Below are 62,588 nucleotides of genomic sequence, written 5' to 3'. Positions count from 1 at the left end.
CTGAAGTATATTCCCATTTATAATTTATGTTTCTCAGTTCACCTGAGTGATTAGGAACACTTAAATGGTCAGCCATGACTTCCTGTTTCACTAGGGAATATATAAGAGATGAAACACAGGCCAAACGCTTTCAGCCATCCATCATTATGAGAAAGACCAGAGAAAACTGCAATGATTACAAAAGGTTGTTAAGCTGCACAACCAGGAAATGGCTACAAGAAAATAGCTAAACAGTTGAAAATGCGCATTTCCACTATCAGAAGTTTAGAATAACTGGAGATGTTAAAAATCTGCCGGGAAGAGGACGTATGTCTATACTGACCCCATGCACAGTGAGGAGGGTGGTTTGAATGGACTAAGAATCTCCATCAGAGACGGGGAATTGCAGACATTTGTCTCAGATCCCTTGTTCTCTAGACTCTTTAAGCATTATAGAAGAAGGCTCAGAGCTGTAATCTTTGCAAAGGAAGGCTGCACAAAGTATTAAAAGAGGGGGTGCCAATAATTGTGGCACACATAGATTTGAGAAAAAAACATTTATTTCCTGATAAGATTTAGTTTTATCAGTCATTGTACTTTGAAAAAAGGATCAAAAGGATAATCAATAAAGAATATTTTTTACAGTTTGTTTTGCTCATGTTTACCAGGGATGCAAATATTTACTTAAAAAAAAATTACTTTAGCTGCTTTTTCACAGCAGGCATTAAATGCAATTTCTGCCTGTTTTGGAGGTGCCTCTGTTGATTTACAAAACTGGTAAACTGAATTTTTGCCATCATTATTATGCAAAAAAGTTATCATTCATAAACTGTGTTTAAATGCTATTTTTTGAGAGCGGTACACAATTTGTCTATATAAAGAAAGCTGCAGTTATGCTGTCTGTTTTGTCTGAGTATGGCTGTCTTTGTGGAGAGCTGTGAATTGTTTTCAGCATGTGGTTCTTACCCCTCACCTTTCACCCCTCATTGCTCACTAGCAGTCATGACATTTCACAGAAATGTTTGTGATCAAAACTATCTATTTATTTTCCACCTGCACTAGGGAACCTACAGAAAGAGGCTACTACAGAACCCCTGAAGAACCCTCTTTTAGCAAATTCCCTAACATCCTCGCAATCCTTGAAAAAAGTGTGTTTGACTAAACAGTAAGGTGTCTGTAACTCTGGACCTGTTTTCATTTTATAGTGGAGCATTCCACTGACCTAACAATGACACTTTAGAGAAGTTGTTCATTTACCAGACTCTGTTTAGTCACCTGCCCTCGCACGTCACTGAAATAGTTGGACCAGTAAAATGAGTCACGTACAGTGCAAGCCAATGAATCACAAACAGATCCATCCTAAATCTTTTCTGAAGTAGGTTTTCAGATAAAAAAGTCAAAGCCATATCTAATTGATTTTGCAACAGACCCTTTTTTTTACGAGTGTTGCACAACCTTTTTTGGTGCTATATAGAATGTAAGAAACAATATAGAACAGGTTCTCCAAAGAAAGTTTTCTTAATTTTGCTGGACACCCATAAAAAGGTCATTGCCATATGCAACTGATTTAGCATCTAACCCTTGACCATGTATCTGCAGATAGGCCAGTGCCCTCACTCTCATTTCTCTCCACTGTCATCCACTCAGTATTGTATGTTATTGTCTATGGTGTGAACCCTTTCAACCTCTATTCAGTGAAATACAACAGACCTGAGCTAAGCTATAAAGCTAACTATTCTATATAACTATTCTCACAGCAACTTTTCTCTGTACCTTTACACCCACACCGGTTGTGCAAAGTCTTTACGTGGAAGCTTGCATGCATTACCAGACATGACACAGTAAAGACTGTAGATATAACATAATGACAAGAACCTCTTAATCGGAACCATGAATGAGAAAATATGGCATGGAATTAAGTAATTAAGTTAGCAGTAAAAGAACTTCTACATGATTTACATGATGTAACTTCTACACTTCCAACTAAAAAAAAATAAATAAATAAAATAAAATAGTAATGATAAATATACAAGTATCCATACACAGTGCCTTTCAGTAAAGAGCTGGCTGTTCCTTTGAGAATATTCCATTACAGGAGGTAAGAATTTAAAAACGCCCTCTATGTCCAGCACAATCCTAGAGTTTCTTGTGTGCTGCCAAAATCTCCATCTAATCCAGAGATTAAAAGTGTGAGATGTTAATCTTTTGGTTTGAGGGAAAACGCAGAGATCCAAAACAACATCAGAACAAAAAACACCTCTCAATTGCTCACAGGCATGTAGCCGCATCGTCCCTCTCAGCCTTTTCCAGAATGTTTGTGCTATTTGAGGTCACTGTCTGTTTCCTCAGGATGCTTCTGGATCAGGGTGTGGAGGAACAGAGGAATGAGTAAAGACAGAGTGAGGAAAGATAAAGATGCAACACACATGTGACCATGAAGATGTCTCCGGTTTACAGCTGTGTTTCCCGTAGAATCTGGCCTAGGGGGAGTGGCCAAAACTAATCAAATCCATTTGTAGTTGAGGTTAGTTGGAAAGATTGCTATCAGATGGATATTGCTGTGTTACTGGGAATAAGGTAGTTTCAAAAGTATTCTCCAGGGCATTATTCATATTACAATATCTTCTGTAGCTCAGACAAAATAAGAAATGATTCTCTTGACAGATTGTTGACTGTCTGTTAGGGTTCAGCATACGGCATCAATAGCAGAACCATCTCCTCCCACGAAGCTTGAAGTGTTATGTAGCCTCCAGACCCCTCCTTTCTCTAGACAAAGAAGCAGCTGACAAAAAGTCAGGCACAACACATGAGTGTGTGTAATAGTTATGACCCTCCAGATAACGCTTCTGTTCCTGCCCTTTCCTATTAGGAAATTACAAGTAGACAAATGGATTAATACAATTTCTGACTCTATTAAAGGAGTAAAAACCTCAGTGAAGCAGTTCTGCTAAATCTACACACAAAGACTGACTGTTTAAGGGACATTGTGACCTAAAACTAGTATTAAATATATTATTTGCCTTGTTATGCAGTATGCAGCATTGCATCCCTCAGCTTCAGCAAATTCACAGAATTTACCATTTTGTATCTTTTCTGTGTTATTGGCTTATCAGTTTTCCCTCTCTACAATACCCATAAATACATAAATACAGCATACATCTCTGCACCCCCCTACTAGAGTAGCCACTGACATAGAGGCTAATAAAACCAGATGTGATATTCAGCTTCCTAGCAGTATTGTTAGCTATCAGGTTTCTTTCTGCACTGGCCGGCTAGAGGGAAAATAAATAAATAAATAAAATAAAATAAAATAAATAGCCCGCCTCCAAGTATCTGCTCCAAAGCAGTTTTTCTAAAGTTCCTCCCACCTTCACTACACAGCATATGAAGGGCCCACCAATGGCAAAATCAAAATTTTTCTTTTTGGCCCAGGAAAATAAGCTGTTTTCACCTCTCAAAAATGTTCTCAATATAAAGTTTTACTCATGAAACAGTCGCTCTGTTTCACATTAGTTGTGTTCCAGTGTAAAAGTGAAAGCTTGTGTATAGAAAAAAATAGAGCAAAGTCAATAGATGACATCTGATATGAGAACATAATACTATACAGCCAGCACCTCCTTCCTCAGATTGGGTTTTGTTTTGTTTATGATTAGAATTGGTATATGGCAACATTCAAGGACTGGATCACTAAAAAAACAAGTTTACATAATCTTCTCCTTTACCACAAACATAGTTGATCAACCAAGACATGCTTAGTGTCCAAAGTTTGCTTTTTAGGTTTGCAGTGCAGCTTTTAGGCTGAAGTAATAGAAGCCTGTGTCATCCAGAAATCTTTTGAGTGGCTTAGACTTCCATTACTTATAAACTTTAGCCTCGTAGCTTCGGACAGAGAAGCAGACTTCAGCAATCAAACATGTTTTGACTGATCAACTATGTTTGTGGTAAACGGGAAGATGCAAATTACATTTTTCGGTGAAGCATTCCTTAGCCTTGAGCCAGCTTTGCAGGCTGTTTTAATGTACACTGTCTGCCCTCTGGTGGTCGGCAAGAGTAATGAAAACTGTGGCCATGAATGACCAGTAGGCAAGTCTTGCCTCAGGAGGGGGCCAAACTGCTGGAGCAGAAATCTGTCCTCCAAGTGTGGAAGACTAAAAGAGCAAGTGTGAGGCAATACAGAGCAATGCAAATCTAAAAATACATTTTTGGCCTAGCATTTTAAAATAGGAGGGCTTGATTAGCCCCTTGGCACTGCTGCAGATGCCAGCTTACACCGTTCACTGTCCTGTTTGTCCCAGGTGGAGATCAGCTGTAACAAGCATACAAACAGGAGATGCCAGGTCCTGTGTTACTGAAACATGAGCACACATCGCACAGAGGAGAGAAACATGGAGTGAGAGCCAGCTTGTGCTGAGATGCTGCAAAGCTGCTTGATGAGATATATTTCATCAAGGGGCAAATACTGTGGGTGCCAGAGGATGTTGTTTTAGAGGATGGCCCCTTTAAACCACACTGATTGTAATAGCTAACAGACAATGTGATGCAGGTAGTCTAAAATGGTCATTTAGGTATTATACAGTCAACAAAAAAGGCTGGAACTTACTTTTTAGAGCAGAGTTTCACGGCTCCAGTCCTGCAGGCCCACCTCCGCTGCACATTTTAGTGTTTTCCTTCTGATCTCACAACATCAGTTAATGATCAAACCCTTCATGGCCTGAATCAGATGTGTTCAAGCAGGAAAAACACAGACTTTGTAGTTGTGCAGGTGGATTACAGGACTGGAACTGATAAGTGATGTTTTTGAAAACCCTTATGTTATTTTCAGTTTTCTGTTCTTTTTTCCAACCCAGCACTCACAAGAATAGATCTATAGTGCTGTGTAACACTTCTATTTTTGTTTCCTCTCAACATTCTTGTAGTCTTAAAGTAGTCTGTTGTACTTGTGTAGTATCCTGTAGTAAACCTCTGTCTTTCTCCTTCTCTCTTTATGCATTTTACTTCCAACCTCTTTTATTCTTTACGTACTATTGTTCCAACCTCTTTCTCTCTTCATTCCAACCTTGTTTCAACATGTTGAATAAAACTAGTTCATTTACTTGTTACCACATTCAGTAATTTGTTAGGTTGAACGACAAACCATTTTTACAGTGTAGCAGTCCCTGGAAACTGAGTCACCACTGCGTAGCCTCAGAGCCTACTCATGAGTGTTGGCGTTTCCGGCCTACGTACATCAACACAATCAATCATTGGCTACTATCAGCGAGCCTACACGGCGCAGACGATTTCAGTCCAGCCTGTTTACATGTAATTCACACACGCAGCCTGTCTGGCTGTGTGCAGCTGTTTGCCGGAGGTGCAGTCAGTGTCTGCGCTGTTACTAAACGGTGTGAGCGCGGTGTCGCTTTAAGAGTGAAAGTGAAATCCGAGGCAGAGAGAAAAGAGGAGGCGCCTTGCCCTGCAGTAACCTCCTCCAGCCCTGTAGCTGCTGCAGCATCTCGCTAGCGCCTGCCTGCTAACTCCACCGGTCTGGTTACCGAGCTGCCGAACACCGCGGAAGGGCCACACGGACCGCGGCGGCCTGATGACGGCGTGTGCCTCACACCGTGGATGGAGGAGGAGGAGGAGCGATTAGATGCGCCGGCCGTGGATATATTTTGGCAGCCTGTGATGTTTTCATCCATCATCATGCCCAACTAGCTAACGAGTACAGCAGCAGCGACGGAGCCAGCTCACACTGTTGATGATTGACGAGAGGTAAGTTAACGTGAAGCTTCTGTTTTTATCTCAGCCTCTGTTTATGGCTGACAGCAACCATATGCCTGTGTGGATATTGTGCTTTTTTAGCAAATGCGACGGGAGCTGTTGGCCTGAGGAAACCCTCAAAATGTTGGTAGCGAAGAGCACATTTCCGTTACGTTGTGGTTTCAGTATTTTTGTCTCCCTGAGGGAGATGACTAGCAGTGGTTTGTAGTAATAAATATAGAAGAGCTCAGCTCCATAACTTCCACATCATGACAACATGTAGGCTTGTGATTGAGGACGAAAATTGTAGATGCAGTGGGACGCAGTCTCTCCCCAGCACTGGGCGACGTTGCTGAAATTCAGTATCACGATATTCTCTGCATTTATCACGGTACTGTATTTGGTAATATTTAAGTTTGCATTAATGAACACATGCTTAATGAGTGCTGGTATTCTGCTGAAAGAGTGTTTTACAAACGTGACATAGCTTGTTTTGGTTGAACTGTTTTGGTCTGTTCAGCTTTTTACAAAGTAAACGATAGTCAGTCAAGCCACATTTGCAGAAAGTTCTGTTTTTCATGGCTTTTAAACTGTTTAAAACAGTCTGAAGCACCCAACAAAAGAAATACAGTACATCTAACTGGGCCTCAATACCGTAGTGTGAATAAATGCTAATGAAGTGCAAAAAAACAAAATTCAAAATAGAAGTAAAAAGACAAAATAAACCACTTGGCCACAACGCTGTTTTATTTTATGGGCATTGATATAATGCTCATTATCTTTCAAATGTATTGCTAAAATATCACTAAAACTGAATATCACAGTATGTCAAAATCATGGTGTACAATAAGTCACCCAGCACTAACCACACTTTCTGAAACACGTCACAGTTCAGTGTCTTCTGAACTTGCTGCTCAAGTTTGGTAGCTAGCTGAATTTCTTTGTTACTAGGATTGAATTTGAGATTTGTTTTGCTGTGTTGACAAGAAACCATAACAGTGTTTGTTATTCAGTAATGACACACCTACATTTACTCAGTGATTTACGTTGAAACAGTAAATTCATACAGATTCCTGAGATTTCAGATTGCCAGCCATTCAGTGAGTTTGACTGCAGCAACCAGACTAAATGCTATTTTCCTGCCCTCCCAACTTACACAACATGCACACATGCTGTGGAGAGGCAGGTCTGTGCTGCTGTTAGTCTCAGTTCTGTGTGTTTTTCCAGTTTACTTTCATGTTCAGTAACAGTCAGTCATGATGAGTGAATCAGTTACCATATTTGCTTAGGCCGCATCTCGTCGCAGCACTTTTGTGTTCAGTCATTTGATGCTAGACATCATATCATATTTAGGATTTAGGGAATTGGTGAAACTGACACCTTGCACACTGGAATGGGAGTCTTTTTCAGCTAAATCAAGGCCTCCAGGAACTACAGGCTTAGAAATGCTGATATCTGACACTGACATCTCTAATGTTTGTTCATGCATGTACTCTCACGTCAACCTGTGTGTTTAAGATACAACAGTGCTTCAGCATTTGCTGTGTAGAGGTTACTTGAGTGGGTGAGTCCAGATTGCATGACTGGCTTTAAATCACGTTTTCACCAATAGCGTTGCAAAGTACTCATGCAGGCCTCCATATGTTGCTATTTGACCTCTGTAGTCACTTGTCCTTGACAACTGGCACGTGTATCCCCATATAAGGAACAACTTCAAATACTCCTTCTATGGCACCAACCTGTGTGCTTTAGACAGCCTACTAGGCTTACATATTAGATGGCTAGAAACAGGATATGGTTTTGTGTGCTTCGGTTGTCTAAGCAACTGTCATATGTCATTGTTCAGTCAAAGTCTTGTGGAGAACAAAGCTGAATATTTCATTAAGCTAATGGCTGCACCTTTATATTTATTAAAACTTGTGGCTACACTCTTTAGTAGTAAACCTTTGTGGGCTTGTGAGTAGCATTTGCTGCTTTGGAGCATGGAACAAGTCGAAACATGCAGGGAGCAGGACAGTCTGTTATTAACTTCCTGTGCCACACAGCGCACATGTAGGCGTAGAGATAACACTATCAATTCTGTAAAGAGAGAGGTATGCAGTGAGGTTGGTTGGGCCAGCCCACCAACAATAGGCTGACACAGTCAGACCACATTGCATACAAATCTCTGAGTGCGACAGATCACTTGACCATGAACTGACTGTACACATTACAGTGCTGTAACATGCTCTGTTCAGCTACATGACACTGTATGCCTGTGCAGCATGCTCCACTGAAGCTCTGTTCAGCAATGACATTATGAGCCTTTTTACACCTTGCATTAACATGTCTTTCATGTCTGGATCGTATATGGATAAACTTTGGCCAGATTCCATTTATGCTTTCTTCAAAAACCGTCCCCAGCTAGACCAGATGAGATCTGACCAGCTCAGCAGTGAGGACAACATCTGATTGTTTGATTAGCCCTGTGTCCAACCAAACAGGTTTGTAAAAAAAAAAAAAAGAAGAAGAATGCAAAATAAGTATCAAAGTCATAGTTTTGACTGTAGACATGCTGACTTAACTGGCCATGTTTTATTTCATAAGGAGTTTGATAAAGTCAGCACTGTTATTGTGCAATACTGTAGATGCTACTTCTGCCTCATCTTTCTACTGTCTACAATTCAGAGCAGGCATGTGCACTGCACATACTCTGTCTTTTGAGCACTTATAGCCCTAGGTAAGAACACTCTTAATGTTTTCCATTAGCTGCATGTGGTTGTGAACAATGGTTTTACAAACTAGGTCAGTCAGACGTGTGTGTATGTGCTGAGAACTCAGACATCCTATGGAAGATAATCTATGCAGATTGAAGGTGCTGAATTATTTGTGCATTTTCCACATTCTGCTCAGTTAATTGTGTATTAGCCGCACAGTTTTGGTCTTAGTTATTAGCACATCACGAAATGCGGCAACTGATGGATTCCAGTTAGCTTCAGTCTTGACTGATTAGCCCATTGCCGATATTGTCAGTGATCTGAGTATGGTCACAGCATCATAATCAAGCAATTGTATCTGAAGTGTTGATATAGTGCTGACACGCAAAGCATGTATTACATTCAGTGGTGATTCTAATGAATCACCGATGCTCATGTTGACCCTTGACTTCTGAAAATATATAGTTTCTGCTCATTGCAGTTATAAAAGAGAGACCGGCGTTCAGTTCGAAGCCTGCCATTCTCTAGCAGTGGAATGGTGTATCTCCAGATGGAGGGTTTCCTGATTGAAAGGTATTCAAAACTAGCAATTATACAATTTAAAACAGCGCACTTACATTTTCATTACATCACAGAATCCTTTACAGGTGGTGTTTTTTGGAGCAAGCAGACAGCAAAATCAGCATGTAGTCTAGTCCATAGATGTCCCCAGTTATATTTTAATCTCAATGGTGACTTGCTGAGTTATACTTTAATCAGATTAGTCAGTGTTTGACTGGTCTGCTGCCACTTGGGTAATTAGAACTTATGCCTAAGCATCCAACATCAAGAGAAGATTTGCTTGCAAACTAAAACAGTCTCACTGAACAAGGTGAAATTCTTATATGCAGTTATTTGCAACCTTTTGTGGACCAATGAAGCTATCAGTGCTCTCTAAGCTGTATGTGGGTATTGAGCAGACCTTGAATTAAGCTAGCATTTTATTAATGAAGCCATATGGCAAGAACAGAGTCCAACAATAAGGGTTGTCTGATTGCCAAGGACATGCGTCTGCCTAGTGAAAGCTGTCACTGACTTGCAGAGTCAGCCAATTGAGTGTCCTTATTCCTTCCTCTCCCATTTGTTAAACATGATGTAAATATGTCTTGACTGTGGCATATCAAAACCTTTTAAGTCTGTTTTCTTTGTTTTGTTTTATTTTATTTTCATTCTTTATTTCATCATTTGAATGCCGCCTTTTATATCGTGTGAACATTACTTGATTTATGGACTAATGGAAATAGTCCAAAAGTACTTTCAAAAGTAAAGAATGTTCTTCCTTCTCCTATAAAGTTACCTTTTCAGAGGTATAAAGTTTTATGACAAGCGACAAAATGCCTTTCACATTTTTATGTACCATTCTGTAAATTAAAAGATAATATAATTTAGTGCTTTATGCTTAAATCTGGGAGACTGCTAGAATTTAGAAGTGATGGCCCATCATAGAATCAGATTGTAGAGAGTCTTGCTGCTCTCAAAAGAAAACAACAAGTTTTCAGAAGAGAAAAACTAAAGGGTCAGCCTAAAGAAAGGCATAAATACTGTCCAACTACAGTAAAGGTCAGGCCCTCTGGCTCAGTGAGCCCTTTGCTGGAGGAACAGCAAGTTCAGCTTAAGCTACCTCTGTGGCTTAAAGTTCTTCGGCACTGTGCCGGAATCCCGGCGTGAGGCTGGGGCTGTTATAGATTTAAAAATAGATAATTATAAAACAGATAGTTCCTAAAATCTGATTGGCTGAGCCACATTCAAAGCCATTGTAAAATACTTGATATAAGCTCCTCTACGACCGCCACGCAACAACTGAACTCTGTATTACTGCACCACATCACAAAAACTCCTTGTGCTGTTAATGGAATAATCTTTGACTCTGATGCTGCTTGCGTGGACTACTGAGTGTACTGATGAAGTATCAACCCATGGTTTGTTTAAACTGAGGGGCTGACAACTTATTTTCTTACCTATAACTAGGCTGGTCAGCTAGCTAACAGGCTAAACTATAGCAAACAGCCTAAACAACTCCATCATTAATATCATAGTCTTTAATTTATAGTACTTAATATAAAATTGATTGTAAAACAGCAATATAAATGTCTAAAGAAAGTCACTTGAATGACTTAGTCCGTAAACAATGTGCTATGTAAGTTTTGAAATTCTAACTACTACAGCCAAATAATGCACTCTTTTTTCAGAATGAATTTGGCTCAACTCAAAATTGCTAGTTTTAGCTATATTATACACTGTTGGGGTGCGGGAGCCATTATTTATATTCCTGCATAGCGCACTATGTAGGGAGCAGGGAGCCATTTGAGGTCCAGCCCCAGCGTGGGAAGAAGGCTCACCTGCTAAATAAGACTTGTGGTGGTAACTTGGTGACTAAAAAGTACTTTTAGAGCGACGTTTTTTGCATTAAACAGTGATATGTTATGATATGACAAAAAGTTGAAAAGTTCAGTATACAGTGACCAAAACGCGCGACCAAACGTTCCTCGCTTCGCATCATACCAAGAGCCCCCATTCCTGTGATTAATCACAATAATTTAGGCTTATTGATTAATTATATGTCTGTGGAATAAACTCTTGCGTGTGTCGCGTAGCAAGAAATGGCTGTATATGTATGTTTACAGTATACAGAACCTTATACTTTGTATTTATAAAGTAGACATACTTTATTGGGGAAAAAAAATTGTTGTTCACACTGTGACTCCGTCAAGTGTCAGGTCAATAATGCATGAGACTGTGCTACTTTAAAAAAGCACTGCAATTAATAGGTTATTTGTTTTGTTTTCGTATGATCGCTGCAATCTTTTAGACTAATTTGGCAATCGTTTGACAACAGTATGCCGCATATGCTGTTTAGAAACCAATGGAGGAAAAGCGATGACAAGTTTGAAGGATGGGTGTTTTGGATATTCTTTATGGCTTTGAAAGTTGTGCTTGGACTTGGATACAATTACCATACATTGTTAAAGTTGTACAACATGTTATTGTACTATTTGTAATTATTTATATGTTTTAGTTTTGTTAATAAACATTGATTCATTTCTTCATTTTGTGACCCCCACTCTTTCATCCATTCTTTCTCCTAACCCCTGAACACATTGCAGGCACAGCAATGTTCCTTGCTTTAAATCCTGTGCCTTTAAAGTTCAACTCGTCTCTGTAGACAGAATGTGCATGAAGTAAAAGAAAATGACTCATGTGAAATTCTGATTTTACTCAGACTAATAAAGGTTGAGGTTGTTTGTTTGATTCTTGTTTTATTTAATGTTTTATGCCACGCAGCAGGTTTTAAAGCATGGAAATGTAGGATGTTGGAATGAAGTTGGGTGTGTGCTTTAGTAGTCTTGTACAGCGTAATCTGTTAATTTGCGTAGTGACAAAATAACAAAGTGAATAATCAATCTTAAACAGTCACTAAGTAGAGTATTCTTTTCATGCTCCATGCTTTTCCAAATATTGCTTATGGTACAGTGGGAGGTTTTAGATTCAGTGTCATATGGGTATCTAGGCTCTGCTACCAGTCCCAGACAGTGATTTGTGTAATATTTGCCAAGTAGAGACACGTGGCTCCCTACCATACTTAAAAAGGCTTTGGGTTAAAGACTATGTAACACTGAGTTCAGTTGAACTAGTTGTTTTGGATTGAGCTCAAGGCTGCTTTAAACTGGGCTCAGTGGTTTGCTTTCTCCCGGATGTTAGTAGTGAGTTGCTCTTGGGTGACTGACACCCCGTCATAAATAAATATTAGTTTTGTTTCTGCATCACACACTGGAGCTTTATGGATTGGTCACAGATGTGCATGCTAAAAATACAGAATGCCTTTTTTCAGATGTTGGAAAAAGGACATTTTTCTCATTTTAAAGAAACACTTTGGGGGAACGAAATGATCCTTGTTAAGCTCTTGTGACTCTTCATGAATTTCTGCACAATGGTGAGTTTGAAATGTAGACCTACTCAGAAATAAGCAGACAGGCTTGATTTGCTAACTTACAGAAAACTACTTTAACAGTGTTGTTACTGTAGAATAGATTAGCCTCTAATATCTAATAACTTTATACTGTATTAGATGAGAATGACTTGCTTCTTGCTTCAGTACCTGAAGCAAAACTGACATGATTTAGAAATATGAGGGTATGTTACAGGAATAGAATTATTTGTGTAGAATGCATACATGACCATGCTGGTGTGTTCCCAGAATTTTATGTGCTGGCAAAAATAAATACTCTTAAGACTTTAAGGGTTGGTTTCTCAGATATAAGCCTAGGGATTAAGCCTAGTCATGGACTCTGGTCATGGACTCCAGGATTAGGCTTAATCCCTGCCTGGAAAACCAACCCTAAAACTAATATCATGTTATAATTTCTACAGAAAACCTTAATACTAATTGTACTAAATATTACTAAATAATCAAAGTATTTATTTATGTATTTGTTTATTTTTACAAAATGAAAAATTAGGCCAGTAGATTGCTTTACAAAGTGCAGGTAATAAGAGTACACTCCATTTAGGAAGTGAGTTCTAGTTCTACCTTGTTGGCTTTTTTTTCAGCTAAAAGCTTATCTGTGATAATCACTGATCTTTGGCTCGGTGTGCCTCTGAGGGTATAGACATATAACTTGGGATGCCGTCTGTTGGAGCTGGAGTGGGGGACAGGTGCGGTGTATGACGGACGGTTCCACATGGCTCAGATTTATAATTTGGGATTCATACTCACTGAAGTCATTATACGGACCACCTATGTGTATGGAAGTATCAGTGTCATTCTTAATTAACTTGGATTTGCTTTATCTTACCCTCCCCCATTCGAAAAAAAAACCACTGTACTTAACTTGTTTTGCAAGTTGTCCTGTGCTGTGATATAGGTAGGTCTACTTATAGGTCCCAGGCTTTGAGTTGTGTGACAGCCTACAGCATATATTGGGACATACTTGGCAGCAGTAATCTATGGTAGGAATCTGAATGGTGCTTTAAATAAAGTTTAGCCTCAGAGTTGTTTGGATGGTATACAGAAGTGTGCAGTGATGATACTTGAGTTTATTGGCTCTGGAAACTCAAGCTAAACTTCATGGCCCATTTTTCCCTGCTACAGGAGTTGTAGAATCCAAAGCTTAAGCCCATTAAACATTTACTGTTCTCTTCTTCAGTGAGTGTGTCTTTGGGAAGAGTCACTAGAATTGGGGCACAGGCTCTATTTACTCATTGGTTTGTTTTTAAACTGTTTAGCACTGCATGGAGTCTCTCCTCATTTGCCTCTGTTCTGTTCTGTTCTGTTCTGTCTGTCAGTGGGCTCGGGTGGCCATGGACGCCTTCACCCAGCTGATCCTGCTCATCGCCGTGGTGAGTTTCTGTACCTTCCAGTGGCTCTTCCACAGCGTGAGTCCCTGGGTATCGTCCAGGATCAGCCCAGGCTTCCTGAAACTCAGCCACAAGCAGCAGATTGAGTGGAACTCGAGGTAACACACACATCAGTGACCTACAATCTCTGTGTGCTTTATTTTTCCTAGTATGTTTGTCTGTCAGGGCTTGACTTTAACGATTCCCAGTTCTAGGGTCTGATAATTACTGGAATTCAAAGCCACATGACGAGGCAATAGAAGCAGTAGAGGGCACATAAATAGGGCCACCCACACATTTGCCAATGGGCGCAGTACTGTAATTTGAATAATGAAGACAATCTACACTGATGAAACGCTGTTATTTTGTCTGCCGCATCTCCAGACTGAAAACCTCATTTTCCCACAGCTTTGCAGAGTATCTATTGCAGTGTTTTTTGAGAACCTAGGCCCAGATTAAGCTTGCCAAAAATACTTTATTTGCTTTAAGGTCATGAAACATAATGTTTTAAACATTCTTTTTCATAGTCGGGCTAAGTAGTTGATCAGAAAATATCGGAAAACCTTTATATAGACATCTAAATTGGAATAGAGTTATCCATTGCTTAATCCGAATGAAATTTCTGTCTGATCAAAAGAACTGGTGTACACCTTTTATTAATCTGTTATGAGGAACAATAATCACCATCTAAACATTCAGATCTAATCACTTTCATTAATGGGGTCTTTGCACATACTCATGCGCATTTGCGTCTTGAACAAACAAAAAAAAAATGTCCATTTTATGTTGCTAGCCATAAAAGCCATAACATTTTTTCAGAGATTGGATGACTGTAAGGTTCACAACAAAGATTTATTCAAGCAATTGTTTAAAACAATGAAAGATGGTGGGTTCTGCCAATCTGCGTCACATGTAAAATGAAAATTTCTTAGAACAGCATATTGCAAGTTAAAAATCATAATGGAGAGGTGACTCTAACCCACCCACTTTATCATTTTACAACATCATGGATGGCTTCATGGAAGAGCAACCTCACATGTTGCTGATACGGATAAAAATATCATTAATGTTGAATTAACCGACACATACAGATACATTTTGTGAGGATTAATGTGAGGATTGCAGAGTTTAGGGTACATAAAACAGTAGAAATTGGAACAGTTTCATCTGGATGGGTAAAAATCATAAAGTATGGAACTTAATGATTTAAGATCTTAATAACACCATGTATAAGTCATTAAAACAGAGCAACCATAGATTAATTAGCATATTAGAAGCATTAGCACGCTATAAAGGCTGGTGGTACACAGACTTTCAATTTTAAATTTCAACTTTTTTAATGCTATAGTCAGTATTGAATTTAAGGACATCGTTTTTGAAGGAGTTAATGAACTCAATTATGCAATAAAGCATGACCTTATTTCATCAGAGAACATGTCAACACATTTGGATTGGGTTATTTACATCACGTCTTCAGCAGTCACTGCTCTGTAACAGTTCTGTCTTTTTTGGTTTTATGTTTTAGCTTTGGCTGTAGTGTAATGTGTTTCAGTTGTGGTGCTTTTTTTCTCATAAATATCTTGTTAAGTCTGACACAGAAGAGCAAACGTTTGTCTTTCTTCCTGTGCTTTGTGTTTCCTTTTGTTTCACTTGTTAATCCATGGTAACTGCTGCTTAATGGCTTTCCACTGTGTTTAAGCCAGCCACTGCTTGAATTGACCATTTTGATTTATACCTTTGTCCTCAAATACTGGCAGGGAGAATCCGAACAGTGTCACTGGTCCTCGTCTGTGAGGAAATTGCCAAGATATCAGCTGTTCGCATATGACACTTACATGGCCATAGCGAGGCTAGACACCATAAAAGGGAAAAGGGGCATGTGATAAAAACGCTCGTTTCCTTGTTTCATCACATTTAAGCCAGTGTCTTCATACAACCTTAGAAACCTTAGGTTTAACCTTAGGTTTAACAGATTTTACGGTAAGATTAAATTCACTACTCAGAAGTTTTACAGAAGTGTTTACGTTCAGACCCTTCATTCTGTCTTTGTCTTCGGGGTAGTGATCTGCCAGTAACGCACCCTTATCACAAGCTTTGACTGTTTTCACCTTGTTTAATTGCAATTCTAATTCATCTCTAAGTGTTACAACAGATCATCGTTGTCAAAATGTTGAATAGAGGCTATGTCGTCTTTCTGCTGCTTTAAATGCTATCCTGCCAAATGTGTTAATGCGACTGAGCAATACTCTTTCTCCCAGCTGTCTCGAGACAACCAGATTACACAGAGCAGGCTGTAGACTGCCACTCAAACCAACGTGTGTGTGTGTGTGTGTGTGTGTGTGTGTGTGTGTGTGTGTGTCTGCGACAGAAAGAGAGATGAGTTGTAGATGTCTGTGGGAGATGGATGAGAAAATGATTGTGATATGTAATAAAATCAGCAAAATTCTCACCTGGTTGTTCAGACTGTAATCAGCAATGCAGTGCAGTAGTCATAGGTACTGTATTATAGGCCCTGTTCATACAGTCGTGTGCACAATTTTGGACCCCCTCATCAAATTACATGTTTTGTTGATTATCTGTGTGAAAATAAGTTAACATATCCTCTACGGAGAACACAGATGTGCACATTTTAATACACCATTACTGTTTATTTGTTGGAAATTAACATATTGGGGAAAACATATAATATGTGGTCTATGCAAAAGTTATGGCACATATTTAGGTTTTCTGTAATTAACTTAAATTCACTGAGATATGTAATATGATTTGTATATGTAATATGATTTGACCTGGGGCACCCAAAGTGACTGCACCTAGTAGGCCTGGGCGATATCTAACAGTAATTAGCTCAGTGTGTGTTTTAATAATTTTTTTTATCATAACACGTATTTAATAATATGATGGAGAGATTCAACATCTTTTACGAACTACCAGAGCCGATTTATGAGGAGCCTGGCCTCTTTCCGTTTCCCCCGTTATATCAAAAACAGCACTGCGAAATGCCAGAGGGCACCCGCGAGCGAGTCCTCAATGAATGGGGGTGAGTTGAGCTAAACAGCTTAAAATGAAAAGTTAAAAAAGAAACTATCACTTGCCCAGGCCTTTCCTGTATGTTTCCTTTTTTCTACTGCTGATTGGTTGGCGAGCAGAGCAGCTCATTGACTGTTTGTGCTCACTGACGTTATGAACGTACATGAGGCACCGTTTTTAAACTCCTATAATTGGAGTTCAAACATATGGTGTTTTGAAACATATAACGGCGGTGTTAAAATGTTTTAAGCTGTTCTGTGTTCAGAAAATGAATATTTTTTTGTATTAAAATGTTTAAGCATTTATAAACTATTATTTTGCTCAAATGCTCCATCTTAACCCATTCATTTTGGACTCGCTCAGGAGCGCCCTGTAGCGTTTGAGAAACCCGGAGGACATTACGGAGTGGTAATTCTCCTTACTGCAAGTTCTCTGGAACTACTTGATCTGTCATTATAATAAACGTTACTGCAGACACATGCATTCGTAAACATCTTCTGCGGCAGATTTGCGCGACTTGTGTGCTAACTGCTGGAGAAACTTCCATGCCCGTGCGCTTTCTGTATTAAAAACAAGGTATTTTACGTGATTACAGCAGCATTTTCATAAATCAGCTAAAAACTGGGACACTTAATCTGTACAGAAAGTACTGCACCCTGGCTGTAGATGAGGATCAGAGGCTTTGTCTCCAGGTTAGAGTTAACTTAGCTGCTCTACACTAAATTTTAGCTCAAGTTCCAAAGCATGTCGGCATTCATTTTGATTCCGTTCACATAAATTGAAGCGAATCTGTGCAGTAACTCTCTCTGTGAAACTACAGATGCACGCCACTTTTAAACATGAAACCCAGTTTCCCAACATGTTTTTCAAGCTGTTTAACGGTAAATTGGTTTTCTCTAATTCTTTCTCAGTTCTTTTAACAAAACAGCAGTTATCACCTTTTACACATCGCCATCGGGTTACTTGTCCATCACCGACGATTTCCAATTACATCCCCCTTTTGCTCAGGCCTGGTACCTAGAAATGACATTTGTCTGGAGTGATCTGATCTCCAGGTGGACCGAGAGATGTGTAGCAATTTGCACCTGACATGTGTGCTCATGATCAGATTTCAAGACTGGAGAAAGGTGCCACCTCTATTTAATATGTCAGTCTCTTAATGTAGTTGTCTTCAGACAGAAATGTGGTACGAGTTCATGTTTGTGTTTGTGTACATGTAATGACTGTTACAAATGTTTAGGCTGTATGGATCAGTGTTGACAAATTGATCGAAGTTTAGTTGGATTTGGCGGGTGAAGGAGTGCTTTTCATGGTTTTGGCAGGCTTTAAAAAATGTTAAATTACTAAACTGAACTACTTAAAAATGCATGCATTTGAAAAGGCCTAACATCTTAGTCAATCATGACACTCAAGAGGGCATTGCTCCGCCTATCTGCCTCAGTTACATCAGTGTTTAGTGTACCCAGAGTATTACTGATGTAAGGGATGTGTGTTTGGGCTGAGCATGACATAGGTTACCCAATTCACATGGCATTACTCATGGTACATAGTTCTATAGTTGGAAACTGGAATGGTCCATGATCTGTTTGACACAGGCATAAAAAAATGTACATAAAAAAATGTTAATGTTAAAATTGTAGTATACTGACGGGTTGGACAGCATGTGGTGTTTGTGCACACACTTCCTCACATGTCAACATCCAAATCAAATAATTTATTATTTATTATTTTTTAGTTCTTTGTAGCAGTGATAAACCTTTAACACATTTGTTGAAGACCATTAGTGCCATCTAGTGACAATTTAAATATTTATCTACTAATTTTTGAAGGTAAGACACCAGCGGTTAACATGCTCAGACACTTATTGTTGATGTCATGTTGGACAATTGCTATATTATTTTGTATTATGGCTAAAATTACATTTTTAAATGTGTACCTTTTTAAAGCATTTTGGTGGCTTTTGATTTTTTTTGGCTAAAAGCTATAGAAGCAACCTGGTGTGCACTGCTAAAAAAAAAAGCAAACAAGAGAGGAGACAAAAAAAGAAGCTACATTGCTGAATTTGTCTCTAATGTGGTGACGCATTTACCCTTCCTTGTTCCTGAGTCGCATCAGAACTCTTTAGTGTTCACATCACAAATGTTGTGTGATGACATGCATCCATGAACACCTCCAAATGTGGAGTAAATGACTGCATCACAGTGCATTTTCAAGACACATTGGATCCTTTGGATTGTTCACACATGTACTTAAGATGTTGTTTTGCTTATGTGTGTTTTGTCTCATTTGTTTCTCTAGAACGGTGTCCACACTCCATGCGATTCTGGTTGGGCTCTTCTGCCTCTACATCCTCTGCTTCGATGAGGCTGTCAATCAGGACCCTGTGTGGTGAGAGCACTCTGCTGTCAGGCCTGGACTGTCATACTGCATGCAGAGAACGCTGCAGCATGCTCTTAGTCACTCTCACCACCGAGCTGTAGCCCTAACTCATTTGCCATGTCTTTAACCCTACAGGGGAGATCCTACACTGGTGAAGATAAACGTGGGAATAACAACAGGCTACCTCATATCTGGTGAGAGTTCACTCATATGCTGTTTGACTAGATGACGAGGACTGGCTTCAGTACAATCTGAAAACTCTGTGAAGTGCAGTCTGAAAACACATAGCTTTATTTTATTTTATGATTTTCTCTTAAAGATGAAAGGACTGTTTTTCTGACGGTGACAGTTTTGGTTGTGTACCTGGTCTTGCATGATTGTTAGGATTTCCATTTCCTATCCCTTTTTTTATTTTTTTGACTCCAGTTTTGGAAATTCCTGTTTTGTCCCACTTCCTTATCTAATTTCCTCAGACGTATGTAATGAAACATAAATACTTGTGTTAAAAAAATGAATACTGCATTTATTTGAAACAGGACCTGACTGTATATGACATTCTAGTCAAGTGTATTTCATGTAAAAATAAGAATCTTGACTGACTGACTGATTGCTAAGTTGTTTGCTCTCTTCATCTTGCCCTGTCCTTTCTCTTTTTCAGATCTGCTGCTCATATTTTACTATTGGAGGGCGATAGGGGACAAGTTTTTTGTAGTTCATCACCTGGCAGCATTGTATGCTTACTACTATGTACTGGTGAGTTCCCTATTGTCCAATAGCAGAATGTGCAGGCAAGATGGGAAAGAGACGGCCAAGGGTGAACAGCCGTGCCGCTCAATCGAAAGCTGTGGCCTGAGAGGTGTGAAGCTGCTGTTAAAAGCTCTCTGTTCTCCACTAACACTTTGAAGCGTTACCAGCTGGAGTGTGCATGAACACGAACATGGTGCTAATTCAGTGTAGTGCATGAGAATCAGGCTGCTCTGTCTCACTGATCTGCTACTCTTACAAAAGGTAGATCGCTGCTCCGGAGTAGAATTAGTTTGAAATGTTAGGCTTTAGTCAAAGGGTACTTTGTGGTGTTTCAGTGACTCTGACAATGAGATTTTCACACTAACCCCCACCTCTCAGATAAAATATTCTTAGACTTACCGGGCCTGCCGCATTAATAGCTGCCTGACTGTAGAGCAGGATGAAAGAAAGCAGCAGTTTTCAGATTAGGGATGTGCATTCTGAATAATTTTAATATTGGGCTAACTGTAAAGCTGGCGGTATACATCAAATGACAAAAGGACTAAATGAAACCAAACTACTGTAGGCTTTGCTATTTGGGTGACTGTTGTTGAACAAAATTAGCAGCATGCAGAGATATACATTGTTTGTTTTATTTTTTGTTTTATTATTCAAAAATAGCCATAGGAGATCTTTGGTTTTATGTCAGATGAGTAACATAGACTGCTTCAGATTAGCTATCAAGTTACTAATGCTAATGGCTACTACCTTGAATGTTGATGGGGACTCGTTATCTTCTCCTCAGTGGCTGATGTGGCATGATTTTTTTAGAAAAATATATTTCCGATGTTTCTGGAACGAGCTAACATCAGCTATAATAGCTGTCCTAGTTAACGATAAAGCTGTGCTATCTGTACTTTCTCAGTCACAACCTGCTCTTTAAGACAGTTGTGGTTTGGAGTAGTGAAGTGTAATACACTATGTATATTTACCTACGAATATGAGCAAACTTCCCAGATATCATGGTGCTGTTAAAATATAAAATATGTGTTTCACTGAATTGTTGACCAGTATATTTTCTCCACTTTCCCATGATGAAACATAACAAATGCCCAAATAGCATTTTCAGTATTAGAATACTGGCACCTCAAATGATTAATTGAGTGCCTGATTATCTGTGCACATCCCTAATTCACATATGGTCCTGGAGGGCTAGTGTCCAGTACACATGATTTCCCTGTTTGAACACAACATAAAGCACAACTGGTTCAACTGATCTGTAATTTTCCAGCTTTAACAGGGAAATCACCAAACTATGTTGGATACCAGTCTTACTGGACTGGAACTGAATACCCCTTAAGGAGAAGGTATAGTAGGAGTTGCTTTCCCTTACAAAAGTCTGTACTTACCTCTAATTAATTTTTCACGGCCACACACACTGAAGGCCGCTGCTGTTCACCTTTGGCTTTGTTGGTCTGTAACTCTCTACATGGCCAGATTTTTTTAGCTCACTATGGCTATGATGACAATGGTATTTTTTGCATGGAATGCTCATTGATGGTAATGGCGGAAGCCCCTGTCCCCCGTCCCCTTCCCCCTCCACCCTGCTTCTCTTTCATGGTGCCCTCAATAAGTGGTCCTGCTCTGTGCTGAGCCGGGCCGGGCTGGGTGCATGCAGAACCAGCTCACAGCTCTAGTGCTGCTGCTGGTGGAGGGGCTGCATGCTCTGATTACCTTCCTCTCCTTTGTGCCAGAGCTGAGCTCTCTATTTATCTTTTTCTCTCTTTCACTCTTTCTCTTTCCCTCTCTCTCGTGCGCATTCTCTCTGTCTTTCACTCTTTTCTTCTGCATCTCTTTCAAAACCTAATAGCCACATCCTGGCAGGCAGGGCTGATGGTAGCCTGAAATAATCTCAGATCACTTTGCTTTAGTTTTTGAAAAATGGATGCAGTTCATGAGGAGATTCATTGCTTCTTTGTCTGCTCTGGAGAGAATGCACTGCCAAGCTTTATTTGGATGCTGTGTGATCCGCACTTACAGTATGGGTTTGAATTTGACTTGCCATGCGTTTCGCCAACTGCCCAAACTCAAAATTGGCACGGAATTTGCATTATGTTTTCAGTTCAGGGGAAAAAAACTAAAACATATGACTGTGGTTGAAAACCGGCTTGGCATTACTGAACTGTCAGGTCACCTGAACAAAAATGTTAAGCAGCAATATTGAATTCTAATCCGACATGCAGTAAACAGCATGAGAGGAAATGCTTAGTCTGTCAGAAACGACTCGCTCAAAATAAGGAGTGCTCAGCTCTGTGGCATAATGGTTTTGCTTTTCATCAGTTGTTCCTAGGGAGGATTAAAAGTTCTGTTTATAGAAAGCAGCAGAGCATAAATATTGGTAGGTAAAAATATGCTAATGTGGTGATCTACATATGACTCCAAATACATTCTAAAAATCTGAAAATCCTCCAGAAACATCAAGTGAATGTTGTTGTAGGGCCATACTGTCACTGGACACTTTCATGACTGCCAACTCAAACCAAGTAGAACATGAAAATTCCAAAATGAGATTAGAATGGATTCAACATCAAGCTTTTAGTCTCTCGACTTTGTTTCATACCTGTTGTTATGAGTAAATTTGTTGTTCGAAAAGTCATAAGCGTTATTTGTTGTTACTGTTTCCTGTGTTATTTATAAGAGCTTGTCAGTGTTACAGATATGCAAACTGGCATAAGACTGATTTTTATGTATTTATTTGATTTTGTAACTGCACAGAAGGCAGGTACTTATTGATAATTATTTACTCCATGCTGTTATTGTCAAATGTTAACCATAAATGATTATATTTTTACGAGACAGAGTACATCTTGGATATGTCTGGTGTACATGTAATTATTATGGATCATCTTGATGACCAGATTCAAAATTGAATCACAGGCGCATCATGGCCTATAAAGGGCTAGTGTCCTGTTAGCTACTAAAAGTTCTTAGTGTATATGTGTGTGTTGTGTGATTTTAATCCATAGTGCATGTCCAACAAAACCTAAATGTTGGTGTTGCAGCTTTTCTGTTGTTGTTTTTGCTTTCGATCTGCTCCTTTTTTTCAAGAATCTGTCTGTCTGTCTCTGTCCTCACCTAACATGACTTCTTGAATAATGCAGTCCCACTTCTTCTGACCAACAAACCCTTCATGCAAAAACTACCAGAGCTAAGTTAGTTGGTTTTTTAAGTAAAAGGGGCCAGGCTTGAATGTAGATGGACTCCTTCCTGTCTTGTCTGCTGTTGTGCTGTTGCAGAACACTGAGCAGCTATGAAGCCCAGTTACAGTATGGACTTACCAGTGCCTAGGGGTACTAGCATGCATATGCTGGTGTTTCTCTGTTTCCTCCTATTTTTTCTCTTTGTCTGTGTCCGTTGTTCAGTAAGTATTATAACCACTGCACTTCTTTTCAGCTTCCAAGGTAAGTGTGCTATTCATATTTGCCAGTGTTTGGCAGGAATGAAAGGGTGAGCACAGACACAGGTAGCAGGAGACTTCCTGGAATGCCATGTGTTACTAGCCAAAAGTGCTGAAAAGTTCTAATATTTTAATTTCTCTTAATCACAACCGACTCGCCAAAGAATGCCTGTTTATGTTAAGGAAAAATACTGAGCTATGAGAATTGTTCTGTACCTAATCAAATTTGAAGTACAATAAAATACTTGAGATGGGCTGGTTTATATGGTGGCCTAAACTCAAACTATATTTTCTTAAGTCAGGCTTTTGCTCAAGTGAATAACGGGCTAAAAAATTTGCCATTAAACCTTATTATTCTCAAATTTCTTAGAAATTTAACAGCTAAATCAGCAGATATATATATATATATATATATATATATATATATATATATATATATATATATATATATATATATATATATATATATATAAAATATAAAATATACTTCTGATGAAACATCCAGAGGACAGAGTAGAATTTTTTACAGCAGGTACTTAATGCCCCATGTGGTTCTTATAGCCTATAAGAATATGTCTTATGGGTCTTAGCACGTTTCTGATACGTTTGATTAGTCAAACTAGCGATGGGTAACAGACAACATATTTGCTAAAGTATAGCAACAGTATTCAAGTACAACACACGTGTAGCTAATACAGATGAAACAAAAACAGCCCATTGCCAAATTGCATATTTGGAGCAGTAATTGGTTGATTCCAATCCTGGCTGATTCTGATTGTGCACCCTTAATTTTTGGCTTCTTATAATGATTTGCTTAAATGTATGTTAGCTTACTTTTGTAGTTTGTTACTGTGAAACAGTTTAAGGGCTTGGGAAGAATTTAGTGTACTGGACAAACTTCACTTCAGCTGCTTATATCCAGCTGCTGTAGTAATGTGGTATGAAGGCAGAGAGTATTTGAGAGCTCATGCACAAAAGAATGTGAGGCAGCAACTCAAATGACATTCTTTTGCATTACATGTGCAGTTGGTACATAAAAAAGGTTAAATGTTGCTTAAAGTTTATTTTAAATTTACTTGATTCAAAAATGTGTACACTGGCTCCACATGAATAAAATGTTGACATTGACATAATTATCTGTAAGTACGTGTCTTATTTAATTTAGGTTAATGTAACGTATTTCTTTTGTGTGGAACCAGTGTACACATTTGAATCAAGTGTGAAATACAATAGTTTTCTGCCTGTTTTGTATGTCGATTTTCCTACAGCAGCAGTATGACACATTGTCACAACTTCTTGTATGTTATGTGAAGCCCCTGTGTTCTCAAAGATTTTTCATTTTGTATTGATGAATGTCAAATAATTTCAGTGAATGTTGTTTTGAAAGACATTTTGAAAATGTGAAATATTGGTAAAATTAATAAGCCAACACAATAGAATTTATGTGGTATAATGTTGGAAAGGATTACAGTATACGTGAAGTACAGTAACATAGTCTGAATTGTTGATGAAACCCATTTTTTCTTTTAACTGTGCTGGTTTATTTCTGCCTTTTGTATAGATGGTTTACAAATACCTCCCCCAGACTGTTGAATGTGAATGAGTTTTGTTGTTTGGCACAAAGTGGAATTCTGTGGACCTATTACCTGAGCTTTACTTAAGCTTGGATCGCCTTATCTTAATTATTTATATTACACAGGTCATCATAAAAGTTGTGTGTTGACTACAGTATGGTTTATAGTATATGTCTCAGGTCTTCTCAAATAAAGGCAGACGAGAGTGAGCTAAATATAGACAGAAAAGCTGCCAGCTAAATTTCCCTCCTAGGGATTTTAAACTTTTTTTGATCTGAAAATAAGTCCCATATTTATTAAGCAAGTTTAAATATGAAACTGTGCCCATTCAAATCATCTTCTTAATATCCACAGCTCTTGTTCAGTAAAATTGCTGAATTCTCAAGGGAGGTTCTCAGTAGAATCAGGACGTCAGGAAGCATCCAAGCAGCATTTCATTTGGGTTTCTTTGAAAATAAACTTCTTAATATGTCGCTGTTGTTGGAAGAAAACCTTGTATCTCCAAAATGATGACTTTACAGGAGAAGGAAAAAACCTACTTTACTTTTAATATAAGTCAATAGAACCAGACTTTTTTCCAAGTTATTTTTGACCATTTCTTTTAGTCCATTCATCATGAAATTTACATACAATGCAAAGGGCAACATGCATTTTCATATTATGTCAAAAACTGAAAAATAACAAAAGTGGAGATGCGAGGTTTTCTTCTGACAACAGCGAGGTGCTCATGTGGACATGATGGGAGTTTGGCTATGTATCATTTTATTTTGTCTGTCATTGTTTTTTCTTCACTTTTGCTCTTCCAGGGCCAAGGAATGTTGCCTTATTTTGCTAACTTCCGTCTGCTTGCAGAGTTTTCCACCCCATGTGTGAACCAGCGGTAGGTTTTCTGCTGCTTCCATTAAGAAACTTGCAGGATGTTTTTAGCTTGATTACACAGAGTAGCTTGATTTTAAATCTAAGATTATTGCTTACTGCATACTGTACTTTGATTAACTATATAATTCTGAAGGCATATGTACAGTCTGTACCATTTAAAACTGTTTCATCTGAAGGAAGTTCTTGTGCTCTGTCACGTCAGTGTGCTCGCCTATGTTTTGCAGCTGGTTCTTTGAAGTGTTAGGTTACCCTAAAACCTCCAGACCCAACATTGCCAATGGGGTGCTGATGGCGGCTGTGTTTTTCATGGTACGGATCGCGGTCATGCCTGTTTACTACAGCCGTATGTACTCTGTATATGGCACGGAGGCCTTCTACCGCGTCTCCTTTGGCGGTCGCAGTGCCTGGATCTTCTCTAGCATCTGTTTGGACATCATGAACATCATGTGGATGCATAAGATCGCTCGTGGCTGCTACAGGGTCCTGCGCTCTAGCCAACGGCTCAAAGCCCAGACTCAAGAGAATGGAAAAACTGACTAAGCATGATGAAACATTCACTCTCTGCAGTGGGGGGAATTCGAGGAAGTCTCTTTCTCTCTCCGTGCACTCTTGACTTTCCCAGTGACAGTTTGTGAGTCAGTCAGCCAGCAGAAGCGTGCTGCTGCCGAACGTTTTGAACTGTCCTCCTCTCTCTCTGAGGCCAAGCAGGGAAATGAGGCTAGACATCTTGTGACAGCAGAGGGAAGCAACTACCCCTGAGCAATACTTACAGTACATGGCCAACACTTTGAGTAAGCTTCACGCTGTAACAGGACCACTGATGTCACATTGAGCTGACCACTGCTGGTAAAGACACTGAGGTCATGACCCACAGCGCCTGTAAGCACTGGGGTACAAAAAATGCTGTACAGCCGCTGAAGCACCAGGATTTTTATTTTGATTTTATTTGATTTATATGTATTTTTGAAAGCCTGAGGCTTTGATTTTAACCTTCATTTGTTAGTTCTTGATAAGAGGACCACGGCGTTGTGAAAAAGTGTGCCACATGCTTCTAATTTATTCATCAAAGCCAGAGCCTGTCTGAAAAGAGGGCAAAAAAATGTTCAGAGTGTCATAGGGCCATCATGTTTACTTTGAAGTTAAACTTTATACGCTGACTGTGAGAGATTCGTCCTCTCACCTGCACTGCACTAAACCAGGACTCGCTCAGATCACATGCCGTACCTGAACAGGACCCAAGATGCCGTCTACATGTCAGAAAGAGGCTGAGAAGGTGTAACTGTGAACCTGCACGCACATTTTAAATTGACATGAAGTATTTTATACTGAGATTGTAGTGATCAAGAAGAACTTTGCTGGTGTGCCGGATACACTGCAGATTTTTTGCAGGCAAAATCATGTCAGAAGGGATTTTATGTAATGTTTGCTAGGTAGCCGAGATGTTTTTCACCTCAGATTTGATTCGTAGACTTAAGGCGTAATCGGACAGTTTCTCACTCCACTCTGCCGTGATGATTTCAAGGTGGTTTTTGATTTTAAGTATGAAATCGGGATGCGGTTTACAAACAAACAACATTTTGAAGGTCTCTCCGCAACACGGCTTCATCTGTGTCCTCTTTGTACAGTCGATAGGTGCATGCTGCAGTGTGGTTCTCTGAATGTTTGCATTGTAGATAGAAACTGGACATACAAAAATACTCATTTGAATTAATTTTGTGTACAGTGTAATCCAGTCAATATAGAACATAAATGATCTAATATTTTGGATTTTTTTTTAAGGATGTCTGTGTGTTACGATTAGGGATGGTAGAACTTCCTTGTGTGCTCAAACAAAAGCAAGAATTGAGAACTTTTTCTGCATCATACCTTATTTATTTGAACCAGTCCAGCACTGGAACAGCATGTACCTGCATATTTATTCTTTTTAAAGGAAATGTATGATATACGGATAAAAGGTGTTTATCTAAGTAGATATATACAGAATCAAGAAGGAGTCTACGACACAAGGACATATATTACAATCATTTTAGGCTGCATTATGTGTCACTTTGTAGGACATTTTAGTGTAGAATGTTCATACTATACGCACTCTTGCATCCAATGGCAACTCACCTTCACAAATAATAGAAGTAGTGGATGCCACAAGTTGTTGTCTGTTTTATTAACTGAAAAAAAGTATTTATTATGTATGGATGTGAGAAGGACGATGTGAGATTTACAAGAATGGTTTGCTCTTTTAAAAATTGCCAGAAGTTCTATTTTTTAATGAATATACTACTTGAATCCTTGCTCTACCTTATTGTGAAAGGCAGACACAGTGAATTCTTTTAATTACAGTATGTGCAAGATGATTCCAGTCGTAACATTTTGCCTTTACTTGTTTTGCAGACATTTGTTCCAGATGCCTTTTCTAGGAATGTTTCTTTACTATTTTTACCACTTTCCATTCATGTAAGGTTATCATATCTTTATGGTTTTCATTATGTTTGCATGTCTTTTTTTCTGCTTGCCATAGGCCTAATGTAGGAACATTGACCTTAACGTTTGCCTTTTTATTTTTGTTTGTATTGTTTAGTTTGAATTTGCATCAATTCAGGTACACCAGCATAAGGCAAGTCTTAACATGATTTTAAAGCCTCACCAAATTACCACAGGTTACCCCTCTATTACACATTTAGAAGCCATTGTTCCTGATTCTTCCTTTCCTTGTTGTCTTATAAAACATTAAATGTGTTCTTTATTGTTTCTTTATTGATCTTTTCTTTTTAAAGAGCTTAGTGGGAGTTGGGCTGTTTAACAGTCAAATTTAAGTCCGTGTCTTCAGGTGAAACTTGAGTGTGTGTTTAATTACTCTGAGAATGAAACCTCCAAACGTGGGCTATAAATCGATATAAAAAGGTTTGTAATTTGTTTTTCTGCTTTGGGGATATTAATTATTACATCTTAAATTCTGGATTTTATTGTGTAATTCTTGATGCTCCATTCATTTAGCTCTTGGAATTAAGTCCAGTAACTTCATGGAAAAACACCTAAACATGTTTGTGTGTGTTAGCCTGGCTGATGAGCTGTTTTGCTGCCGGATTAAGCTCCATGGAGCAAACAGTCTCAGCATGAGGTCAGGTATGCCCGGCTACCTCTGTATCACTTTTTTCTCATGTTCACTTCCCTTTTCTTCATATTTCACTTAAGGTTTCTACAGTTGTAATAGTTTGTATCTGTTAACCAAAGTGTGTAGAAGAGTTTTATGCTCACATACTCATTGATAAGGGATTAATGAAGAAGGACCAGGAATTTATGAACGTCAAATCTATTTTTTAAATCTTCACGTCTGTCTTAATTTTCTGTCATAATGCCATTTGCCTCAATAAAGCAATATGTTAATTTTGTTTCAGTAAAATCTTGTCTCTAATGGTGATTGTCAGCATCATTACTGCTTTTTCTGATATACTGGTGATACTGACTTTCCACTTTTTGTGCAGTGTAGTTCTTCACATAACATGCATGCATGCGCACGTATGTATCTATGTATGTATGTGTATATATATATATATATATGTGTGTGTGTGTGTGTGTGTGTGTGTGTGTGTGTGTGTGTGTATATATATATTTAGTTTTAACAGGTTTTTCAAACAGTTTTTTATGTAGCGACAGGGCACATGGCTGCCATGTCAGAGGAGTAATATTTCAGTGGTGAGAAATGTAAGTACTTTGACCACTCTCTAAACCTACTATGACGGATTTGAGAGGGAGCCCTAGTGAGTTTAATAAAGCTATATCCCAAATGTCCTGTTTGTGAGAAGTCCTAAACGATAGACCCTGATAATACCACTGTTTCTTCACACATGCTGAAGAAGATTTTGTCCAGCAACATACAAAAAAAAACGTGGTAATGCAGGGGGCTGAATGCCAACCTTCAGAAAAACGGGTAATGTCAGAAGTATGGGGTTTCTGGAGCCAACTTTTTGAGTTCAGGATGCAATATAAAAACCTCAGCTTTTTGCGTAGGTTGGTGCGGAGCTCTGGGACTTTTTCTTTAGTTCGGTTTTACATGCAAAACTTCAGAGATGTTGGCTAACACATATCTCTATCTGAGGCTGCACCTACCAAAGCAGCATCAAAACAAACACTGACACTGCTCATGATCAGGTTCAGAGGTGTGCCTAAACCAGTACCTAAGTAAAAGTGTTGATACTTGCAAAAAATAATTAAGTCAAAGAACCTTTCCCAAAATAACTTGAGTAGAAAAACAAAAGAAGCAGGTTGAAAATCTATTGAGGTACTGAATAGTGCAGTGGAACTTCTTACTACATTTATCAGTACAAGAAATGAAGATTGTGCAGCTCTGTTCTTTTCTTTTTGGGATTCTTTTGGTTTAAAATACAAAGCTCCAAAGTAAGAAATGTAACCAACCACAAAGAAGTACAAATATTGCCACCATCAAAACATACTGAAGTTTAAAAACAAAAAAAATGGAATTAGTAAATAAATATGAATGGCTAAAATGTAACAGCGTAAAAAAGATTCCTTTACTTATGTTAGTAGAAGTAATATGGTTTGAAAATACTCAAGTAAAAATGCATCAATATTTTACATGAGTACATGTACTTGAGTAAATGTAATTAGTTACAACCCACCTCTAAACAGGTTTATAAAGACGTGTCATGCTAATTGAAAGGCAATTTTAGTCAGTGGCCTAATTGCATTGTCATTTTTTTTTTTTGAAACAATATGTTTTGCCCCACCTCTTTTGGAGGTGTGGTGCCACCCCTGAATACAACATGTTTTCAAAACGTTTCAGAATCATTATTTCTGTGACGTTACAGTCTAACCTACTTGGAACCTTTTCAAAACATTGCTAAACATTGTCGTGATGTTCTGTTAGTTGGGGAGAGGCCCTGTATTACTGAGATTGTATCATGGAGAAGGGTGTTCTTAGGCACAACGTGAAGCAGAAACCATGGACTGTATATGAGTGGACAGTACGGCTGTGTCTGAAATGGCAGACTTCCATGCTACATAGTACGCCAAAGCAGCCCTCAAGAATAGCTAGCGAAAGTAATCACAACTCTTTTATTGCACAGGCATGTTTTTTATTTAAGTTCAGGTTAGAAATGATGAAATTAACTGAGAAAAAAGTCAAATAAACAGACTGAAGAACAGAAGATGCCCATTTGGTGGAGTTGGGAGATGGTTGGCGGTCTTCCTCCTGCCAGCGCTTGTGTCCTAAATAAATAAATAATGTTCATAAGACATCAATTAAAACAACACGAGTAAAACCTAGAGTAAAGATTTTGCGTTGAGTCTGCTTGTGCTCTAGAATGGCTGTGTACTAAGTTGTGTGTACTTAGAATGGCTAAGTTGTACATACCTGTGTTGTAGAACTCTTTTCCTGCACAGGTGTGTTCTTATAAAAGGTTCAGTTTAGAAAGGATGTAATACAGAAGATAAACATAAACTGAGGAAAAGAATAAAACAAAAAGACTGAGGAACAGAAGAGGCGCGTTTGACGGAGTTGCAAGATGTTCGGTGTTCTTCCTCCTGCCAGCGCTGGCATCCTCATACTCTTTGGTCAGCTTCTTACAGCCAGAGGCTTCTGTCTTGGTACGAAGTGTGAAGGTTCTGGTGTGCAGATCTCTGAGATGGGACAGTCAAGGTCTCGGTTCGCGCAGGTCAGGACTGACGGCTGGGTTTGTGCTTTTGTTCCAGCTCTGTTCTCTTCCACCACTGAAGGGGAGTCTCGGGGTCCTGTTCAGCTTTTCCACAAGGCTTCTAGTTGACTCCAACAAACTGGCCCTGTCGTGAAGGTCGCTGTGGTTGGATGGTCTAGGAATTGGGTGCAGGTCAGCTGTGAAAGTTACTTTCCTGCATTTTTCCGTTCCGTTTTTAACAGAGCTTATGGGCGCCCGCTTGTGGCCATTAGTGGACGTCTGGCTGCGTGGAGAAGACCTGTGTCGTCATTTTGTCCAATAACGTCATTCCACACCAGGGTTTTCACACCTCTGTCGTCATTTCGCCCAGTAATGTCCTTTTCTTTCTCGTTCCGTAACTGAGTGTGCACGCCTGTGTCGTTACTTCATCCAGTAACGTCCTTTCCGTTCTCATTACATCCATTTTTTACGGTTCCTGATTTGCTGAACAGTCCAAGGGCTCTCTTGAAGATTTCTTTGGCCCCTTTTTGAGTTTCAGCATTCGTGAAGTCTGGTTCCGGACATACAGGGTTCTGTTGCAGTCCTCCTCATGTTCCCGAAGCGCCACCTCTGTAGCAGCTCAGGAGAAGAACCATGCGCAGCAGGCTGACCACCACTTGGCCCTTCTCCTTCTTCTTCTTCTCCTTCTTCCTCCATTCATTCATGTTTCTCGAACGATCTCGAGTTGATTTAAATGAAGCTTGTGAAGTAAATGCAAACAGCTCAAGCGTCAAACTTGAAATAAAACAAAAAGCACTGAGTTCGGGGTTGTATAGGCTTCGCCTTTGTGAAGTCACAATGGGGCGTTGCATTTCGCGAGCGGTTGCTGTGACATCATAGGGGGCGTGGCACTCCGCTCACGTCAGGTGTATTTCGTGCGTTGTGACGTCACCGTCGTCTGATTGGCTGAGCTTGCTGTACACACTGAATATGAAATTTGAACCCTTATTGTAACTCTCATGTACAAAATAAAATCCTCATTTAGAAATGCAGCTTCAGCAGCTCAAACAGAAGTAATTAATTACTCAAAAAATAAAATATGAACAGTCTAACAAAAGTGAAAGTTAATTTTATTACTGTAACAGAGCTGGACAAGTTAGGGTCTGCTTACAAAATGCAAGAATAACAGCCCACATTAAAAATATATCAACTTTTGGTTGTTTATCGAGCTAAATCTGAGTCACCAGCAGTGAGCAGCTAGACAAAGCTAAACAAATTATTATTATTATTATTATTATTATTATTATTATAAGTTACTGTGTTATATGTCTCATTTTTATTATTGTGCTTGCGTTTTTAAGTGTTTTTTTGTCTCTTGTCAGTCCACTATTGTTTGGCCTGTCTGGTTAAATTAAGAAATTAAGATGTAAATAATAAAAAATACATAAATAAATATAAAATATATTAATAAGCAACCAATAAAACTGAAAAGATTGAAAGATTAAGAAAGTGTTGAAGATTGAAACTCAGCCAAATGGAGGGAATGACAGGAAGAAAGAATGAAAGAGAAGGAAAAAAATGAAATGAAAGAAGTAAGGATGAAAAGAAGATGGAAAGAATGAAAAGAGGAACAATAATGAAACAATCAAGAACGAATGAAAGAAAGAAGAAAATAATGAAAGGAAGAATGAAATGAGAGAGGAAATAACAAAAGAATAGAGAAAATAAATGACGAAAGAATGAAATGAATGAGGAACGGATGAAAAGAAGAAGGAAAGAATCAACAGAAGAGGGAAATAATGAAAGGAAGAATATGGAGTTCATTTTGTGCCAAAATGTTTGAGAGAAGATCCTGATGTTTGAGCCTTCGGATTTGCTCAACAAAACACTCTGTTTCTTTCAAAACTTGAAAATCCGCACAACAGTGCATCCCATTCAGAACTCGTACCTGCAAAACACTGGAACAAACTGGAAAACTTGCTCAATCGTGCTCTTCACCTTCAAAACTCGTACGCGCGCGCAAATCATTTCTGCTCTCAGCTCCACAGCGCGCTCTTAAGTTTCACCAGAGAACTTGTAGAAATAATATAAATAAACAAGTAAATAATAAATAAATAAATAGATAAACCGGCTCTGGTTTCATGTCTGCTCGCTGTAAAATGTCTGAACGTTTGTGTCAAAACTCCAGCCAATCAGAGCTGTCGAGGGGCGGTTCCTGCCAGCGCACCAATCATGGCATCGTTTCTTAAGCAGCTTTATGCCAAATAGTCAAAGTACGTTCGTGGCTGTGGTATTGAGTCGGCTAGTGTGCTTGTAGCCTCGACATTAGCTAGATGGTTTCTAGCTTTCTAGTATCAAATTCATAGAAGTGAATTCTCAGTAATACTCTGTCATAAATAATAACGTATTAATCTAACTTACATTGGTAGGTAGCTAGGCCATTTGTTTCCTACCAGAGGCCTAACGTTAGCTAACTTCAAATAGCTTAACATTAATCAACTAAGCTGACATTAGCAAGGTTTCTTTGTAGCTAACAATGTCTGACAGTATTCTGTTGAAAAGTCTTAACTCTCTTATAACGCTTGTCTTCGTAGGCTCATCTTGTTAATCCTGTATATTTATCTTGTATAATTACGTCATAAAAAAACAATACTGATGCCGTTCCCTCAGAACTAACGCGCTAACCCGAGCTAATGCTCTAGCTTGGAGTTAAAGTGCTAACCGCGAGCTAACGTTAGCTAACAACTCTGAGCATTTAAAAGAAATAGCCTGTGCTTTTCAAGTCTTTAGCCATAATGGTACAGGGCTTTTAGCGTACATGGTACAGTTAGCGGTTAGCATGTTTGCTCTGGGCTAGCGCGTTGTCTTGTGACAGCAGTAACGTGTCCTCTCATCTGTACACACATCATCCTTCTGTCTAAATCAGTAAAACTAGAGCACAGTTTAAAAACGGGTGCTGTGGTTGTTAAACTGAGGCGATATTCCCTGGTTCATATAAGGCTACGTTGTCAGGAGTGCTTTACATTAGTTCAGCCTGTAAGTGGCTTAATTTATGGGTTTCTTAATGTTTGTCAGAACAAAAACTTTCTTGTTCACAGATCTTGCAGTTGTGGAGTTTTTGCCTCATAATTCATAATTTCTAAAGTAAACCCATCTGTGCCAGACAAGCTGTTATTGGAGCTCTGTGACTGCTTTCAGCGGAGCAACTTCCAAAGAGCAGGTTCAGTCTGCAGAGGGATCTGATAGAAATGCTGATGGTGGTGTTATTCCAGATTGTCAGGTAAAGTGGTTTGTTGTAAAGTTTGACCCAAAAACGTATCTGGAAATCAGTTAAAGAAGTAGCTAAATGTTAGCTGATTGCTTTTCCTCTTTTCTAAGGCATCAGGAAGTGGACAGGTTTTGACTGATGTAAACCTAGCAGTGTTTATATATGATAAGTTTTTACCTTTGAACAACTAATTTGATAACTATATTTTATCATTCTTATTATTAAGGTTGCTGAATAACTCACTATCTATTATTTTAATTAGATCTTTGAAAAACAAATTATTTCAAACTTGTTACTTATATTATGATAGGATATATAATTGACAGAAAACATACTATGATTATTATATTACCTAAATTACTCTCTTGCTTCAAATTGTTCGGTTCAAATTGTTTTTTTTTTTTATTTTATTTATTCATTTATTTATTTTTTGCTTGTTTTTAACTTTAACTTAACTAAGCCATTGTATGAGGTTCATCTACAGTAGACCAAAACATTTCTGTTTTGTGTATTTGCTTTTGTGCATTAATTTATTTTTTACCTTTGAAAATGTTTAATTTTAATGCACAATAAGCAATTTGACTACATTCTGAATGTTTTTGCTTTTTGTTTTGTTTAAGGGATTCTGCACTGGTGAAAATGAATGCATGTAAAACAAAGCAAGATGTCAGATTTAGCCTGTACGTCAGTGGCCTCTCCACTCAAGAGATTTTCGTCCACCATGGCTTAAAATTTGTGCAGAAATATTGTGACATATATTTATTAATGTGGAAAACATAGTACACTCTGACCCAAGGCATTTGGTCTGCGGAATGGCCAGCTGCATAAGTCCTTAAAGATGTACACGCAAAGACTACAGACAATGACCTATCACAGAGATGAAGGCTCTTTTCTTCATTCAGGTACTGTTTTTATTTATTTAACTAAAATCAAAATGGAGTTTTCGTTCTGAAACGTATTGGTTTATTAAAAAGTAATTATTAATATTTTGCATGTTCTGCAAAAAAATGAGTATTGCATACTCAGGGCCACATCTCGGCCTGGGACCAAGGTGGATACATAAGTGTAAATGGTCCACAGATCTGGACCACAGCCATTAAACTTATACATTTTACAGTATCTGGGCCAGATCCCTTTGTTCTACTCACACAGTGTGAGAGCCAGAGCAAGGCCACATCCATTAGTTCTTGTCATTTTACAATATATGGAAAAAAACAACGATGTGGCTCACAAGTGGGCCTGATAATTTTTGCTAACTGGGACATAACAACGTTTTTATACGTGGAGTGTGGCGCCAATAGACTAAAAGATTATCCTGCTTTGATTAACGTAAACATGGTCTCCAGAATCCATTTTTATTTACTTTAAATGTTCCTACATGTGTATTTTGTAAACTCACAATCACGCATGTCTGCACTGGACATCTTGTAAGGCCAGTTTGTTTTTGAATGAAAATATTTACTGTGTACTATTTTACTATTTTTTGTCTGTTAGTACAGTGGTACAGATGTTACCGAGTAGCCTGAGCTGAAGGTTTTTATCGTACCCTCAGCCGAGGCCGTCTGAAGAGTAAAGCGAGTACTTCATTTCACCTGTAGGTGGCAGTAATGCAGAAAGCTGCGTTCATTCTGCTTTAAATCCTCCACAGAGGAAGACACAGGAGAGCCGCACGCTGACATTGGGGATCAGACTGCTGCGTCTGAGCGAGTAGCAGAGGTAAGACTTTCATGGATTAGTAGATCAGATTTGTTGCCCTTGACAGATATATATCATATCATATTTTTCATAGAAAAAGGTTTTTGTTTATAATGTCGATATGAGTGGCGGTTAGAGTAATGATATTCTTGACGGTCAACTACTTACCCATCAGTACGGTATGGTCGATGTCATTGCTGAGTGGGTTGCTCGTTAGATAAGATGAATATTGATACCTGATTAGGTTTACCATGTTCACTCCTGTTTTTCTTTACGTAGAGAGCCAAAATACGAGCATTGTATGTTTTCGGAGAACTTGTCAAACTCTCTCAGCCTGTTAGGTAAAGCTAGCTAAGCTAACCATTGTGGTACATGTGAGTTTCACAGAGCAGTGAAGGTGATGGAAATGCCGAGTGTAGGTCATTTCCCCAGTTGGTTAAATGTTGGTAGTGAGGCAAAGTTTGAGAACCTTTTGTAATAAGGCCTACCTGGATTTCTGTATTAGTGTGTCCTCAAATGTGATCTGAGCTTCATCAGTCATGTGACCTAAGACTTTAACAAACATCTCAGTGCCACATCTTTACTAATGACCTGGACTGTTTAGTATATAAATCTAGCACAGGACTAATCAAAAAGAGGGAAGTAAATGCAAGTGTAGATTTGACCACACATATCAAAGAACAAAGTTACCTTGTCTTATCAACAGAATGATGTTTAAGTCCTGTATGGTTTGATTAAAAAAGATTTCAGAGGCCCTCAGGAGAAAATTAGCTCAAGAGAAATGCTCACAAGACAGGAAAGCATTATATAAAGTTCACTCCAAGGGCTCTCAAAAAGTGACGATGTGACAAAGACGTCTAAGCATGCATCTATGCATCCATTCATGCCAAAGGGTTCACACACTTTTTCCCCCCTTACAATTGTAGATAGCTAGCTAGCAGCACAGGTAACAAATTAGTGAACTTTCAGGCCATTTGTTTCTGTTACACTCCAGTGTTTGCTTAGATATATATATTTCCCTTAAAATAACTTGGCGTCATTGTGATTTAAGCATGGACGTACATGGTCTGTTGAATGGCTATTTAAGGCTCCTCATGAACTTCCAGTGTGTTTAGATATATCATCTGATCACAAAAGGAGGAGGATTCAAGATGGGTGCCTCAGTGACTACTTCTGCTACCACTGTGAAAGCAGAGGCAGTGACATTGCCGGCTCAGTTTGGTAATGGCTCGCCTCCGCAGGGCTGCCCAATGCAGCAGGAAAACCAGAAGAGTAAGTTTAAAGTCAACCTGGAATTAAAGTGGACCTTTTTTCACCTTGTTAGTTAATGTCCCTGGTTATATTAGCCACAATTTTCTCATACCATTCAAAAGACAAAATTCTTGTTCTCTCATAATCTTGGATTAAAGTGCTGTGACTTTTGCTTGCCTCTAAAGCATCTTTTGATTACATTATGGTGCCCTAGTGGGCTGGAAAAAAACATAATCAAGATCACATTTCACTTCCTACTCTCACCATCCCCACCCATAGGATCCAGCAAAAATGTTTTTATTACTTTCTTTCAGTCTGAAATACGACACAGTATAGAAGGAAAATACGTTGTGATTTCCGATTCACATTGACTTTAGGTAGATCACAAACACTGCTCATGTTGATATGTCATCTGTTGTACCATATCATCTAAATCCTAAGGTTCTTATCCATCGGAGTGCCCCTTGCATCAATCTCCTGCTGGGCCAGCGCACCAAGACCAGGCCTACGAGTTTGTGGAGTGCCCAATGAGAGCTGCAAAAGCAGGCACACAGGGACTATCTGACATTGATCCAACAAATATGGTACTTGATCCATCACTGACTGATAGGATGATGTTGTTCATATTTGTTTGCATATATTTTGAAATTATGAATTATGAAATCTGTGTGTTTTTATTCTCTTTTAGATGCCCCCACCTAACCAGCAGCCAGCTCCTGACCAGCCTTTCTCTTTATCAGTTAAAAGAGAGGAATCCACAATCCCCAGAGCTGGGACAGATAATAATTGGGTTTATCCCTCAGAACAAATGTTCTGGAATGCCATGTTGAGAAAAGGGTAAGTGTGTTACATTTTTGCTTCATTCTAAATAATACTAGTACACTTATTTAGTTAATTCTAATCATTTTCTACAGTAAATTGTTTTTCCCTGGGTGTTATGGCATGAAGAATGAACGAGATCTTGCTTGTCTTGCTGTGATGAGCAATGTGATGTTTCTAGTAGTAACAAGGGCACAAAATTATTTAAGACTGCATTAGAGCAAAGTGTCTAACATGGAAATGCACAAAGGTTCTGATGAGCTGAAATGTTGGCATGAAGAATCATCTCGCATTCAAAATAAGTTAAAATTGTCTCATACATAAAAATATATCAGAAGTATGCAAATGATGCTGCCTTTTTTGTGCAGATGGCGTTGGAAAGATGACAGCCTTGCCCCGAATGACATGACAAATATCATCAAGATCCACAATCGCAACAATGAACAGGCTTGGGAGGAGATCCTGAAGTGGGAGGCACTGCATGCCAGGTGAATAAAGCTCCTCTTAGCTTAAGCCAGTGCATTTTTTCTATTACTGTGCCAGTAGTGCTAAATTGAAAAGCTAATCCTATTCAATTTTCTGGCACACTTGTGAAATTTTATATATAGCTCTCTTCTTTGCTTTATGTTTACTCATCATGCTTTGTGTTTGTTTTGTAGTGAATGTCCATGTGGTCCATCTCTGAAAAGGTTTGGTGGTAAAGCAAAGGAACTTTCACCCAGGGCAAGGATACGTCATTGGATGGGGTATGGACTGTTTTTTTCCTTAAGAAAAAATAGAAAAGATACCTAACATCCCTCAGCTTTTTCATGAAGAATGTGTTCTAGCTGTCTTTGTGTCTTAATGTACTTGTTTCCCAATTCTCCTTTTTTTGCAGGTATGAGTTACCTTTTGACCGACATGACTGGATAGTAGATCGCTGTGGAAAAGAAGTCAGATATGTGATCGACTACTATGAAGGAGACCTTGACAAAGACACGTATCAGTTCTCAATCTTGGATGTGCGTCCAGCCTTTGACTCTCTTGAAGCAGTGTGGGATAGAGTAAAGGTGGCCTGGTGGCGCTGGACATCTTAAACTCCCTGAAACTGTATGATCTTATCTCTATACTAGGTTGTACATAGGAAGTCTATTTTCAAATAGATAAGTACGCAGATTTCTTCAAGCATACAAGCTGATGGCCATGTGAAGTGTTAAAGCAGATTCTAATACATGCAGATTGCTCGCTGGAGATGAGAGGGTTTGTTTTAACTCTGTGCTGGTGGTGTGAATGTCTTTAATTCTCTCCAGTTTTTGATTGTAACTTATGTATAATGCGCTTTTCTGAAGCAGATGTGAATATGAATATCTTCTTTGAGAATTTTTCATTTTCAATAGTGTTTAGGAGACAGTTTAAGTGAGCATTTCAACCCAAATCTGCAATTTCTTACCATTTAGAAGTGAACCATTTTCTTGCTATACTGTTTAGTTTGAGGGCAAAGTCATTAGAGAATTACAGAAACTCCTTTGAAATTTATTTTTTGGTATCCCTCATGAAATTAATGGTGCATCCTATTTGTTGAAAGGCAGCAATATATTAGGGCTGTGTACTTAGTCATTAAAAAAAATTAAGCAACCTAACCTAATCACCTCTAACCTAATACCGATACCACTAACCTAAGGTTTTCTGTATTGATTTTTGGTGTTTGCAGTGTCTCACTGAGCATGTATAAGGGGCCAACAACTGTTGCTGCACTTTCTGCTATGCTTTTGGTGAGGAAAGGTTGAGCTATATCTTCATCATTTGAATGGTCATTAAAACTACTGTTTCCTCTTTTAGTATTTTTCTTACAAATGTGAAAAATGCTATTAATCAGTGGAACATAGAACGGTTCAGTGTTAATGGAACTTTTTAAATCATATAAATTAATGTGTTTGAATTCTCAAGGAACGAAAAGTTCAGTGTAATTTCTGCCTTTTTTTTTACGATGTGTATATCTTCTTGTTTTTCATACCCCTTTAATGTCCATCTTTACCTAATGCTGTCGATTTCGGTTTTAAGAAAGTGACATGTATATGAGTGACTTTTATTATCTGTGAAGTTCATTATATCCACTGTATATACTGAAATGGTGGTGTCCACACCAGTGGGTGGTGTTTTCTAGGACACTTCTATCTCTGAATTCCTGAATTTCCAAAGCTAATGAAATATGTAATTGACTCGCAAACATGGTCTCTTTCTTTGTATCCAAGGCATTGTGGTTTTTAGAAGGCTAACCTGTGTTTAAAAATCTTACCACTAAATGTTCAGCTTCTCATTCTTTTTAACAATGAGTTTAAATATTACTTTTTAAAAATAAAGATGTGATTTGCTTAAGTTACCACCAGATGGCATCCTTTCTACAGGCATGCATTTTCCTCCTCTCAGTTTTACACAAATATTTCAGCAGACATGTTGACTGAGTGGTAGGACCATGGTAAAGCAGGGCTGAAACTGGGAGGTACTTTGTAACATTCATGCACTGCTTATATACAATTAACATCTTTGAACAGAAAAAAAAGTTTATTTTCTTGTAAAATTTTAAAGTTGCATAGATATAAGCCAATAACTGGCATGGGTATAGTTTGCAAGTCGTTTAATGCAGATAAATTTGAGATGGGCCTGGGCAGTTTACCACCTATTCATATCTGTATGTATGAAAATGCATTTGTTCATTGTTATTGTTATTATTCATATTGGTCACATCTCTACAACATACAGAACAGGATAGCCTACAAAATAGTCTTTCTTCGGTGTGAAATACTGCAGAGGGAAGCTGAAATATGATGTCCTTGTAAAGAATTTTCAAGAACAAAGATGACAGTCATGAATTGGAAAAAAGAAGTTTGAAATAAATGCTCTGTGCTTGTAGAATGATGTCAGAAGGGAGAAGAATACTCTTAAATAAGCCTGAGACAAGGGTGGGTGCTTGGGGTATCAGATGCTTGTGTACTTCTACTGAGTGGGTGTGGGAAAAAGCTTTTCTCACAGCAAGATTAAGCCTTGAGTTCCTGTCTTCCAGCCCACTTAGGATGTCGGGTTGGCACAAGTTTGACATCTCCCACTCACAGAAGCTTCCTAGAGACCTCGTCTTGACTGGTCATTGCTGCTGCAGTATTTCTGATTATACTAAAGGATGTGGTGGATCAGTTCCCTCATGCAGACTCTGAAGGCCACGGAGATTCATGCACGAGCTCAGATATGTGCATGTTACATTTCCACTAGGACTGCTGCTTGGCAGAGAGCCAAGTACCCGCAGTGTAGAGCACATAGTGGATATACAAACAGCCTGTGGCAGTTCAGTCTGGCTGGCTGATCCCCTACATCCCCCCACCACACCCCGACTACTGCTCTCCAGGCTGGTCTTTTTTACATGCCGAAAGATGCTGTGATGTGCCAAGAACAATAACAAGGTTGTGTGTACATTTTACAGCTGTACTAATAATTAGCTTAAGAAGATTTACTGCATCGTGTGATTATTATTGTTTATGTATGGATGTGCATGACTTTCAAGGTGTTAGTGGTAGATACTGAGCATTCATACACTATAAAGAGTTTCAAAAGCCGTATTGATGTAAACCTGCACCCAAACAATACAAACCGAGCTACTGAAGGTGTTTCAATTTTCTTTTAGCGCTATGATATCATTGCTGCTTCTTGCTAAAATATGATTGTTAGGAGTAAAACTGCAGAACAAAAGGCACTAAAGCTGCACAACATATTGTTTGTTAGCTATTATCATCACATTGGCCTCTGCTATAGTGATATACTGATTCTGTGACTATCCTGACCAATGAAAAAGTTCTTTGGGTGTTTCATTGAATGAACGCATTTATCAATCCAACATAAAAATAACATGGGTCAAAATAATGCAGGCGGATCCTTAACTTGACCATATCAAGGGTTCACTAATGTGTTTTTTAATATATAAGGCATACTGCAGTTGCTGTATGTAGAAAGACATCTGTGATATGGTATTTTGCTCATCTTGTACAGCGCTAACCAGAACTACTACATTTCCCCTCTAAATAGATTCTTTCTATTACTAAAGTAATAATAAGCTCCATTTGGGGATGGTTTATCTTCTTTTGTTTTTCAACATTTATCAGAAGATCTAAAATAATAATCTTTCATTATAAGCTTAAACATGAGTATGAAGCATGCATTAAGGCACTAGCAGTCGCATTTTGAGCAAGCAGTTGAAACGTCAAGGGTGGTTGTGTAATTAGCATTTTGCACACCACCATCTTGTTCAGTAATGGAGAGCATGCATACATGACCTGCAGTGTGTTTTAGCTCTTCCCTGGGGGAATAACTGCAGCCTCCTACAGCAGCCTTCAGCCTTTAGCTTCATGTATGGCTACATCTTATCACAGGTTTTAAAGTAATTACATGTTTATCAGAGAATGTTTCGAATAGTTGATTACCATTGGTTCCACTTCTCTCACCTCAGCTGTATATATATATATATATATATATATATATATATATATATATATATATATATATATATATATAAAACTTGACACAATGGAAGTAAGTAAATGTGATCTCTGTTTCCCAGTTGCATGTAAACAATAAAGGAAAATTACCATTATTTTAAAAACTTCCATTAAGTTAATGGAGGCAGACAGCTCTTAAAGGACTGTCACTCTACGGACTCCAGGGGAGAGTAAAAAGCCCTATGCGAAGCACTGAAGGCTGCCTCCAGTGTTGTTTGAGGAACTGAGTAACACTTTTATGGCTGTAGCAATTGAGTGCTGTTGCCTGCTAGTGAAGTGCCTGGTGATGAGCTTGTCACAGCACTGGTACTGGTCAGGCCAACATATTAGAAATACCAAAGAACTACAGGTTCTAACTGCAATCACCACTGAGCTGATCCCTGAAACCTTAATTATTTCAGGGCATATATCATGATATACAACCTTGTTTCCATGTGCAAATCATTTTAACTTTATATACATTTATATTTAATTGAAAATAGTACAAAGACAGTATATTAAACAATAAAGCTAAAAAATGTCATTTTTTGAAAAAGTTAGGACGGGGCAACAAAAGGCAGGTACAGTTGTGGAGGGGTTTGTCACTCTGTGAAAGACTGCATGGGTAAATAATGCAGCAATTTAAGAATAACGTTTCTTAATGTAAAATAGCAAAAACTTTCATTGTTTATGGTCCATATTATCATTAAAAGATTCAACGAGACCAATATTTGCTGGCCGTGATCTTAAGGCCCTTAGGCGGCACTGCATTAAAAACAGACACGATTCTGTAGTGGAAATCACTACATGGGCTCAAAAACACCAGAGTCTGTGAGCACAGTTCATAACTGCATCCACAAATGCAAGTTAAAACTTTAGCTTGCAAAGAAGAAAGTGTGTTAATACACAGTGTGCAATATATCATAAATGCTACTGTAATGACACTTTCACTGTGCACTTTACACTCTAATACTGCTGCTACTCCTAGTTGTCTATACTCATTGTGCTTTTAGACTACCTCATACCACTTAGTGCCTGCCATCATGTAAATACCTGTAATATCTGTCTTATATGCTATGTAAATATGCAAATAGATATACTTTTATTTCTACTCTCTTATACTTTGACTTATGTGTATTTTTATTTTACTTAGCTTGAGCCCAGAGAAGGCAGCTAAGTGAAAAAAGTCCTGTGGTCTGACTAATCAAAATGTCACCTCAAGAGAAGTGGGCTAAAGAGAAGAGGGACAATCCGGGTGGTAAGCGCACAGTTTAAAAGCCAGCATCCATGAAGGTGGTGCATCTTTTTGATCTTTAGTCTACTGAAGACATTTTTGCTCAGAACATCACACCACAATGAAGAGAATTAAATCATTTTGATATTGAGACTTTTTTCACTTGTGTCATGCTTGTCCCTCAGCCTTTATTTGCAAACATGCTATATGCCTTTTCAAATCATTTCACATTACCAGAACTGCACATATGGCTGGCCCCCTGAAAACATCAAGGCAAATGCACATGGTTTCACAGCATCCTCAGTGTTTTCACAACAAGGTGGAAAACCCTTGCTCCCCATGCTTACTGCTGTGCTAGCTAGCACTTTTAAGTACTTGTAATATTGTTAGTGCTAACATCCATCTGGCTAAATGTGGAAGTAAATAATGCTTAACAAGAACATTTCTGTTAGGATTTGTTAACTGTGCAACTCTCTCTGTATCCTTTCCTTTTTCATGCATGGCAAACGTTTGGCCAGAATCTTAGCCCATTATTTTAGTTTTTGTTTTCACACTCAATATGATATTTACTGTACTGCAATAGCTACTGCTTAGCCATAGCTGGCTGTGCCAGCTTGATCTTAGCATGCATCTTAGCATGTGTACTGAATAGATTTCTTGTTTGTTTTACCCAATTTTTGTCATGGCTAATTCTCACCTGCTAGTTATTACATGATACTGACTAGCTGAAAGGGTAAAGCCTAACACATTTTCTTCAGACACATGAGGCCAGTCACGTCTTTTTAAACTAATGCAGCTGGGCAGCTCAGTGTCCTTGGAGGGAATGATAACTGTCAATTCTATTGCATCAGCTAACGTTGTGGTTCTCAAACCGGCTCTTAGGGACCCCCAGATGGTCCAGATTTTTGCACCAACCTATCTCACAACACACAGGTATAGAGCAAAAAAATGTGGACCAGAACCATTGAGCTAACAGATGCCTGTGTTGGCTAGCATTGCGGTGAGTGATGGGTAAAGGGGAGGGCCATTCTTCCCAACTTTGGGGAAATAATTTTTCACTGTCCTGCACAATTCTTGAGCTGTGAACAAAATGGATCCTTATTTGTGTACCTCAACCATCTTTTTTTTAGACTTGTAAGAAGTTTTCTGAGTGATTTTAAGGGCAGTACAATCTCCTGTAATGCATGTCTAGTGAACACTGTAGATCACTACATCAGCTGAATGTATACCAAAGTGCGCTGTGAGTCTCTTGTTATTATGAACAGAAGAATGTTACATTAAATGTAGCTGCTCAGCTACTGAAAATTTAACTTATCTGATTCTCTTGACTTTCTGAACAAAGACTAGAAAACAATATCTGCTCTGTGCAGTTAAAAACAAAGACTCTAATGCTGCTCATCATACAGCAAAACACTGGTAACTGCAAGTAACTGCAGTTATAGACCAAATTTGTGCTCTATTAAAGTTCTTCCCCATCCCCTTTTCAAAACTCTACACCCATCTACAGCTACAAATAAGAAAACACCTTCAGCCTTTCATGCAATACATATTGGCCTGTTTATTTATGTGACTGGTAAATACTGATGCTGGCTGATGAAAAAGTGTCCAAATTAATTTATTCCTTCATGATTTTAATGCTATTGAGTTAATGAAATGGTTCTGCCATATATAGTGCAATACTAATGAGGGAGAGAGATCCATTTCAGTCACAGCCAAGGTCTCTTGGGCCACTCCTAATGGTTGGCCCCTGAAAGCCCCCTTCCCCCTTTATATGTGGCCCTGCATATAATTGAATGAAGGTTTGCCTATATCATTTACTCTGACCCTCACCCAAGAAAAGATGAGACGATCTTTTTCCCATTATCTGCTATAGACAACTCTAGATGACCACAACTGCCCAGACTTTATTTGGCCTTATCAACTTCCATTGATTGCCCCACTTTCTACAGCACGAAGTCTGACTTGCCTTCATCTGATCTAATCAATAAACAAACAAACAAAAAAAGGGGGTGGAGAAAACTCGCTCTTCTTCCCTGAGTCAATTCCATGTCTTGTTCCTTTTTTGGAAAGATCCTCCTGCACAAGTACTGTTTAATAGATTTGGCGACGTCTGGTAGACCAAAGGTATGCTTACAATCTATGAAAGACATAGAAGGAAAAAATATCCTTGTATTTATTGTAATAACATTGTATTGGTGACAATGATGTGATGTGAGCCCAAAGAGGATAACAGTCCAGGATGCTTTTATTCAAGCTTGTCTGCAATCTGGTTGGAGTACCATTGTGAACATCCATTAAAGTGTGGCTGTACTGGAATAATATATTAAGGAGCACACAGGTGTAGCATTATTAATGAGCAATCAATCAACAATCATTTTCCAATAACTTTCATAAATCATAATCACAACTGTAAACTTGATATAAATATAAGAATAACAATATAAGAATACAGGAAACATAACCATGACCAGGTAATGAAATTGCAGTGGTTTGCAAGGTGCTTCCTACTCAAACCCATCTGGTGACTCGCAGTGAAAGTACAGCTGCCCTCCCAGCCATATTTTTCTGTGATGAAGAAGCCCACTGATGTTAATATTCAACAACAAAGCCATCTGATTCTCTTGCCCAGCTTAATTTATGCACCCACCACACTGCCTGGGGGCTTTTAAATACTTTAGGATTTGTGAGTGGACTTCACACTGTCAGTATGTCGTGGATGCCTGTATATGTGTGTATGTGTGAGTGAGCACCTCACAGGTCGCGTTCTGAAAGGGCCTCACTGAAACCTGGCTGCAGTTTTTGGTGAGGCGCCAGCTTAAAGTCCCACAGGAGGGAAGCGTGCACAGCCACAGAGTGCTTAAGAAAGAGAGAGAGTGCGAGAGAGAGAGAGGGTGTGAGAAAGGCAGAGGAGGTGAGGATTTTTTTTTTTTTTACGTCTACAGCAAGGGATAATCAAACCAGTTCCAATTTGTGTGTGGGCTTATCACTCAATTGGGAGTGATGAGGTCCTGACTTTTATGGTGCAGTCAACCAGGAAACAGCAAGATAGGCTCACTCCAGCATTGTTTTTTAATGAGGCCTGATGAAAACATGAAGCTGCTAAGTGAGGAGGGATATCAGTCTGTGCATAATCACTATGGCAGCAATCGCACCATCCCTTCCTCCTCTACTGGATCAATACTGGAGCCAACTCCCCAATTGACTCACTGTCACTGTGATCTCATTTGAATCTTTCAAAAGTGTGACGTCATTATAGACTGGCAATTTTATGTATGTACATAAATACTTGCGCTACTGGAACAAAAAGTCCACCTCCACAATGATAACTTTATGGGAGAAGAAACAAAACATTCTTACCTTTTAAGGTAAGTTAATGTGGCAGGACTTTATTCTAAGCAATTTTGGACCATTTCACCATTAAATTTTCATGCAGTGTGAAGGGTAGCTGCTATTTTTAAATGGTCTAAAAAATACATCCAACTTCTGACGTCACATGATGTCAAAAATATCGCTGCAGATTTCTTCAAAAGCCTGAAAGCAAGTCTCCCAAAAAGGATGAAAGCTGCATTAAAAAAGTTATATTTAACTGTTGAGGCTTCTGTATAATTTAGGGTGAAATGTTTCCAGCTCTTTTATGACATTATAAAATGAATAACTTGTATTTAATTGCCATGTTAACTAGAAATTAAAAATTAAAAAGGTTGTCTTTGACATTTGCACAGTACTGTACAAAGTCTGACTATGACAATATATATGAACATATAGTGCTGGGCAATATCAGTATACAGATGTATACATGTCATATACACAGGTATACCCGTGTTGATGTCATACAACAATACCAATTTTTAGTTTTAGCAGTATTCATAAAAAAAGGATTTTAGCACACCAGTAGAAATGAACTTTATAAGGTTCTCTTTAGGATTTGTTTCCCTCAGCATAGAACCTAGGAAGCACAAATAAATAGATTTTATTAAAATACCATGATACAGTATGTTTGGAAAATATTGTGAATCTGACTTTTATATGTCATTGTCTATATGTGTAGTAAGTGCATATGTGTATCTGCTTGAGTTGCATGTCTTCTTATCGTAGTTTAGAGAAACATCAGCAGCTGCACCTCAACGTTAGCATTTTTTAAACCTTCAATTACTTGTGGCCCTCGTGACCTCATTTGCTGCTGCTGTATGCTTTATGAAATATTTGTGCGCACACGTCCCCTTGCATCATTGTTACTCATTGTTCCTGCTGAACTGAAAGGCACTTGCCTTGCAAACACTAATTGTTTTCCAGATTAGTTGCTGAAGCAATTAACGATTGTTTGGAGTATGGGTTGTGAACTCTCCCCACCTCCACCAGCTTCTCCACAATGAACATCTTGTCCATGTGACCAGGCATTTGTCACTAATATGGATTGAAATGGACACATCATGAACATCTGATGTTCTCAAGTGCTGCTGAGATGAGCAGCCCTCCTAACTTAATCTGGCTGCGGTCGTAATCAGCATTTGCATTCAGATCCCAGCAAAGTGCGTGTCCATTAACCTGTCAGATAGGCCGTCTACACTTCGCTTCATTGGACCATCGCTGAGAGAAGTGGAGAGCTGGGGAACTGATATGTCATTTTAGTTAATTCTCAGGAGACTGTTATTTGTAAAGTAGTATCTGGCCTATATGTTCCATACTTTATTTAACTGAAACATATCATTGTAATCAAACTATTATATCAAATTAATATTGGTGATGACAACTGTCAAGAACATCAACAGACCTAATTCAAGGAACAGGTTGACTTTTTTTAATACAAATTTGTTTCTAACAAGAACACCGCGCTGCTATGTGTAATCTGGAATTTTATAGCCAACATTTAGTGATCTGATTAAACTGAGGGGGGAATAGTTTCGGTTTAGAGTGCAGAGGGAAAATGCCTATAAAAGTTTCCTTTCCATTTGTCTCCATGCACAGCCATAAATCTAATCACACTGAGCTTTGCTTTCCTGCTCCACAAGTGTTTTAGTGGAAATTAATTCTTAATGTTGAATTAAAATGAGCTCTTTTGGGCATCTGAAGTGTGCCGCAGCTTAATTATGCACATCTCATGGTGATGGCTTGGCCGTGATTTTTCATATCAGGCCATGTGTGGTAATGGCTTTTGAGGATTATCTTTTATCCAATTACGGGCGGGTGACCTGGGAGGCCTACCTGTGTTTGCGGGCTTAGACTGGATTCATTAGTGGGCTAAACCCTCTCCTGGCCTGTTGGATTGGGCTGGATTTGAGCCATGGAGGCGCTGACTCTCTGCGATGGCACAGGCAGGAGAACGTGAGATTGACCTCTGCATGTGCTAGCTGCTGGGGGCTTGTGATGGATGATGGTAGGTGAAGGAGCCCATGGTCTGATATGAGGGGGAATAAACCAGAGGGCGGGATTGATTCCGAGCCACTAAAATACAAACACTGAGCGTGAGCAGAGGAATTCTGTCTCATACTTTGCTCCCTTATTCTCTCGACTCTCCCTTTCTCTCTCTTTCTCTTTTTCCATGAGCCGCTGAGGAAAAAAGAATGCACAGATAGTGATTTCTTAGCATGCCTGTGATTATCGCGGCAGGTTTCTAATAATAACAGTTTGTGTGTGTGAGGAAGAGTGGGTATAAATGATAGTAATCAGGAGGTACAGTAGATAAATGGACTCCTTGTGGCAGGCCGGCATGTGGGCTCGTGGCATGCAAAATGGATGCTGTGTACCAGGAGGTTTCAAACCCAAACACTTCTGCTGAGATGAAACACACACCGCAAGAGAAACTCAATCAGTCACAGATGAAACTGACTGTCGTGTGCAATTGAGCATGTGCATCCTGAGACTCGTCATTCATAATTCAAAGCTTTTAAATGGAATTTTACCAGAAGTAAGTGTTCTGATATAGGTGTATGCCGATGTATCACAGAAAGATTCAGTTTTCTTAACAATGCACAACACTTTGCAAAAGAGAGCACCTTTCATTTGTTTTCAGTCAAAATGGGCATTAAGTAAAAGTTACTAATTTTTCTGTGTCAGCAAAAACAGCAGAAAAAATATTTTAAGGGTAAAATTGCACAGAAGCCTCAACAAGTAAATATAATATGATCTTTTTTAAAAGAAATGCACAGGGCTATTTTTCCACACCTCCAGATTTCAGTCTTAGAAGTTAGCTGTATTTTCTGCTTCTCATGACCAAAATAATCCCAAACACATTCAGTGATATTGAGGTCTGGTCTGTGGGGTGGATAGTCCATTGTTCTGAGAACATCAACAGCTTTTTTGACTGATCTGCAGTTTTTTTGTGTATTTTCTCAGTAACAGTTTCTTGACAGCTACACATCCGTTCAGACTCATAGTGTTGAGTTTTTCTCACAGTTGAAAGATGGACAGAAATACCTGTGGATTTTTTCAAATCTGACAAGAGTGGAGCTTGATTTTCTCTCAAACATGAAAGCACGTTTTGGTGGTTTAGCAGCTATTGAGCAGTTTTTAGGAGTTCCATTTCCTCTATATGTTTACATAATTCTTCAGATTGGAAACTCCTTTTTTTACTGAGTCGATTATCATCTGTTGTCCAACCACCTTAGAAATATTTCCTGAAAATTACTGACTTAATGGCTGATTTAACTGGCAATAAAATAAATGGAGGGTGGCCTGTGACATTTACACAGTACTGTTCTTGTTAGCTTCCATCAACACCACACAGACAGCCCTGATGTCTCTCTTTTATCTCTCTCTTATTCATAATGCATGTTATCCATGGTAACCATTTTCAAACAGAGCCTTCACAACCACAAACATGATACATATTTATTATTTATTATTATACAGTCCTAGGTAAGTAGTGTAACGTAAACATTTAGATTGATCTTAGACGTTAGAGGGAGGAGAAGCATGCCTTGAGACCATTAACTTGTTTGAGACATAACAATAACAAGTAAACAAGCAAATTCCAATGTATGTGTACTGCATGGTGCAGCCATTGGTGTTGTCACAGTGCTGTGATTCATATGTCCTATATGTAAAGCACTTAATGCTCAACCTAAAACAAATCTTCCACCCGGTGTACATGCTGTTATGGATGAAGCATTACATGAAACGCATTCATCTGAGCTACCAAACCTGCTGTTCTTCCACTAATGTTTCCAGCACTGCATGTTCTCTAAAATCTAAATAGCTGTAATGAGGGGCGGTTTTAGGGAGTGATAGTTCCAACCACCTCTCAGACACAGCCTGGCATTCACACTCTGTCCTCCATTACTGAGTGTACTCTCTTAATTGCAATAGCAGCAAGAATGCATTAACTCATTAGCATGCGCACTCACATGCTCCTGAATAATGTATTAGAAGTATGCAGTCTTTACTTTAATCGCACAGGAGTAGCAGGGTTTAACCTGAGATATAAGTCTAGTTTTGGAAGGGCCAAATAAAGACAGTTACAAGGCCATAAACAATAAAGTGTTCTGTTCTCTGCTCTGTCATTCTCACTCAGATAAATAAACACACACAAATACACCAGCAGCTGGAGGATCCAATTATGCAACTGGAAAGAAACCATCCCAACTCCTCTGTTATTATCATGGGTTGATTTAACTACACTAGCTTAACAGAAAAGCTTTCCAGCAGCTGGGTTTAGAAAGTTTAGAAAAATAAAAAATGTGCGTCATGCCGTATCACTCTCAATGGAACAGTTATTACCTAATTACATGCAAATAACAGCAATAAAATGATCAATCAGTCTGTATATAGTTTTCTCTAGGAAGTGGACCCTATAGGACTATATAGATTGATCTCACTGGTTTGTCTTCAAAAATGAAGGTGACCAGACGTCCTGTATTCCAGCTTCATTGTAGGTGTCTCGACATCTCAAAAATTGTTTATATGTCCCATATTTTAGATAAGAATGTTTTTTTTCATTGCTGGGACAAACACACAATTTACAAAATATGCACTGTGTACGCTGATGCACACAGTACATGAGCACATACAGCTTAGGTTCTGTATCGTGACAGGACAGTGAGCGGCTAAGACTACACTCCAGGCAGATAAGCTTGCTAAGTAAGCATTTTTTAAGTAGAGGCATTCATGTTTATTTAACCCCCCTTGGACCCCAAGCCTACTCAGTTCTTAGTCATAAGACTTATTATCCAGTAACTACTATGAATTATTCAACTCAGTATTTGGGTATTATGTAAGTTATGTTGATATGAGAATGAGGAACCAAAGTGTTCCACATACAGGCCATATCTGGAGAAAAGTGCATGTGCAGAGGCTATACATTCCTACCCCAAATATTGAGAACTACAAGAATAGAAAGTCATTAAGAAGCCTATGCTTAAATAAATAAAAAGCTTATAGGAACATTACCAGGAAGGTAAGGAATCAGAGAATTCAGCATGAACATTGATTTGCTTACAAACACTGCTGCTATGTTTGTTCAGGCTTTCAGATCATCAACACAAACAAAGAGAAATCCCCTCCACCCTATGCACATGCGGACTAACTAGGCTTTTGCAGCCCAAAGCCACATTCACCTCAAACTGGACTTAACATCACCCCCCCAAAACAAAACCCCAAAACTGCAAATTTAGAGCGCTTTTGAGCTTTTACATCAAAAGAGCATCACACACTCTGTTATTGTGCTACAATAGCATGTGACTGAACAACTGAAATACAAAAGATTAACTTAAAAGTGAAGGTAAAATAGACTTCTACCTTCCAGCCTAGGTAAAGCACAAATTAAAACCAGAATTTCTTTATTATTCCTAGATTGAATTTATATATAATAGCTGGGTAAAGAAATATGTTTTTTGAGATTTTAGTGGCTCTGAATAATACATATCCTATATTAAATACTTTATTATAGAATTTTGTTTTGATAGCAAAGAAGCATTTCAAACTTTCAGCCAGTTATATACAGTATATTGATATGCAGACATGTTATATACAATAAATTGGTATGCAGTCATGGTATATGCAGTATATTAGTACGCAGCCAGTTCTATACAGTATATTGGTATTCAGACAGTTATATACAATATATTTGTATGCAGTCGTGTTATATACAGTAAATTGGTATGCAGCCATGTTATATACAGTATATTGGTATGCAGCCAGGTTTATACAGTATATTGGTATGCAGCCAGTTATATACAGTACATTGGTATGCAGACATGTTATATACAGTATATTGGTATGCAGCCAGGTTTATAGCAGTATATTGGTATGCAGCCAGGTTTATACAGTATATTAGTATGCAGCCAGTTATATACAGTACATTGGTATGCAGACATTTTATGTACAGTATAGTGGTAAGCAGCCAGGTTTATACAGTATATTAGTATGCAGCCAGTTATATACAGTACATTGGTATGCAGACGTTATATACAGTAAATTGGTATGCAGTCATTGTATATGCAGTATATTAGTACACAACCAGTTCTATGTAGTATATTGGTATTCAGACAGTTATATACAGTACATTGGTATGCAGTCGTGTTATATACAGTAAATTGGTATGCAGCCATGTTATATATAGTATATTGGTATGCAGCCAGGTTTATACAGTACATTGGTATGCAGCCAGTTATATATAGCATATTGGTATGCAGTCATGTTATATATGGTATATTAGAAGTCAGCCAGTGATATACAGTATATTGGTAAGCAGACATGTTATATACAGTATATTGGTATACAGTCGGTTATATACAGTATATTGGTATGCAGCCAGTTATGTACAGTATACTGGTATGCAGTCATATAATGAGAGGTAAGGCAAGGGGCCCATGCAGAAGGTTCCAGGAGAACCAAAATTACAGCTTTAACAAAGTTATATGACCTGTGAATGAACAATGAATGATTTTGACAGGAGTTTTGAAGCAATGTTGATGTCCAAATCCATTTTCAGCTCACACAATAGACTGTAAAAATAGGCCAGTGAACAATTGGCATGAGTTGTGGACAGTAGTAGACATGGGAACAGGTAAAATCAGGTGGTTTTAGACATGGTTAAATTTTTATGCTCTAGGATTTCTCTTTTCTAAATTCCTCTTATTGCATAACTTGACATTTGTCGCAGTTCATAAAATGCCCAAATGTTTTATGAGGTAATAAGAACTGTTCTATAGTTCATCATAGAGCAAAGGAACTATTACTACCTCAGATTTTTTAAATACATACTTGAAATGAGTTAGTTATGTGGAGTGTACCCGCTATTCTAACTCATAAAACAATGACCTGTTTCTGGTGTCTGAATTCCTGCCGATTATCTAGCAGGTGTATCCTCCAGTTGCTAATCAGCATACATAACGCTTATTCTCACTGAAACCAGCACTGCCCTTTTTCACATGTTTGAAAACCACTTTGATATCTGCTTAAAAGAGCTGTGGAAAAAAAGGTGAGACAGAAAAAAAATCAGTGGTGTGCTTTCTATAGATACACCCCATTTTCCAAAACAAACATGTCCTCTCTTCTCAGCTCTGCCAGGGGCGACAGCTTCACAGCAATAGGCATTTTTAAAAGGCCAAGGAAATGCAATTTGCATGTGGGCTGGATTTTGTTCATCTGTTTAGCTGTATTGAAGAAAAGGCAGCACAAAGCAATTTTGCCACTACAAAGCATTTATTCACCACCTTGAATGCAAGAAGCAATGTTGTTGTTCTTTTTTTTTTCTTTCTGTGGACACAGCAGTCAGACACCAGAGAGCGCTGTTGCCCTGCTGAAGAACACTCACCCCTGTGCACGGGCAAACTGTTGTCACTCCTCATCCCAAGTTCCTTTAAATATAAACTCAAGTTAATGAAAGTGGATAGACAGATTATGTTGAGAATTATGCATAATTGGACTTCTTTAAATAACACTTACTGTCAGAGCATATTTAAAGAGAGTGAGAGAGCAAGAGAGAGCGAGAGAGAGTGAATGCTTGTGCTTTCTGTTGCTTTTGCATCAAGCCATGATTTCACCGCAGGGTGCTAACCATGCTGACACATTACTACTTACATCTAACTGCTTTTCTTAGACGTATAGGTTTACAGCATTATTTTTTCTCCCAGTTGTAAATGTATCATAATTTGCCTGGATGATGTGCTTCATAGTTCATTTGTTATGTTTTCTGCTTGTTCAAACTGTGTAGCAACTGAAACTTTCTGATTGATGCACTTCTACACAGTGAAAACTCTTAGTTTGGCCTCCTTTTTCTCTGTTTTATTCTCAGCTCAGAGAAAGTACTTGCAGGACCCCTCATTTACATGACCAACATCTTCAAACTCCCTCCTTGAGTTTTTCACTCTCCGCTCTCACTCCTCCAGTCCTGTACTCCCCCTCTTTCTGCCCTCTCTTGGCTTGTATGGGTGATGGCCTCTGGTTGGTTGGCACGGCGCCCTCCTCTGCTCTGGACCGGCTCTGGCTCTGCTGCATTCAAGGCGGCCTGTAAAAGCTCACCGCCTGCAGGCGTGACTGGGCCAAGAGGAGCGGCTTTCCCTGCAAAAGCCTGCCTGTCCTAAAGCCTTCCTTCCTCCTGCTGCTGCTGCCTCAGCCTGGTCCTTCTTCGAGCGGACGGCCGGATGGGTGCTGGGTTATCCGGGCCTGTAGCTGTGGGGGGGCTGCGTAAGGGTGCAAAGGGTAGCAAGAGGCTTTTGGAAATCACTGCAGGGACAAAGGGAGATGCATAATCACAGGCCCATTCTGATTTATATTCAGCTGAATGTTGAATGCTGGAAAAAAGGCTTCAAGTGAGTAAAGCACCACCAACACTAGCCAACGCATGATAAGAGTTACTGGGGAGATTTATTTTTTTGTTTTTGGCAAACACACTCATAATCCTCAGTAATATATAAACAGCTACTGTACATACAGTACAGTCTTAAAAATGAAGGGCTGAAAAAAGTTCATTTGAGCAATGCCATAAAGGGAACCACTTTTGGTTACCTACGGAACGTTTCAGTGGATGGTGCTTTGAATAACTGTTTTTGTAAATGAGATTTAAGTACAAAGAATCTTTTTGAAGTTCCTCTTATAAAAAGGTCACCACTCTTAAAAAATGGTTCTTCAAGAGTTATCTTGTAAAGGCAAAAGTTCTATATCTATTTAAAGTTCTATGTCACACCAAAAATAGTTTCAGAACATTTTTATATTGAGCATATTTTGCTAAGAGTGATATAGTAATACTATAAGTACATTTAAGAATTATTTAATCGTTCATAATACATCTACAGTAATCTGTTGTATTTTCACCCCCATATAAGAGGGGGCAATAGGGTTGGTTGGCACTGTGTTAACGTCTGGGTCAGGATGGGGAAATCTCACAAAAAAGTAACACAAACTTGATTGTCTTTTTGATCACGATTCATTCATTTTGTCAAAACACCTGAACATTACAGTCTGTGAAGATGGGGTAAACATTCCTCCCTGGGTAAATGTAAAAGAAATAGAAATCAGCTATATTTTGTTACATGATTTGAAAGCCAATGATAAGTAATGCTAGCTAGCTAACGTAAGGAGACATTGAAACATTGATTTTGAGGTTGATTGCTACATGTGTGTAAGGCTACTTTCACCAACTTATAATATTTTAATTATACCTTGCACACATATTAAATAGTATGCTAAATAACACAACTAGAATGTGATTTTTATTTTAAATATCAAATTTAATTTGTTCACCTCTAAGCTCTAGGTCATTTGGTAATAAGGGAGTCTATCACAAAATTAAAATAACATCTCTGAACCCAAACTAATTATGTATTAAATATGCATTTTTCTCTATTTTTACTTTAGTAATATTTTATTTTATCGTTGTGGTAATGTTTAATTAAAAAAAGTTACTTGGTCTGGTTATCTCTATTTGTTGCTTTGTTCTTTGAAATTTTAGTCTTCTGTGCCAACCTCCACCATAACTGATTGGCACAATGCATAACTGTGCATAACTGAATTGTTGAATGATATGCCTGAGATAAAAAGCAGAGAGTGAAAACTATGTCAGCCAACTCCCTATTCCTGCATTACTGTCCTGTAGTAATATATATTATCACTGTTGAATCCTGCAGTAAACTTTAGTAACCGTCTGAATTGATTGAAAGACTCTTATAGGTGTCCTGTAAAAATACCTGGAGTATTATAATTTTACTAATGTTATTTCTGTATATTTCCATATTTAAATGTGTTAAAGAACCTCCACATCAAGTAAAGGTTCTACACCAGTTAAAGAATTTTTTCCTGGATCCGTTTATCAAACCTTTTAGGAACCTTTATTTTTAAGGTCATGGTACTTTCTAAAGTTAGCGATGTCTCTAGAGATTTGTCAGAAGACAATATAGCTCGCTGAAACTCTTACAGGACTAAATGTGTTCTTTTTGCCCTTTTCTGTTAGCCCAGACTGATGGTCCCAGCTTGTGGGGTCAGCACCATTCCCATCATGCATCAGCCACCTGACAGAGGGCTGCTGAAATAATCAATGACAATCCAATCAAGCCTGCTTCATTTGACTATCTTGCTGGCATTTTGCCTGTTCTAAACTGGCTCAGTCAAGCCCCTCCCAAAGACTACACACTTATGAGTAAAGGTTTCTAAAGAGGTTCTTGGCTTGAGTTTACAGTTCTAGAAAAAAAACCCTAAAATTAATGTAGAACATTTACATTATGTGGAGATATTTATGTTCTTCACACTTGGAGATATACTTTACAAAAATGGTTCCACTCATTGAGTACCAGCCACTGGATCTCCCATGGCATCACTCCAAAGAACTGTTGTTGGCACCTTTATGCTTTTTCAAATTTTTAGTGTATCAACTTTGCATCATTATCTGAGACAGTCTCACTATTCTGAGATTCACCCTAAGAACAAAGATATGCAATCTCCAAATCTCCAAAGTAAATCCGCGACCTCCAAAGAATTATGAATCAGCAGCTCACCCTTTCTTTTTCTTTCCACAGCCTTCAGATATACAAGTTGTTTATTTTTCAGCGCCAGATTCATTACTTGTCCTGCATAGAGGTAAAGTGCAGGGTGTGCGCGGCTTTGTAACCCCGGCAGCGTGGTTTATAGTGGAGCGTGCCTGTGGCTGCTTGAACAAAGCAAGAGTGTGTTCTAAGCGGGAATGTGTGTGTATATGTGTGTGTGTGTGTGTGTGTGTGCGTGTGTGTGTGTCTGTGTGTGTGTCTGTGTGTGTGTGTGTGTGTGTGTGTGTGTGTGTGCTGTCTTTCAGGAGCGCTACTGCAGAGCTTGATTAATCAGCCTGCAGACTGTAAGAGCTCCCATTATCCCGCTGCTCCGCTCTGCTCTGGCTGCACCCTCCCAGACCTCGCCGCTTTATTTCCTTGGCTTTACATTATCTGGCTAACAAGCTTATTCTGAATAGCACGTCGTTAATTCCAGAATGAATAACACATCTCGCTGTCGACTTTCTGTATGTGTGTGTGTGTGCATGTTTTTTTCCCTCTTCCTTTTTTTGAGTTCTCAACCTCTGGTGCCACCCGAGGCTGGTGTTTGGTTCTCCACTTTAGCCCTTGGCTCTCCTCATGCTCTGGCCACGCAAGGGCGGACTGGAATCTTAAGGCTGAACAAGATAGACCGATACTGATTTAACAAGAGGGACAGAGTTGCCAAAAATCTGCTGAAGGTGTAGGGATGCATTCTTAAAAATAAAGGTTCCTGAAACGTTTGGCTTGCATGTACAGTGCTACACTCTTAAAGAAGGAGCAATAACACCAAAAAGAATTTTAATCCCTAATGAACCTTTCAGTGGATGGTTCTTGTGCAAGTGCAAGTGTGAGGAACTCTTTTGAAGTTTAATAATGTAAAGGTTCTAGGAAGAACCCTTAAATTGATAAAGAACCTTTATATTATGTGAACCTTTGGAAGGTTCCTCACACTCATTAATGTTGTTTTCGACATGTTTCTGTAGGGAACCAAAAGTGGTTCTTCTATGTAATCATTCAGAGAAATGTTTGTGGGACCTTTTTTGAACAGTGTTCTATATCAATTTAAGGGTTCCTCCTAATAACCCATTATGTGGAGTTTCTGCAAACTGTGAAAAAGGTTCTTCATACTCACACATCACATTTACAATAATGGCTCTTTAAAGAACCATCTATTGCCAGGTTCTTTATGGAACCAAAAGTGCTTCTTTTATGGCACCGCTCCAAAGATTCCTTTTTGGCACCTTTACCTTTAAGAATGTGGTTTCATGTTTTTTCTTGAGATTCAGTCACACTTTAAAAGATTCTTTAAACTGTAAAATTTAAATGGAATTCCAAAATGTTGTCCAGTGGATTCACTCCCCTTACCTGTTTAATTTTCTTTGTACCATTGAGCTTTTATTACATTTTAAAGGCTAGAAATATCAGTGCTTTTTTTTTCTTATGGTATGGTGAAAGAACTTCTGCTTGCAGCTTTGTTTACTCACGAGGCAAGCTCACGATGGAAGCCATTATTCATTTCCTAATTACTCATCCCCACCCCAGATAGATGCCACCAAACCCAAAGTTTTCTGCCTGAGCATATTTACTGAGTGCTTATTTTTGGCAGAGCTCTTGAAGATGTGCCGTGTTTAATTGGCGTAAAAAGAAATAATGGCACTCTACACCCACCTGCTTAATGGCATGCTGGCGTCTGTCCTGTTTGCCTCTTCATATGCAGAAAAATCTCTTGATTATAGTGGTGGATAAGGATGATGTGGTTTGTATATACAAAGCTGATTTCAGTAAAAAAGAAATGCTAAAATGAATAATTTATTAAGGTGTTAGAGTGCTTTCCATTGTTGGTGGTGCTGGTGCAAGAAGCTAGCCACAATTTGAAGATGTACAGTGGTCGCATTCTTCATTTGAGAATAGCTCTGTGTATAAATGTGATGTAGATACATTGTTCCTGGATGTCTGTCCAGTTCTGCTTATTTCTGTCAACAGGCGTATGCATTGGCAGAGCTGGTGGTGGTGGGCCTCATTATTTAGTGTCTTGGCCCTTAAACAACGGCTAACACAGGCACTGCAGGTTTATCCAGTCAGTTAAGGGAAGCTCTTGGAAAGATGAGGAAAAGAAACTCCATACAACAGTCAAGAGAACCAAGCCCACCTACTAGCACCATCAGTTCCAGTGCTACACATCCACAAGGACTGGACTATTGTCTGCCCAGCACATTCTTTATGAGTTAAGCTCAATGCTAGCCACATGTATTTATGTATTTCTATTCATACATTGTATGTGTTTGTAGAGCCAGGAGGCTGATTTCTGCACTCAACCCTGATTTAAATGGGCACTCCACTCCTACAATGCTCACAGACACACACAGACACATAGTGTAATGGGTTTAACATGCACACTGCACTGTATTCCGTATTTTTTTCTCCTTTACTCTTTTTTTTTTAGGAAAAGAATGTTTCCTGTCTATGTTCAGCTCACATGAATAAAAATGCGCTGGAGGGGAAAGAGAGAGAGTGAGCGAGAGCGAGAGAGAGTGAGAGAGAGAGAGAGAGAGAGAGAGAGAGAGAGAGAGAGAGAGAGAGAGAGAGAGAGAGCAGGATGTGTCAGCTGTGCAGTACCATAGCTATTTCCCCCTCCTCTGCTCCGCTGCATGTAAAGATGATGGATTTTGATTATGATTGGGCGAGACTGGTGCAGAATGAAGCTCTCTCACTGCACTGTGACATGTGTGAGAGGAGGCCGATCGACAGTCCTCACTGATCTAACAAATGAAAACTTGACCTTCCCTATTCAGCCCTGACAGGAGATGTATGTGCTGGGGAAGGAGGCTATATGACTTTAGGATATGCATGGATGGATTCCCTCACCCAAAACAAAAGCCACAAGATTGATCTGAATATTCATGGAAAGGCATCTCCCATGAAGCGCAATTATTTGCATAAATTTTGTCAGTGTGGAGATGATTGTGGTGGGTGGAGAAAAATCAGTTTATGCCATTATCTAGAATCAATTTCCTCTTGTCTTATTTCATAATGTATTATATATATATATATATATATATATATATATATATATATATATATGTAGGTATGTATATATGTATATATATATATATATATATATATAGTATCATGAAATATACCACATATTTCTCTTTGCACTACTGTGCAAAAGTCAGAGACCCTCTTTCATTTATATAATATTTATTTTTCAGGAGATATTCCTGAGCAGATTAGATAATCTTTTTGCATAAGGAAAATAACTGAAAACAAATCCTGACAACCGTGCAAGACCTAGAAGACCACCAAACTCATCACCATCAGATAAACAATACTTTGATCTTTGAGAGAGAGGAGAAAATCAAGCTCCACTCTTGCTTCAGATCTGAAAAGACCCACAGGTTTCTCAGTGTAAGAAGACAATTCAACACTATGGGTCTGAAAGGATGTGTAGCTGTCAAGAAGCTGTTACTGAGAAAAGACAATAGACAAAAAAGAAGAAAAATATGCAAATTAAACAAAGAATCTGCTGGTGTTCTCAGAACAACGGACTGACCAAGAGTTCAGACCTCAACATCACTGAATGTGTTTAGGATTACTTGAATCGTGAGAAGCAGAAAATGCAACTAACTTCTAAGACTGAACTTTGGAGGTGTAAGAAAATTATATTATCATATATATATATATATATATATATATATATATATATGAACATCTTATGTGCATATTTAGCTCCTTCTGACATTGCAATTAAAAACACAGGGAGAGTTTCCAAGCAAACACAGGCTCATGTCATTAGAATGAGGCATGCACTACCCTAGTCCAACTTGATACTGTGGAGAAATGAGCTGTTTAAATTCTTAACAAATGTAATTTGTCAGCGTTTAATATGGAGACCAGAGGGAGGGGGGCATGAGTGTGGTGTCCCGCCTGAGCTCACGGCGGAGCTGCAGCTAAATAGGTACATCCACTCGGATTAGTGTTAGAGACACCACACCAGGTCTAAACGCTGGAACTGACACCACCCTCCCACTGGCTGACTATGAGCACTGCCAGAGAGAGAGAGAGAGAGAGAGAGAGAGAGAGAGAGAGAGAGAGAGAGAGAGAGAGAGAGAGAGAGAGAGAGATTGAAAGAGTGAAGAAAGAATACAGATGGATCTGTTTGGTCCCAAAGCCGAGGTAGTGGGCAATTTCCATTTCTCTCTGTCTCTCTCTCTAACTGGTCATCTGCCACAGAGATCTCTAAACAGTTTGAGACTTCAACCACCAATTGGGGAAAGGAGGGGCGGGGGGGGGCTTAAGCCTAAGTATAATCCTTTTCTTAGTCATGCATAGCTCTGTGTGTGTGAGGTGTGAATGTGTGTGTTTTCGAGAGGCTCTGTATGTGTATGTGTGTGTATATCTGTGTAAGTGTGCTTGTGCATAGAGG

The 62,588-nt window shown here is 38.7% G+C and overlaps 2 protein-coding genes across 6 annotated transcripts; both read left to right on the top strand.

The window, feature by feature from the left end:
* The first annotated feature begins 4,746 nt into the window (after positions 1 to 4,746).
* Positions 4,747 to 29,241, top strand: tlcd4a (TLC domain containing 4a). Of its 5 annotated transcripts, none has more exons than XM_036585735.1 (7): positions 4,747 to 5,730; positions 13,737 to 13,906; positions 19,116 to 19,205; positions 19,332 to 19,390; positions 19,855 to 19,949; positions 25,760 to 25,833; positions 26,057 to 29,241. In XM_036585735.1, exons 2-7 carry the CDS (start codon positions 13,752 to 13,754, stop codon positions 26,370 to 26,372), a joined length of 789 nt encoding a protein of 262 aa, XP_036441628.1. In that variant the 5' UTR covers positions 4,747 to 5,730; positions 13,737 to 13,751; the 3' UTR covers positions 26,373 to 29,241. The 5 variants fall into 5 exon arrangements, with proteins under 5 accessions (XP_036441628.1, XP_036441639.1, XP_036441613.1 ...); XM_036585746.1 differs by lacking the exon at positions 4,747 to 5,730 and adding an exon at positions 5,802 to 5,862; XM_036585720.1 differs by lacking the exon at positions 4,747 to 5,730 and adding an exon at positions 5,870 to 6,109.
* Positions 29,242 to 36,367: 7,126 nt separating this feature from the next.
* LOC118818445 (cytochrome c-type heme lyase) lies at positions 36,368 to 40,698 on the top strand. The gene is made up of 7 exons (XM_036585709.1): positions 36,368 to 36,443; positions 37,560 to 37,694; positions 38,115 to 38,257; positions 38,362 to 38,510; positions 38,861 to 38,980; positions 39,152 to 39,238; positions 39,370 to 40,698. The coding sequence occupies exons 2-7, from the start codon at positions 37,574 to 37,576 to the stop codon at positions 39,566 to 39,568; spliced, it is 819 nt and encodes a 272-aa protein (XP_036441602.1). The 5' UTR covers positions 36,368 to 36,443; positions 37,560 to 37,573; the 3' UTR covers positions 39,569 to 40,698.
* Positions 40,699 to 62,588: the final 21,890 nt, after the last annotated feature.

Source organism: Colossoma macropomum, unplaced genomic scaffold, assembly GCF_904425465.1.
Source record: "Colossoma macropomum unplaced genomic scaffold, Colossoma_macropomum, whole genome shotgun sequence".
Lineage (NCBI taxonomy): Eukaryota > Metazoa > Chordata > Actinopteri > Characiformes > Serrasalmidae > Colossoma > Colossoma macropomum.
The sequence above is the reverse complement of the archived record's forward strand: the minus strand, read 5'-3'. Positions and strand labels throughout refer to the sequence as shown.

Bases quoted from the DNA above. Each gene is read 5' to 3' on its own strand.
- tlcd4a (XM_036585720.1), top strand. From the start codon at position 6,029: ATGCAGTGGGACGCAGTCTCTCCCCAGCACTGGGCGACGTTGCTGAAA. The intron at 13,907-19,115 runs GTAACACACACA...TTGTTTCTCTAG, and splicing joins CAGATTGAGTGGAACTCGAG to AACGGTGTCCACACTCCATG. The intron at 19,950-25,759 runs GTGAGTTCCCTA...TTGCTCTTCCAG, and splicing joins ATGCTTACTACTATGTACTG to GGCCAAGGAATGTTGCCTTA.
- LOC118818445 (XM_036585709.1), top strand. From the start codon at position 37,574: ATGGGTGCCTCAGTGACTACTTCTGCTACCACTGTGAAAGCAGAGGCA. The intron at 38,258-38,361 runs GTACTTGATCCA...ATTCTCTTTTAG, and splicing joins ACATTGATCCAACAAATATG to ATGCCCCCACCTAACCAGCA. The intron at 38,981-39,151 runs GTGAATAAAGCT...TTTGTTTTGTAG, and splicing joins TGGGAGGCACTGCATGCCAG to TGAATGTCCATGTGGTCCAT.